The sequence below is a fragment of the Impatiens glandulifera genome, chromosome 1 (assembly GCF_907164915.1).
Source record: "Impatiens glandulifera chromosome 1, dImpGla2.1, whole genome shotgun sequence".
Taxonomy (NCBI): domain Eukaryota; kingdom Viridiplantae; phylum Streptophyta; class Magnoliopsida; order Ericales; family Balsaminaceae; genus Impatiens; species Impatiens glandulifera.
This window is the reverse complement of record NC_061862.1, coordinates 133,181,447-133,253,535: the sequence shown is the minus strand read 5'-3', so window position 1 is coordinate 133,253,535 and position 72,089 is coordinate 133,181,447. Positions and strand designations below refer to the sequence as shown.

Here is a 72,089-nt window from a genome sequence, read left to right as displayed (position 1 = left end):
GCTTTCCTATTCCGTAGCCCACTAGATTGTACAAACTCTACATCATTGCTCTTCCCAGAGGTGAGATTATTATTAAGTTCATTCCCATCTCCCAAATGCACTTTCAAGCCAGAATCTGCACCCAACTTAGATGCAAGGACCGCTGCAGCTGCTGCTTTTGCAGCTGGATCAGTGTCATATCTCTGCATTAACAATAAAATGAAAATCATTCCATTTTATATGTATTAACCATTTTCATATTCATTCCAGCATCTCAAGCACTAATCTCCAATCAAAATATGGGAATACCAAGTAGGATTAGCCCTTTCTCCAATAATTATAAATCTAAGTTGACCTAGAAAAATACCAAAAACATTGATTAAGGTCATCCTTTTATTGTGGTAAGACTGCATCATTGTGGGTGCATGCTTGGGATAACCAGCATCATATAGAGCCTACACTAGATTCCAAACCCAAAGAGAAGCCGCCAATTCCAAGTTCTGAAGGCAGGCCTGGATGAAGTTTTGTTCCCAAACGTGATCTCACTTGGATTCACGTCCAGATGAGCTATCGAAAAAAGTGTTTCTAAATTGGGATAGTTTTTCATGCTTCTTGCTCATTTATATCACCCCACTTCCATCTTTCTGCATTCTTATACAGAGAATCAAATGAGATTTACTATGCATATAAAATCCCATATGTTTCTCTCGATTCTCTCCCAAAATCCAATTGCCACTGGAACAATCTTTTCTATCAGTCAGATTTCATGAGACGCAAGTAGTAGATAAGGATGAATTCAAACTTATGAGAACCAGCCAAATTAATGCAGAGAGATGAAGAACAAGGGCAATGCACCTGAATTAGCTGTTGAGTGATGTAGTAGTTTGTCTTCTCTTTTAGCTCATCAATCTTGGCTTTCCGTTTCTGCCCTAAGTTTTCTCCACAGTTTTCAGGTTTTTCTCATCACCTACAAAGTCAGTTAAGAGTGATTAAGGGGCTATGGATGTAAACTTCTTTTTGAGAATTAATTAGCCTATCTAAAAGTAGTGAATTGGAACTATTACCGAGTTAATGGTTGATTTTCATTGTCCCACGCAATTGATAATCAGAAGTCATTAAAAAAATATTTAAATCAGGATATTTTATGACAAGGAAGACAAAGAAATTCATAGAGAGACAACCCTTTCTTATCATTTCCAAACGGAACCTGAAAATCATGGAAATTAGCAACTAAAGCATAATGAGAGATTGAAGATAGCTACAGAACTTCCTTATCAAATTAAATGATATAACATGTTTGAAAAGCATATGTTTGACACCTTCATTTTGTTGCTAAGAATGGCTCAATGCTGAATTACCCTGAACTTTTTTTAAAATTTAACATTTAATCAGTGTCTAGTAAAGAATTTTGAAAGTTGGATAGCCACTTTCCATCTATATATGGCTCTAAGCCTCTAAGGCATGGACTGGCTCAACAAGCCTGTGTAATTTCTTTTCTAAAGCTACAATACACCAAAGAAAAAAAAGCATAACAAGTAATGCTCTATGTTAAGAAAATTAACAATGAGAAACCTATGCCAAAATACATCAAATTGGAATTAACAAACATCAAAACATTAAATTGAAAACCATAGAACAGCGGCTAATGTGGAAACAAGATTCTCTACAAGATTTTAAGGACTTACACATCTTGTGAATCTTGATATGCCCGAATATGTGAGAGAAGATAAAACAGGCAAAAGAAACATCGGCAGTACCCGGAATGCTCTCAATTCAGTTCAAGACCACTGATCGTGTTGTCATGATGGCATAGCCCACTGCAATAACCTGAAAATCCAAACTCCCTCGATAATGCATCAAATAATTAACTAGTATAAACAAATTCAAAAGATGAGTAGAAATTTCCCTGAACCCGTCAGAAGGACATTGATTATATTACAGAACAAGTGAACAACAATCTCAAAAGTATTAGTACTTAACAGAATTTTCTTATTTGGAATAGAGCCCTTCCCAGGCCAAAACTAAACCAATAGAGTTTCCATTTCTTTAATGTTAAACATCTTAAAACCAATATTCAAGTAAATAGTCAGTTTGAATGTGTGTGCAAACAATTTGGTCAATATACAAGCTATTGAGGTGATGAAGAAGAAAATTATTTTGCTATCTACTAGGTCAGTTATATGGTTTTTAAGCTATATCTTGATCAATACAAGAGAATCCGACTATAGATGGCAAAAGACACAACAAACACTAACACCTATCAGTCCTCAACTCTCCATTGAAGCATGTTATAGATCAATAGACAACAAAAGGAAAATAAGAAGGCAAGGTTGTTTGGAGGCACTCATAACAGTATCTTGTTTCGTTGATCTTGTTTATTAGCACTTCATTTTGGGACACTGATCCAATGAATAAAACTGAAAGGGTTGGTGGAGAGTTGAAATCCACATCCCTATATCTAACTTCATCAAATCAATGAATAGTAATTGTATATACTAGACAAATATTTAACACATGTGCATAGATACATTAAGAAACAAAAGAGTAATTGCATTATTGAGATGTGCTAATTGCATAAACAACCATTTATATTTTTATGGGATAGCACAAGGTAATATAGTATTTTGATATTCAGCCTATTAGGTATTTCATTTTATTTTTTAGTTTGTCTTTGTTGTACTTGTAGACTTTTTCATTTATTAAAATAAGGCTTGGACTTCACCCACAAAAAGTTAATAGTATCTCTCTCCATTTATAGTATTTCAATCTAAGAAATAGATTTCAATCCAATCTCTATATGCCTTGCACTCTTGCAGAACGTGGAGCATGCTAAGGGGCACTAATATCTGGAGCCTAGAGCCCCGTAGGACCTTACCGAATAGTCTAAATCAACTAAATATTCATAGTATTATTAAGAACAATGAAAATGATCTTAAAATTACACCATGTATTATTATAACAAAAATATCATATAATAATAGTAGTAACATAACAACAATATTAATATATAAAGTAGTAACAAAAAGTTATATAATACAATTGGAAGCGCTTTGATGTGAAGTGGGGAGCCATAACTGTGGGTGTCATGCTAGTTCTCTTTAATTAAAAAATATATATATAATAAAAAAAAAGATAATAATATTAACAATAAAGTAATAAGATAAAAATGATGCATATTTTTTGTCGATATTGTAAATATATAGATTAAAATGATATTATTATAATTTTTAGTATTTGTCGAAGATGTAGTGTGGAGAAATGGGGTAGGACATATAAACAACAATCCACACTCATTCAATTTTCCTCCACCATCCCTAAAACCGGTCAAACTTGGGAAATTATCCATCAATTCAACTAACAATTACCTGGTTGGTTTTCAGTAATGGACATTCATGACTCATGATACCCTGTTTGTGTAACTCTTCACCTTAATAATGACATCAACAAGAACTAAATCATAAACTGTAAATAGAGATTAAATGTGTATACATAACTCCATGTGTGTATCTAAGTTAAATAGAGATAGGAAATTGGAGGATATGGTACCTCCAAATCACAGTGAAAACTATAAGATGTCTTGCAGTCATCCTCCATCTCTGGGCTCTTTCCCTCATCCTAGCCAAGAATAGCATTTTCCTTTCTTCCATTGCGATATATACTGAAGCCTCTCTCAAGATTATCATCTTGTAATCGGAACATTCTGTGCCATAATCGAGATAAAAACCTCTTTGTTTCTTCTTTGTTGTCTCATTGTCTTTCTTCCCTTTTGTATGCAAGTCTGAGGTTTCATCCATTCCTTAGTCTTTCAATTGTGCAGACATTCCTTCAAGTTAACAGCAACATCAGAATGATAATTGCATAACTGTAATTGCACAAACATACCACTAAAATAATAATAGGTTGATAAACTTTCTAATAATTTGTATTTAGCATATATATTTTATTGTGTCTTTAAAGTTGTATTTATGAAATAGTTATGTTTTATCAAATTTCAATATTTTTCTAGACAAAAAAGACACAGTAGTATAAGCAAAAAGCTGATACTTTTTGCTTTTACATTAAAGGCAGATATTCCAGGAATTTATTGCAATCTCACATACAATTCACATAGAGTGCTTGGTAAGTAGGTTGTAGATGGTTATTCATGGACATTTATGGTACACAAACACTATCTAAGTTCATATCAGAATATCAAAACAGGTAAATACGAAGGTTAGATGGAATGAGGACAAAACATAATCTGTTTTGCTAATTTAGTTCTAGCTTTGTAATATTTACAGAGAAATATCTTAAAGATCTACAAATAGTAAGCGTACTATGGGCTGTAATATTGACTGAATCTATAATTATCTGAACAGCCATTCTCAGGGAATTCAATCAATAGATCAACAACACAACACCAACTCTTATTTCTTAGATTACAGAGTAACCTCAAAGTCCAAGTTGATAACTGCCTCTCCTCTCAACACAAGAAGTAACAATAACTGAGAACCAGTTCAACATCCAAAAAAGGTCAGGCAAAGGATAATAAGAATAAATACTAAAACCCACAAACTAAATTTCAGAGTTGTTAAGTTTTACTCCATGAATGAACCCAATGGCCTATACAAACCCCTAGAATCACAGAACAGTCCTATTTTTTAGGCATAAAAATCTAAGCGTTGTCTGAAGCATTATAGTATTCTACAGCCAAAGAAAGACAATATATACTATAACCCACAAACTAAAGCTTCAGTATAATCCACGGGCATAGTATAATCAAAGGGGAAATTAAAACTGAAGGGCAATTAACGGAGTAAGTCAATATAATACCGCCGGGCTCCGAGGACGCTGAAACGACAGTCGGAGTTGATTCAAGAGAGGGACGACAGAACCAGAGGAAAATTCTTGAGCTTAAAATCTGGAATCGATAGTGTAAAAGTGAGAAGAATCGACCTATTGTATATGAGTGATTGTGTAAAAGTATAATCCACCGATTTAGAGGGAACCTTTGATATGAAGTTGAAAACCACGAGGAACATCAAAGACTAGATCTGTCAAAATCTTAGTGGGCAAGGATACGCGTTTTTATTTTGTTTTATTTTTAAATATTAAATTCGCTCTAAAAGAGATGGATAAATATCAAGCACCAACCGGTCATGAGTTATATTATATTAAGTTTTACTTGTAGCTCATGCGTCGGAGAATTTGAGCAAATGATTCTAAAAATAGGCTTAAATGCGTTTGGTGAGGGTGGATAATTTAAATAGTGTTGGTGACGTCCTTTTTTTTCTGACGAAAATGTCCATATTGCGTCACGCATCCTCCAGTTGCGTGACGCACCCGAGTGTATTGTGAAAAGTCCACAATGTCTTTGCTATATAATTAGAAAAAATTTTAGATCTTCCCATTTCTTTTCATTTCTTTCTTCCTTGTTCTCTCTCTTCATTTCCCTTCTCCCCTTCTCCTCCTTCCATCTAAAAAGGCGACATCCCCGACGAAGACGTCGGAATCTCAACTAAACAACCATGTTCGCTGCTACTGGTATGTTTTCTCCTTCCTTTATTTCTTTTTTGAACACATTGTTTGTTAGGGTTTAGGGATTATGGATTGATTAGGGTTTTACCACCGTTGCGGCAGAATCCAGGTGCGTCACGCATCTGCCTCTTAAATCATTCAGTAGAAGGAGAATGATTGAATTACTACTAGTATACTAGTAGTACTGTTTCATTAGTCTATTTCATCATAATACTCTCATTTAGAAAAGAAAAAAGGAATATACTTTTGTTTGTTTGTTTTAGTTTTGCAAGGGGATATTACTTTTTGGACCTCCTGAAACTGGGAAAACCCTTATTGCTAAGGCACTTGCAACTGAAGCAGGCACAAGTTTTATCAACATAACTGCCTCAACTTTATTATCAGAGGTAACTAACTGTTGAATTAAAATTTTATTTTGTTTCTATGGATTTCCCTTAATAGGAAGAAAACAACTACTGAACACTTGTGTTTACAAATGATATTTGCAGTGGTTTGGTGAAAGTGTCAAGATATTCAAAATTCTCTTAGCTAAAACAGTCCATGGCGGAAGCAGGAAGACAACATGGCTAAAATTCTCTTGACTTGTGTTTACGAATGATGAGGCATCCAACATGAACGAGCTTCGAAAATAGAATGAAAAGTACGGTCAAGATAGCAAAATGTAACACTCAGGAAGACATCATCTTTTGGCTTTGCTAATCAATCTGAATTGCTAGCTTCTTCTTGATAGATAGAAAAATATAACACTCATTTTTATTTATTAGTCTTTCTTTTAGTTGAATTAATTTCTTTTGCAAGTAAAGATTGTTTAATTTTTTAACTATATGTTAATATATAACTCAAAAACTTTTATTAATAATAATCAGCATTTGAAGAAACAAAAACATTGCTTGAATTAATTTGGCATACTAATCTCCAATAAAACTCCAATCACTCTTTCCATAATTCATCTACAAGCCAAAGCCAAAGCCAAAATTACATGGATAAAATGGAAAGCCTTTAGGGCTCATACATACATACATTCATACATACATAATACATAACAACAGTGTCTAGGGAAGGTTTTCAGGAACTTCTCAGTTATCATCATCTCTTATATCTTTTTGGCTTTCGGGGTGGTACCGTTGCTGCCTTCTTGTCTTTCCTGTGCTGCTAGACCCCTAAACATCATTCGTCTGCACAATTATTAAGTAAAAACATCATTTATTTAAATGACCATTTGCATTTCAATCATTAAAATATCCTCCAATAGATAGATGTGTGCACCAACATCAATCTGATATGAAAAAGAGATAAGGGTTTTAAAAAGGGCAAATCACAAAAAAATAAAATCCATTAGAAGTAGTAGTATTCTAAACAACTCTAATAAAGACTTTTCATTTCTAAATAGAATTCTACATACAAACCCATTTTAGAGCACATTACACACTCAAGTCCATACTATAATAAAGTGATTTTTATCATTCTTCAGGTATGGTAATTAGCATATTTGAAGTTATAATAATTGCCATAATGCATCAGATTGCAATTGCAAGAGAAAATGCATTTTCCTATTTGTGTAAAAACATAGGATATCCTAACATTACTATTTGTGAGCTACTTCCAGGCCTTGTTTCTGCACTATGAGGACGTAATGATGTCAATGCTGATTGGTTTGATGACAATGCTCCAGAGGCTGATGATGGCCTAGAATTTGAACCCCATGAACTTGGAACAGATTCATGCCCTCTATCGCTAACTGCAGTTGATGATCGAGTACCACTACCACCATCACTTTGTGGAGACAATGCTAAGGAGTTCCATGCATTGCCCGTGGATCGATTTCCCCAGTTATTGGTCCCCATGTATGAACAAATAAGCTACTTTCAAATCCTATAAAATTTTCAAGATAGGATAAGCAAAAAAAAGTACATTACAATGTAGCATGTGCAATCTTTTAAGTGCCTGTTTGTCTAGTTGTTTTATAAGTATTGGAAGATTTATATGTATGAATGTATAAAGAAATTGATATCATACTCACTTGGGAACAATTTCAGCATTTGGGTCTAATCCATGATTTTTCAACCTAACAACAATGTTCAGCAGTAATGTGAGACATCAAAAATGAGAAATTCATATTGGGCATGACTTATATTTGCAAAAGGATACAATGGAGAGTTGGAGACGTCATTCTTGAAATGTATTTCCGAGTTAATTCAAATAACAATGCTGTTATAGCTGCTCTCGGTGAAACTCATCAAAGTTGACCCGTCTGATTCTTGACTTTCGGTCCAGAAGACAAGCTAAAATCACTGTTGTATGCCTCCATACCGATCATTTGTTCAATCTCCACAAAACTACATCAATCAAAATTAGATGATTTTAACGCACACTCAGTTGTTTAAAGTGTTCTCAAAGAAGATTCGCAATCGGCGAAATTAACCAACAACCTTCCTTTTGGGGGGAACTCGGCTTGGAAGTAGAAACCCGACCTTTCTTCTAAAAGTCGGTTAATGGGAATAAAGCTATATATACATACATAAATAGACAGACAGACACCAATCAATTACATTGTCAAATAGTTGAATGAATCGTTTATTAGTTATTACCACTTACCTCGTGCTGTAGCACCTGTCACCTTCGCGAGTTAATCCTTCTCGGTTGGATATGTCCTGTTTGTATTTAAATTTATATCTTAGTGAGGAAACTGCATTTTCAAGCAATTCATGTTATAGAGAAACATAAAATTTTATTTTATGAATCTGTCTCTAGCTAAATTTAGTTTCCAAATGGGGCCATTTCACTTACAAGATGGTTGAGGAACTTATAGTCCCCAAAAAGAAGAGCTTTGGCGAAATGCCCAACATCAGCCTGCAAATTTATACATCTTTCCATTTACTTCTCCCATATGTAACAATAATTAAAACTTGGGGAGGAAACAACTAGACTATAATCGCACTTCTCTAAGATTCATATAGTCACAGCAAAACCAAACCTCTAGAGGGCTGCGACGGGCGCAACTTCCAATCCTAACAGAGGGAAGTAACCATAGCATTCTTAAACTCACAATTCCAATGGAAGGGAAAAAAACATTTCAAAAGAAGGAACATATACCGACCTCAAAATTGGCCAGTAATTGAGTAGGAAGTTGAGAAGTCAAGGAATTTCAATTGGCGGAAACCCTGCAAAATATTAGATCATCTTTTTTTCAGCTTAAAATGAATCAAATATGTTACATAACAGCATAGAGATCTAGGATTAATAAAAGAAATGTAAGTGAGCCTAAAAATGGCCCAAGCCTGAGAGAATTAATTCTGATTCAATAACTATTTCATTCATTACTTACTCTTTATAAACTACAAAACTTACTCTACTACTTACTATACTAATTCCCAGTGGAATTGAAAATAGATGCCCGGAAATTAAAATCAGCAGACAATTCAAGCATATTATTGTATTTGCAGGCATGGCAAAAAGATGAAAAAACACATCCTATGATACATACCTTAAGAAGCCGACCACAAATTTGATCATGCAGCTTAAATCCTCTGAGTGTTAATGATGTAAGATGAGGACAGTTATTAATTTGATCCTACGTGATGCACCTGCGTGACACATCCTACGTGACGCATCTTACTTGACACATTCTACGTGACGCATCCAACCAACCAACCAACCTGCATTCAACGAATCAGGGCGAATCAATGACGTTCTATAAAGGAAATCAACACAAAACAATCATATGTATAGGAAATCAACACAAACAATCATATGTAAACAAAATAAACACAAAATATAAACGAATATAGTGAAAATTTTTGCTTCGGCCGTCGTCGTTCGCCGTTGGAGTCGCAGTTCGCCGTTGAAAGTTCTTCGCAGCTCTAGGCCATTGAATATAGTGGAATTGTCGACGGTGCCTCTTCGATTGGGTTCTTCGGCGATGAAAAAGAAGAGAAAGTCTTCTTCGCCACCATTAGGGTTCACGGCGGAGAAGACATGGATGAGAAAGAAAATGAATCGAAAATAAAAAAATTATGACTATTATAAGGTTTAGGGTGCGTCACGCACTGGAGGATGCGGGACGTAGGGGTATAAATGTCATAAAAAAAATGGGGGTCACCCGCGCTATTTAAATTAGTGACCCTCACTTTCCGCTATTAGGCTTCTTTTTAGGGTCATTTGCTCAAATTTCCCTATGCATTTGTACTCTTAATAAAAAAAAATTACATTACAAAAATATGACAAAACTTATTTTTTATCTACTTGTTTTATTTAAAATTATTTTATTATTTTTTAAAATCTTACTCAAAATCATATAAATTGAAAACATTCATTAGATGGAAATAAAATAGTTTCGATAAATCAAATTTTAAACATTGAATTTTAGATCAAATTATCAATCAAATATAAAGTTCTAATGGGGGTATAATATTGCTTATTATTATATAATTATTTAAAAAAAATAAGAATGTTAAAAAAATCATCTAAACAATTAATTTAAGTTTTTATATTTATAATGATTTTGATTATTTAATAACCAAATTGAAGGTGTATTTTAAAAACATTCTTGGGCATGATCTTAAACCCTAAATCACCCTCCGTGGACAAACAATTAGGTTTTCCTCTCCAATGTTTTCTTTACTCTAAGTCGGCATTCCTTTTATGGACGAATCTTTAGGTTTTTATCGTCAATATTTGCATTACTCAAACCAACATTTCCTTTATAGATGAATCAACTACCAATGTTCGTGCACTCACATATAATAATTACTTTTTTTAAAGAGATTCAAACTCTAGTCTCTAGTATGAAATGTTAACACTTTAACCGTTAAACCACCTATGATGATTGTTAAAAATAATTTTATAATTATAATTATATATATATAAATTAAATTTTGAATAACTATATAAACTATATATATATAACTATGTAAATTTTTCACACATAAAAAAATATAATAAAAATAATTATATCTCTTTTACTACTATTAAATACAAATCTTTCTATTAATAATGATATATCATTATATAAAATATAAATTATTAATTGATTATTATAACTTTTTTCAATATATTAATAAATATATTAATAAAATAATTTTATTTTATGTTTTTTTTTTCTTTTATATATATATTATATATATATATATATATATATATATATATATATATATATATATAATATATATAATATATATATATATATAATAGAATAAGGAATGTTGTGTTGATATATTCTTAATTTATGTTTTGTTATTCAATCTATTATTGAATTTTGTTTATTTTAATTATTTTTTTAAATGATATAAATTCTTTCATTTTCTAAAATAATTTTATAAATTAAATAATAAATATTGTAAATTATTTAAAATATGACCCACAAAATTAACACAGTGGAAAGATCAGACAAATCAAGGTTCTCATTGAAAAGGTTGAAAGAAAAAAAAAAGGAGGGTTATCATCATAGAGTGTTTGAATTCATATATTATATTTTATTTAAAAATTTGTTTAATGATTATTTAAAATACATGTTTTTGAATTTTTATCATAAAATATTTTATTATATAAAAATATTAATTAAAGTATTATTTTGAAAAACTATTTAGTATAATATAAAATCAATTTATAATATTTTGATATGTAGTAAATAATATATAATATTTATTATTTTAATTTATAATATTATTGTATAACAAAAAAATGTTTATATATATTTTTTAAATTATAAATTGAATATTAAATAAATAAAATAAAATAAAACAATTATTAGAAAATAAAACATTAAAAAATATTTAAATTTAAAATATATATGTTTAACTAAAGAAGGTGTTTTTTCCTACCCCTCCTATATTCCCAACACTCGCTCTCACTCCTTAATTAACTCCAAAATTATTTATTTATCACTATCACTTTTATATATTTACCTTTCTTATTTTATTTATTTTACTTATTTTATTTTATTTAATTATTAAGTTTTTTTATTAAATATAATTAATTAATTATTTTTCATATTTTTTAAACTTACTTATTTAATTAAAATACAAAATTTATTATTTTTATATTATAATTAATTTAAAATATATTAAATCTTGAAATGTATACTAATTTAATAAAATATAAATATTTAATATTTTATTATATTAATTATATATATATATTTTTTTAAATACTTATAAAAATTATTTTTTTTATAAATAAAATTATCTAACAAATAAATAAATAAAGTCTTTAATATATTATGTTTAATTTGACTCATTATTAATATATAATAATATTAATTAAAATATTATGATTAAACTAATTATTATTAATAAATAATTTTATTTATAAAAAAATTGAATCATTCAACTATTGTTTTTATAATTTTTATAAGTATTTTAATATATATATATAATTAATATAATAAAATATTAAATATTATATATTGTATTAAATCAAGACACACTTTAATATTTTATATATTTTAAACAATTATAATATAAAAATTATAATATTTTATATTTTTAATTAAATAAATAAAATAAAAAAATATTAAAAATTAATTAATTAATTATATTTAATGACAAAAAACTTAATAATTAAATAAAATAAAATAAGTAAAATAAATAAGATAAGAAAGGTAAATATATAAAAATGATAGGGATAAATAAATAATTTTGGAGTTAATTATGGAATGGGACGGGTATGGGAAAAGCAATTTGCATAACTAAAGTGGTTAATTTTTAAAGTTAGGATGATTTATTACAATATAGTTTAATTTTTATTTATACCTTACTAAAATTTTCAGTATTGAAAAATTCATACTTTTACCCCACCTTAATTTTAGTATATATCTTAATTTAGGTACGATATTAATATTATACTTTTGATACCAAAAAAATCAAACACTTTATAGTGAAATAGAATAGAATAGAATAAAATAGAATAGAATATATAAGGATGGCATATATTGGTATAAATATATTTTAATTTTATTTCGAAAATTTATATTTTTATAATTGAATTAACATTAAATTTATTTGAAAAATAAAATAAATTTATTTAAAAAATAAAATAAATCTATTAATAAAATACAAACCTTCATCATTCTTATTGAAAATTTCATAATAAAGGTGTGAATCTAAATTTTTAATTTCTAAAATTAAAATTTAAATATTTATAATTTCATTCATCATTACTTATTTCTTATAAGTATTATATATATTCTTAATTTATAAATATTATTTCGGTATATACCGATATACCGAAATTTTGAATACCAAATTATTGGTATCGGTACTATATCTTTTTTTTTATATATACCGAAAAAATTGATATTTTTACTATACAATATTTTTAATAGGAAAAAAGCTCACTAGACGTAAGTAGGAAATAAGACATATATAATTTATGGGAAAAATTATAAAAAAATTCTTTAGTTGTGATTTTTTTAGTTTTAAAGAACTTGTTAAATAAAAAAATAGATTATCTATATTTTTGATTGAAGTATTATAATGTTTTTATATTTAAAATTTAAATTTTATTAATATAAAATATTGTAGTTATAAATTAAGTGTGTAACCCCTTAAAACCTTTGTCTCGAAAAAGCTTGAGATTCGAGAAATTTTAACATCAGTTGCTTGTTAGGAATTTTTTAAATAAAACATTAATTTAAAAAATTTATGAAGTCAGTCTTCAGTCCTCACAGTTTAAAATTGCTTATAATGATAATTAATTTCTAATCAAATTTCAAATAATCTTTTAGATTTAAAATAATCATATAATAATTTGATTAAAAAAATCTTTATTTAAATTAATTAAAAATAATAATTTAAAAGATTATTTATTTAATAAAGAGTCACCAATTAATATTCAATTTAACATCAATAAAAATACTTACGTATACAAATGTATTTTTAAATAGAGTTTCGTTTTAATTCGTAGTTTGGTGATACCCGGGAAAGAACTTTCGCGCTTCATCTTCTATATTCGTTTTAAAAACGGTCTCTACTTTTAAAAATCTTGGTTTATGAAAAATTAGTTGTATAACGTTTTAATTTTAACCAATTATTCTTTTGGTCCTAGACATGCACATAATTTTGTGTATTTAAAATTTTAACAATAATATTAAAATGTTGGTACCTGATGCGGATAATAATGACTAAAGAGGAATATACCTGGAGAACATTAGTTTTTAAAGACATTAGGGTTTAGAAATAAATCTCAAACAAACCTTTATCAAAACATCTTTTATGAAACATTTTAAAATATTTTAAAATCATTTTATATTTTTAGGATTTTTAGAAAATGGTTTGGGTTCCCAAAATTACAAAGATAATTTTAGAAATTACAAGGTGAAACAAATAGACCCTAGGACTGGTGCACCCAATCCTAGGTGCGATTTTTTCGGTCAAGGCTAAAACCCCCTCGGTCCTAGTTTAGGATCTCGGTCGGGGTGCTAAAGCCTCCCAGTCCTAAGGTTAGAATCCTTGGTCGGATGTGAATAACTCTCAGTCGAGGTGCTGAAATCCTTAGTTAGGTGTTGGATTCCTCGATCCTAGGTGTGAGAATTATCGGTCGAGTGTGAGAATTCTTGGGCCTGAGTTAGCCTAGGCTAACTTTTTCGGTCTTGAGTGTGAAGAACACTCCGGTCTATGTTATCCTTGGCTAACTTTTCCCCGATCCTAGGTGCTGAGAATACTCGATCGTGGGTTAACTGGGGTTAGTTTCCCTCGGTCCTACTAAACCTGGGCTAGGTGTCCTAGTCCTCTAAACATCAAAATTGCAAGTTTGTAGTTTTTATCCTTTGATCCGATGGCATGGGATGATTCACAAAACTCTTAGGATCATTTTAAACATCATCCTAATGTATCATTCGATTGGAATGAGGTCCCATTCAACCAAAACAATTTAGGTACAAAAATGGGTTTTGGGGCTTTAATGAAACGTAAGGAGCTTGTCAATAGCTTCCTTATGCTTCATATGATTGATTGGTACCAAAATATGAACACTAATTGTTCGTTTTGACCAATTCAAGAACTATTTTTTTTTATGAAAAATTTGGTTTTTGATCAAACATTATATGGATGGATTGGAACTGACCCAAATATGTTCCCAACATAATTAGAAACATGTTAAGAAGCTTTCTAGGTTGTTGTTATTGAGTAATAACTCAATAACAAAAAATCTAATTTTCAAATTCAAATTTGGGGGTTTCTAGTTTTGATTGATTGATTGTGTTTGGCTTTAATAGAAAGCTCACAAATGATTCTAAGATTGTTTCTTAACCAACAAATCGAATAACTAGACGGTATACAAAATTGTCAAAACTGAAATGTAAAAATTCAAATTATAACTGGTAATTTGATATAAAGGATGATTGGAGGCTTATCGAGAGTTGGAGAACACTCATGAACTCTTAGGGAAGCTTTGGTGATTCCTAGATATTGAGCTTGAAGCTTTACATGAAATTTCCAAAAATCTAGAAGCTTGAAGCTTTTTAATGGCAATTTTTCGAAAAATCTTGATTAAGGACATGAAAGTTGATCTTTTGCCTTCGGATTGATCAAGTGAGTCTATTATAGACTTCCAAGGTCTGTTCATCGGACCAAATGGGCTTCATTTAGTCAAAAGACCATTGATGATTTTTTGTCTGTTTTCTAGCCAGTTATCGGCACAGGCTATGATGATGATCCTAAGTGTAAGGGAAATGATCACGTGCTCATTTCACCTTTCGAATGAGGTCAAAAGGTGGAGAAATGACATAGTTCAATCTTTGAAAAAATAAAAAATGGTTATTGTTCTTATCCCGATCATCGTCGTGAGGAAGAAGACAACACAGGGCGAAACGACGTTGTTTTGGACGTAAATGGCGAACGCAGGACGCTCCATTTCTAAAATTAAGTATAGATAAAATGAATACAACGTTTATCCCAAATTATTTTATTCATTTATTCTTAGCCATTATCCTTAACTAATTAGGATTTAATTAATACAATAATTAATCTAATTAATCCAATTAATTCTTTAATTATATTTTAACATTTTTTTAATTATTTTGAATTTATTTATTCAAAGTAATTATTTTAAAATTTATAAATTGGTTGTAAAATTTTAGTGTTGAAAGAGGGATTAATTTTCTTGAAACAAAAATATGATAAGAATTTGTTTATTAAAAAAAAATCAACATAAATATTATTTTATTTATTTATTTATTATTTATATTTTTGAAGTGAGTGATGATAAAGAGATTAAATCAAATTCATTAATATTTGTAGAATTGAGAAGGGTTAAACTATTTTGTAGAGAATTTGTGTGTTCAGTACATTAGAAGTCTAGTTTAAATAATGAAAATTACATTTGCAAGAAAGAAATGATTTAAACAAGAAATGAATTATAATTGATTTGATAATTAGCAACAAATCTTCAATCAATTATAAAATCAATTAGTCTAATTGATTTGCTATTGATAACATTCTATCTCGGTCAATTAACTGACTTTCCATATTTCCTCCCAGGAAGATAGATATATAATTCTACACTCCCCTCAAGTGGGTAAAAAATTTGAGAGTACCCAACTTGCCACATAGTTCTTCGAAATTCCACTTGGGAAGAGTTCTTGGCACTTGGCTCTTGGCTCTGACAATTGGCTTTTGGCTCTTGACACTTGCAACTTGGCACTTGACACTTGCTCTTGGCTCTTGTCTCTTGATCTGGCTCGTACAACTCTTGAAGTGAAAGATTGCTAATTTTTTGGTGTTTTTTGTTTTAAGATTGACACTGTATCTTAAGATTTCTTGTGGGATTTCAGGTTTAAATTTTTCTCTAAAAAAATGTAGAATTATTTCTTTAAATTACTTGTAGGAAATATGGAAAGTCAGTTAATTAACCGAGAAATAGAATGTTATTAGTAGCAAATCAATTAGTCTAATTGATTTTATACTGATAACATTCCATTCTCGGTCAATTAACTGACTTTCCATATTTCCTCCAAGGAAGATAGAGAGATAATTCTACACTCTCCTCAAGTTGAGTAAATGATATTGAGAGTACCCAACTTGCCATATAGTTCTTCGAAATTCCACTTGGGAAGAGTTCTTAGCTCTTGAGACTTGACACTTGGCTCTTGGTACTTGGCACTTGGATCTTGGCTCTGGCTCTTGATCTGACTCGTGCAACTCTTGAAGTGAAAGATTTGCTAATTTTTGGATAATGAAATGTTGAAACAAATCTGTCGAGACACGAAGATAATGCTCGATACAGATTCTGATTGAGTGTAGTTTCGAAACGACGAAACTGCCAAAAATATATATAAAAAAACGCACTAGGATTTGTGATAAATAAATTTTAGAAAAATATGAGATTATAGAATCATTTGAGTTCTTCTCTAATGGCTATTTACACCATTAGAGGAGGTGGAGGAAATTATGAATTATGTTTCTTCAAGATGGAAAAACCCGATTTGATACCAGTGTAGAAGTTTGAGAGATGTTAAACTATTTTGTAGAGAATAATATTGTTTTATTTATTGCTTGTGTTCAATACATAAGAAATCTAGTTTAAATAATGAAAATTACATTGGCAGGAAATGAAATGTTTTAAACAAGAAATCATATGAATTAGAATTGGATTTGACAATCAGCAGCAAATCTTCAATCAATTAACAAATCAATTAGTTTTAATTGTTTTATTACTAATAACATTCCATTCTCGGTCAATTAGTAAATCAATTAGTCTAATTGATTTGATAACGGATAACATTCAATTCTATGTCAATTAGTTGACTTTTCATATTTCCTCAAATGAAAGGAAGATAGAAAGATAATTCTACAATATTGAATTATAAAATATATAAATATATATATATTTAAATAATGTATATTATAGTTAAAAAAATATAATATATATATCAAATTATAATTTGTAAACAAATTAATTTTAAATACTTAAAAAAGTTTATTTATGAGCAGTGAAGGAAGTAGTTTAGTAAAGAAAAAGGTAAGAATTATCTGGTTATACATATCAAAAGAGTTAAACTTAAAAAAATGAAGAAAAGAAAGAAAAGAAACGAAATAGAAACAAAATTATGTACTTTCTTTTAACCCTAAATCTTACTGTTTGTTTCTTCCTCTTTGAAAACCATAAATCTTACGAAATGAGATTCTCGTCGGTTGTCGTTGTTCTTTATACCCTCAGATCTAGGTCGCTTAGTATCCCGAATGATATTCTTCCGTCGTCTGTCTTTATGTACCTTAATCTCCATCGTTTCACTTTGCATCTCATATCTTCTTAATAAATTAAATTGTAAACTCCGAAATCTAGAATAGAGACAAGCTTCCTATAAGTTTATTTAAGGCCCCTTTTCGCATTTTTCCATAGCATGTGTGTTTCAATGTAATATTATTCAAGATCTCATATTCTCGATTGGAATCTGGATATTATCACATTCCTTTCTTTGAATATGCAGTTGTAGATGTCAATGAAGGATAATACGTCAGAAGCTCTAGACTCTAATGCATATAAGCTTATTCAAGGTCATCTCCTGTCATTTCTTCGTCGCATGTGTTCATTTCAATACCTAGTCTAGATCTCAATTATCCATTGTACTTTGGATGTTATCACATTTCTTGTCCTTTGATGTTTATGAAATATGTCGCATTTCCGTGATAGGATATATATTATTTATGTATATTCATATGTAAGGTCAAACTCTTTGCGAAGTTTGATTGTATAGTGTTATAAATTGAGTAAGTTGAATGTGTTTTAATATGAAAATAAAAAAAATGAGGTAAAATTCCGGATTAAAGTTGGGTTTTATACGAGTATGTAGAGAATTGAGCTTTTGAGAATGAAGAGTGAATATTTTATTCAATATGACTTCTAATTTACTTAGAGATGTGATATATAAAAACATTGAGTGTATAAAACAATAAATGACAACAAGCAATGTGTAGAGTATAAACAAAGCAAACATGTAAGTGCTTGTACCAACTCTAAGAAATATAGAGAGATAATTATACACTCCCCTCAAGTTGGCTAGTAATTTCCCAACTTGCCCACATAGTTCCTTGAAATTCGCTTGGAAGAGCTTTGGTGAGTATGTTAGTCAACCTGATTGTGTGATGTAACGTAGAGGGGTACAATAGACCCTTTATTGACGTTCTTTGAAATAAAGTGACGATCAATTTCAATGTGTTTGGTCATATCATGATGAACCAGATTTCTTTGCAATATGATTGCAGCTTGGTTATCGCACATCATTTGAATAGGTCCATTTAGAGGCAATCTAAACTCTTCAAGGATGCGACGTATCCAAATTCCTTCACAAATATCCGAGTGCAAGAGAATGATACTCAACTTCGGTACTACTCCGAGCGACAATAGATTGTTTCTTTCTTCTCCATGTGACGGGTTTCCCTATACAAATGAACAATATCAAGAGGTGGATTTTTTTGTCGGTAATGTCCTCGGACCAATCGGAATAAGTGAACACGCGAATTGACTTGTCATCTTTACCTGTGAATAGAAGGTCTTTTCCCGAAGAACCATTTAGGTACCTTAGAATTCTAAACACTACTTCATATGATCTTCGGAATGACGATATCATGAATTGGCTAATAATTTTCACTACGAAACCATTACACGAGTCACTCCACGAGTCGCTGGTATCTACCTTTGTCGGTTAGATTATTGTCGTTGTATTTTCCAAGTTATTGGACTGAATTCCATGGGGGTGCCGGCAGACTTACATCCAGCATGTCAGTTTACTTTAAAAGGTCTATGGTGTATATCCTTTGAGATAAGGATATCCCCTTCTTTGATCGGGCAAGTTCCTGTCTAGGAATAACTTGAGAGGTCTGAGATCTTTGATGTCAAATTGGCTACTAATGAACTCTTTCAAATTTTGAATATCTTTTTATCGTCCTCAGATATGATTATATCATCAACGTAGACAATGAGGATGGTGATTTTTTTATTCGGAGTAACCTTGACAAACATAGTGTGGTCAGCTTGGCATTGAGAGAAACCATTCTCGTGATGGAGTTTTAAGAATTTTTCGAACCATGCCCTTGGTGATTATTTGAGACCATATAGAGATTAGGGAGGCGACACACTTCGTTAGGTGAAACACTATTACTAGAAGCACTTTCCTGTAGACTTCTTCTTCAAGGTCTCCATTTAGGAAGGAGTTTTTTATGTTGAGTTGGTATAGTCTTCAATCTTTGTTAACCGCTAAAGATAGAAGTATTTAGATGGTGTTGAGTTTTGCAATAGGCGCAAAGGTTTCTAAGTAGTCTATCCCATATGATTGGGAAAATCTTTTGGCTACTAGACAAGCCTTATACCTTTCAATCGATTCGTCTGAGTTATGTTTCGTCTTGAAGATCCATTTACATTTGATGAGTTTCTTTCCCTTTGGAAGCTCACAAAGGGACCATGTATGATATTTTATAAGTGTGTCAATTTATTCATTAACGACATGTTTCCATTCTAGTTGTTTGAAAACTTCATGAATGGATGTAGGTATTTTCACGTTGTCATGGTCGACAATGCTTGCCCGATATGACTCCGATAGACATTTGTATGAAAAAATTTCGAGATCGGATGATTTGTGGATGACCTAACACCTTTCTTGAGAGCAATGGATAAGTCAATAGGAGGAATATCATGATTAACTATCGTACCTGAAATTTCTCTTGGAATCAGGCCCAAGAAGGACTCATGGACAGGTATAAGTTGCGTTCTTCGTCGAATGTAGACTTTTAGCTCTTTTTCCAAATGAGGTGGATGTGAGGTTAGTGAAGAAGTGGTTGTGGGTTTGGATGTAACTTCGATTGAAGATGATATTTCAAGTTTTGATTTAGGTACATGTACGAATGTATGAGAGATAATGTCTTTGAGAGGACCATCATGTTGAAGATTATTGAGATTCTCCCCTCAACATGGTGGTAGAAGGGTTGATCTTCAAAGAATGAGACATCCATAGAGTATAAAGTCTTTTTGGAGAGAGGACGGTAACATTTGTACCCTTTCTGATTTTGTGAATATCCTAAAAAATGCATTTTGTGGCTTCAGGGTCAAGTTTGTCCCGATTGTGGTTATGAAATATGGACAAAAGAGGTGCATCCAAAAATCTTTTTGAGAGTGTATTTGGATGCGATTTTAGAATCAGGAAAGATTTTTAAGAGAGTTTCAATTGGACTTTGTAATTAAAAAATGCGTGATGGCATACGATTAATAAGGTAGGCAACGGTGGATATGGAATCACCTCCAATATATTTTGGGAGCATTTGAGTCGACTAGAATGTTTTTCTTTCGGTGACTTCATTTTGTTAGAGAGTATCAACACAAGAGCTTAAATAGATGATGCCTTTTGATTTTAAGAAGTCGCCGAGATTGGAAGAGAAAAATTCGCATCCATTATCGGTTTTGAAAGATTGGATTGTGGCTTTGAATTGATTTTGAATTAAGACGAAGAAGTCTTTAAAGATTGACAAACTTCAGATTTTTCCTCATGAGAAAAAGCCAAGTGATGCGAGTGTGGTTGTCGATAAAAATCACAAACCACGTTTATCATTTAAAGAGTTAGTGTAGGAGGGTCCCCCACACATCGCTGTGAATTAATAAAAATGGTTTAGAAGGTTTGTATGCAATGCTTGGATAAGAGAATCTAGTGTGTTTGCAAATTGACAACTTTCACAATGAATAATTTCGGAAATAGTTTGCCAAATACAAAAAAGTTAGGATGTCCTAATCTACAATGCCACAATATTATCTCGACACGTTTATTTGAAAGGGAAGTTGAATAACATGAGATATTCCCTATAGGTTGACTAAGTTGCAAAATGTAGAGCCTTGAACACAACTTAGCATTTCCAATCGTCCTTCCTGATTCCGTATCCTAAAATTCACAATCATTCAGATAGAATTTGGTAAGACATTTTAAATCATGACAAATCTTTCTAATTGACAATAGATTTCACTCAGGATTTGGAACATAGAGAATATTTTTTAAACAAATGTTAGGCGTTAAGAAAGTCGATCCAATTCTTATAACTCTTGCGGACGCTCTGTTAGTCGCGCGAATAGTGGAGAAATGATTTGAATACGAAAATTATGTAGTAGAGATAGGTTTCACGTCGTGTGTTGCCAAACCTCTAATCGACAATCCAATATTTAGAGTTTGATGTACCTAAGTGGGCGTTAAACGCTTTGGGACAATCGAAGTTGATTCTACCGAAGGATTTGCGACATCAGAACTGTTATCGTTGTTTTAAAGGCAAGTTGCAACAACCCGAGATTAACAACGAGGAGTTGACAAAGAGCATCCAATTGGACGTCAGTCGAGGGGGAAGTCAAAGCAAAAGAGGGTTTCCAAGTAATGGAGTGAGCAACAACACTGGAAACAGTTGCGATGGAGTGGGGGCGACTAAAAATTCATGCTTTTGTTTTCAATCGACAGGTTTTTCGAAGATTATCAAACATTTGTCTTTGGTGTGACCATTTTTTTCTAATGGTTGCACCATGGTTTACCACCACCACGAGCATTGAGGACGGATTGGAAACCCCCTGTAATCCGGTATGCCAACTAGCATCATGAGATGTAGCTCTCTTCTTTGCGATAAATCTCAATAAATGCATCTTTAACCAATGTTAATGGCTTCTTTGAAATAATTAGTGACCGAACACCATCAAAATTGTTATTTAAACCGGACAGAAATTTAAAACACCTCTTTTGAGCGGAGTGTTTGCGATAGATATCAGCGTCGATTGAGTTTGTCTAATGAAGCGATTCGGTGATGTTGATTCTTACCGATAGATGTATAGAGCGATATAATATTTAGTTACTGTGAGAGTCCCTTGCTTAAGATTGAGAATGTTGAGTTCAATCTTAAAGGGGTGAGACGTATTGTTTTTTTGAGACTAGGTTTCCTTAATGGTTTTCCAAATGTCTTTTGCGGTTTCATATCGCTGACATAGATTTTAGCAATTTCAAGAGTCATTGAGTTAACAAACTAGGATATGACAAGGCCGTTGTTGGTGTCCCATGCTTCATAGGTGGGATTACCAGATTTGGGAGTGACGGTGGCTCCGGTAAAAAATTATAGTTTTCATCTACCTCGAATGTTTATTTTGACGGATCTTGCCCATTAGAGGTAGTTGTCGTCATTAAATCTAAAGACAGAGATTGGAGAATAATCCACAGAAGGGATAGTGGATGAGGAAGAATTTTGGCCAGCCATGATAGGAGATAGCCGATCAAGAAAAAAAATTTGAAACTTTTGAGAGCTCAATAATGCTCTGATATCATGTAGAGAATTGAGCTTTTGAGAGTGAAGAATGAATATTTTATTCAAATATGACTTGTAATTTACAATAGAGATTTGTGATATATAAAGGACATTGAGTATAATAAAAGAAATGACTAAAAATAAGCAATTTGTAGAGTATAAGCAAAGCAGCATGTTGAGTGCAAATAATTGTACCAACTCTAAGAAGATAGAGAGATAATTCCACTGAGTATATATCTATTAAATCAATCATGCAAATTTTATTATATTAATAATATAAAAATAAGTTTATTCATTTTTATGCAGCCGACAATACTTTGATTGAATTTAAGATCTAAAACTATGACGCAAAAAACAAATGACAATTCAAATGGGTTGCAACTATTGTGTGATTCGTTAACCTCTAAAAGAGTTAATATAACACAATTGGGAATGTTTTTTTCATCTGAAGAAGAGGTTCATGCTTTTTATCAGTCATATGCCCAATATTTTGGTTTTGGTATTAAAATTAGAGTTTCAAAAAAGGAGATGACGACGAACTGAGGTATTTATGCTTTGGATGCGCCAAAGAAGGAAAGTTTGTTTCTAGAGGAAAAAATTCTTTTAATCATAGACTTTATAGTAAAACGAATTGCAAAGCAAAGATTAATTTTATAGTTAAGAACAGTGAATTCTTTCAAATTACAAGTATTCGACTTGAACATAATCATGCATTAAGTTCAACAAAGTCATGATATTGCAGATGTTATAAAGTGTTAGATTCTCAAATAAAAAAAAATAGAGTTGAATGATTAAGCTGTAATTACTTTGAGTAAGAATTTTAAATCATTTGTTGTTGAAACTAATGGCTTTGAAAAATTTGTTGTTTTTATGAGAGAAAATGTCGGAACTATGTGGTTAAGGCACGACAACTAAGACTTGAGAATGGTGATGCAAAAACTCTAAATAATTACTTTTGTCTTATTCAAAGTGGAAATTAAAATTTATTTATATGATTGATGTAACTGATATTGGTCGTATAAAAAATATATTTGGGCTAAATGGAGATGTACGGGTTGCGTATGAGTATTTTTATTGATGTTTGTTACATTTTGATAATACTTATTGATTAATTCAACTAATTCTTTAATATGTCCAGTTTGCTCCATTTGAGTATGTGATGCTTGGGTAAAGTTTATGATTTCCAATGAAAATTCTGAAACTTTTATTTGGTTATTTAAAACCTCGTTGACATGCATGGGAGGTCGAGCTTCACAAGGCATTATTAACTGATCAATGAAAAGCCATGAAAATTGTTATTGGTCAAGTATTTCCGAATTCTTATCATCGCTTATGTCTTTGACATATCACAAAATAAACTCAGTTATGCTAATTATAAGCTCATAAAGAAGAACTTGAAAAATATCGTGTATAATTCTTTGACATAGAAGAATGTGATACATGACATCTAAAATAAAGGCTAATGGATAATAACCTTATTGATCATCCTGGGTGGTGTAAAAGGTTACAACATAACACATATTGGAGTTAATAGTTTGGAAGAAAAAATTATATAGCCTATTGAAAGTAAGGTCTCGTTGACGTCCACCAACAAAAAAAACAGTCAAAGGTTGAGCAAATTTTTAAAAAAACGACAATATAATCTAGAAAAAGGTAGGATGTATAATGTATTCAGCATATGTTCAGCCAAAATAGTCACCAGCAATTCCTGCCCAATAATCACCCATATATGTATAGACAATACATATTTTGAATGTTTATTTGATATACATAGATTTTAAAATGTTTAGAATGCATATTCATAAATATTTTCTATTTAAACACAATTTAATCTTCATAAAATATTTTTAAATATCTAACTTACCCACATCAAGCGATACAAGCTGGAGGTTTTTACCTGCAACATTCACCACATCAGGCAATGCAACTGAAAGTTTTTATCTACAATATTGACAATCAACTGAAGCTGTTGTAATAGCTCAACAAGGAAATTTTAAGTTAATTAGTTTTATTTATAAGTCATTCATCTATACTAATAAGGAAATACATGGACAAATATCAATATCATCTGTCAAGATTCGGTTACAATTAAGTAACAAAACCTCAAACTGCACTACTAGGAAATATTCCTAGTAATAACGTGTATATATAGGAACATACAACAATATCCGAAAGAATCCAAAGTTTTCTGGAGATTTGATTGTTAGAATTGATTTTGTAATCTGCCTTTGAGTCTTGATGTGTTAATTTCAATGTCACAAAGTGATGTGTGATGTGTTGCGTACTTAAGGCTTGTCTAGAATTTTGTAGTTGAAACGCTTGACTAAATATTAGAATTAACCACTTCTGAGAAGAACACCACAAGCATATTTCAACTAAAAAAAATATCAATACAATAAAAATACTCCAAATGACATATGAGAATAAATACTTTGCTACAAACGTTCAAAAAACTTGAATTTCTAACATTTGGTCGGCCAATTATTACTATCTACAACATGAAACAAGTTAACATATCAAAATTTCTAGAGAGTGCATGCAAGTACAGAATCATTTACAACTTCAGCTTGATGAAAACATCCAATTGTTAATCTCCGTGATACTATAATATATTTTCTAAAGCTTACAAAATTCTCTAAAATTACATGAAGAGTGAATTTACTTAAAATTTCAAACATTATTTTTATGAAGCAACTATAGATTGTATTTATATTAGTATAAATTTTCAAACATCTATATTTGTTGTCAATTCTATTAATGAAATATACATTAGATTTGAAGCTTACAAACTATAAAATACATATTTGAGAAAATATTGAATGGTAATTCGGTTTCTGTAAACCTAGCCACAAATTTAGACAAACCTTAAGTACGTAGTTCAGTAAACACATTATTACTGTCACATTGAAATTAACACATAACACTCAAAATTCTGGAAACTTTGGATGCTTTCGGGTATTGTTATATGTTCCTATACACGTCATTCTTGGAAATATTTTCCAATAGTGTAGTTCGAGGTTTTGTTAGTTGTAACAGGATCTTGACAAGTGATATTGATATCTATTCATTTATTATTAGTATAAATGAGTGATTTGTGAAACCAGCTAATTAACTTAAAATTGTCTTTTTGATTGAGAGAATAATTTATTAGTTTTATTACTTGTGAATTTTGCAGATAAAAACTTCAAGTTTCAAGTTTGCATGTCTAGGTAAGTTAGATATTTAAAAACATTTGATTAAGTTTAAATTTAGTTAAAATAGAAAATATTTATGAATATGTTGTAAACATTTCAAAATATATGTTTTGACGTTTCAAATTAACATTTCAAAATATGTGTTATCGATACATATATTGGTGATTATTGGGCAGGCATTGCTGGTGACTATTGTGGTTGAACATATGTTGGATACATTATACATCTTACCCCTTTTCGAGATTGTGTCGCCGCTTTTTTTTAGAATTTTCTCAACCTTTAACTGTTTTCTTTTTGTTCGTGAACGTCCACGAGACTTTTTTTCAATGGACTATATAATATTTTGTTCTCAACCATTGACTCCATATGTGATATGGTGTAACTTTGATCATCACCCAATGAAAATAAGGTTATTATCCATTAGCCTTTATTTTAATTCCTCCAATGTTTGTGTTACAATGAAGTAACTCTCATCATTTTTGACCCGAGATCTGAGACTTCATGTAACTATAGTTGAAGATTGTTTTTTCTTGTCTTTCTTCCTTATCAACATGAGTCATCATAAATATTGGTCATTCCTTTATATCTACGCTTGATGTTTTCCTCCATCGATCTAAAATATATTTATTAGTAATTATATGGACATCTAATTGGAACAAAACGGAAATTAAATGCCTGCACAAAATTCCTTGAAACTCAAAAGACGACACAACCACTTCATTTCATATTGTGACTCATTATAGTGTACCTAAAATGTAATGTCTATTTTACTAGTTTTATCTTTCCCAGATACATTTTCGACCACATCTGAACAATTAATTGTGTACAATACATCAACCTCTCATTTCATTTTTGAAATATCTTAATGTCTAGTCGTCGTGTATGACCACATAGTTCCGGAATTTTCTATCATCAAATGAAAATTTTCAAAACCACCCGCTTTAAAAACAATGATTTAAAACTCTTACTCAATGTAATTATAGATTAACACTCAACTCTAATTTTTTTTTCTTCGTTTGAGAATCCAACACTTATAACATCTGAAATGCCGCGACTTTGTTGGACTTAATGCATTATTATGTTCACGTAGCTACTTATAATTGAAAGAATCCATCGTTCTTAACCTTGTTATATTAATCTTGTTAGAAATTTGTTCTACTAGAAAGTCTATGATTAAAAATATTTTTTTGTTAGAATTATCCTAATTAGATCATATATAATGTGTGAGAAATTAAAATCTGAATCCGGCGAAAATATACCTTAATTCATCTTCTGAATCTCTATTTCTTTATAATGGAAATGATCTTTAATCTCCTCTTTACTTGGACTTAAAACATTCTTTATATTGAATGGTTCTTCTAATTTGATGACGTGCGTCAATGAATTTCTCTCTCTATTGATAAGGACGCAAAAGAGAATTGTGCGTACTTCAAATGAGGACCATTACCATTACATATAACCAACATTAAGTTAGTATTATAGTTATGTCATTAATAATTTAGCCCCTTCATAAAAATTAGAAATACCACTTAGGTATCCTCACTTTATATTCATGACAAATACACTCATAAGTCATAACACTTAATTTCACATTAGATCACATTATTTTGGCTTATATTAAATATGAAATTTGCACAATTATTTATTATACTAATGACCCTACTAAATTTCAATAATCTCACATTGGGTCACATATTACAAAAATAAATGTATCAACCATAATGCGCCTGAAGTTTTATGTCATCTCAATCATATGTTGTACAAAATAATTGTATCAATTAAACATATGAATATAGGAAGAGTTCTTCGTTGTATTTAAGCACAACTATACCCAACAATGATCACATAAATCAATACGATTAATTGACAAATCATATCATGAATGTGAGGAATGAAAACTTCCATGCAATGTGTTCTTTTCATGTCAATTTTCAACTGGTCCCTACTTGACTTTAGTGAGATCATACTTTAAACATAATTATACATAGGTAATGAATTGAATAATCTTTAATTTCTGATCAGAATAAAAAACCTTATAAATATCTATAAAAATAACTAAACTGAAAGACAATCAAACCTACAAACTCCCACTAAAGTTAGAGATTATCGATCTCTACGACACTCATACGAGCAATATTCTTATGAAAGACACTAGCGATAAACCCCATTATCAAGAGCTTCCATAACCATAGAGTTTGTACATAAATATTTTATAGAAATTTATCCACTTTGTATCATTTTTTGATAACAAGAATTTGATATCAATATTACTTAATTTGATGCTAGTAACATGTCACAAATTATGCTACCATAGTGAAGGAAGATGTAAGTATTTGTTTGACACTTCTTTAAAAAAAGACTAAACCAACTAGTGAAAAATGTAGCCCGAAGTGGATTTCATATTGGTTTGGTATCCCGTAAGATCGGAGTCTGAATACTCAATGATCTCAAGCCTATACGGACTTCCTATATGTAAGCATTTAATTCTTAGTTCTTTTTAAATATCTCATAACTATTTGTCTACTAATGTCAAGCAAAATTTGTGGAAACAAAATGTTGCCCACATATAAAACCATAAATATGTGTTTACTCCCCACTGAATTTGTGATACCAAATCATTGATTAAATTTACCTCAAAACAAAAGAGATAATTATTTTGTAAAATTTTATGACACTAATGACGAGACCACTTCTTTAAGTCCATAGATGAATTTCTTTAATTTGCAAACCATATTTAATTTGGTTTCTCGGCACAAATTTTTGGTTGCACTAAATTGTTTTTCGATGTCTCCATTGAGAAACCTCCTTAACATCTATTTTGGGTGAAGCTCCATATCAAAATATGCAATGAGTGCCATAAATTGTCCTTAAAGAGTCATTCGACTTAAACTGAATTGTCGCAAAGACACTTATTTTGAAGTTGTTGAGTTTTAGTTAATGAATTTGATCAACACTTTTTGTTACTCTTAATTTTTTGAACTTTATCATCAAAAGAAAATAAAATCCTATCAATGAAAAACATTTGAGATATAAATAAATCTTCCTCAATAGGAAATTATTGATTCAAATCATTTTCAAAGACATATCATTTTCTCCCCTCAAACTCAATATCCTTAAAAAAATATTGCAGTCTCGTCTAAAAATAAACTATTTTAACTTGACATCCATAAAACTATAGCCTTAATTATTTAGATTATTCAATAAAGTAGGTTACTCAAATTTTAAACTTAACTAACAACTAAATTCAAATAATGATTTTAATCTCATCTCAAAATACTTAATGCAACATTAATATCAAGTCTTTGGATAATAATATTAATTGTTAATAGCATTTTGATGTAATAATCAAACATTAATAATAAGACATGTCAAATAATCAATCTATCTTTATCATATTTATCATCACAAGTATTTATGCAATTCTGTCAATTAATTTATCAGCCTTTGAACCAAATAATATAATCACATGAATTACACAATACTACCATTCAAAATTTTTTTGAATTAATTTCAATAAACATTGTCACTTTGGTGATTATTTGTATCAATCAATAAATCCAATGAACAATATTATCCATTAATTTGAATTTAAATATCATATTATTGTATATAACCAAAATAAATAATATATAATTTATTTACCAAAGAAACATGGCAGAAACTCTCGGAGAAATGCACGGGCGGCATGATCGGCACAGCGACACAATAGGCACGGGAAGAAAGATACGATCAGCACGGGCGGCAGCACGATATTGTCCAACGCCGTAAGTCATCAAATCGCCGTCAAAATACACCATTAATTAAAATAAGCGCGATCGGCACAAGCGGCACGGCACGGACACGATCGACACGGGAGGCACAATAGGCACAAGAGGCACGACACGGGCGACATAATATTGTCTTATGTCGTTCAATAAGTATTCTTTAGTCTAGGGTTTCTTGTGGCATTTATAAGCGCCACTGAAATTTTTCTCTCGATTACAGTTATTGTGATCATCTCTTAGGGTGTGTTTTGATAACCCTGGACTTGGCATTGGAATTGGAATTGGAGGGTCCAATTCCACTTCTTATGTTTTGTTAGACACTTTAATATTAGAATTGGAATTGGAATTAGAATTCCAATGGAATTGAATATGGTGTAATTTGATAGTTCTCAATTCCTATCTGTTTTAGGTCGGAATTGTAATTCCAAATTAACACGTTTTTCATGTTTTTGACATGTTTAACACGTTTTTCACACATTAAACACGTTTTACACGTTTTTTACACGTTAATATATTTTCATATTTTGACACGTTTAACACGTTTTTGGCACGTTTAACACTTTTTTGACACGTTTTTTGGCACGTTTAACACGTTTTTGACCACATTTAACACGTTTTTCACGTCCTTGACACGTCTAACACGTTTTGACACGTTTACATGATTTTCACGTTTTTAACACGTTTTGGTCACGTTTAACACGTTTTGAAACATTTAACACGTTCACGTCCTTGACATTTTTAACACGTTTTTGACACATTTAACACGTTTTTCATGTCTTTGACACATTTAACACGTTTTGACATGTTTAACATGATTTTCACGTTTTTAACACGTTTTTAACACGTTTTTAACACGTTTTTTGACACGTTTAACACGTTTTTTTATATTTTGACACATTTTGCACGTTTTGGCACGTTTTAACAAGTTTTTCACATATTTAACACATTTTTGATGCGTTTAACACGTTTTCACGTTTTTGACATATTTAACACGTTTTTTTTATGTTTTTGACATGTTTAACACGTTTTCACGTTTTTGACACATTTAACACGTTTTTTTACGTTTTTGACACGTTTACCACATTTTTGACACGTTTTTCACGTTTTGGCACGTTTAACAAGTTTTTTCACATATTTAACATGTTTTTGACACGTTTAACACGTTTTCATCTTTTTGATACATTTAACACATTTTTTTTACGTTTTTCTTTGCCACGTTTACCACATTTTTGACACGTTTAACACGTTTTGGCACGTTTAATAAGTTTTTCACATGCTAACACGTTTTTGACACGTTTAACACGTTTTCACGTTTTTGGACACATTTTAACACAATTTTTACGTTTTTGACACGTTTAACATGTTTTCACGTTTTAACACATTAACACTTTTTTTTACGTTTTTGACACGTTTACCAACATTTTTTGGACACGTTTAACACATTTTTCACATTTTGGCCATATTTAACAAGTTTTTCACATGTTTGGAACGTTTAACACGTTTTTGACACGTTTTCATGTTTTTAACACGTTTAAAACGTTTTTAACACGTTTAACACGTTGTTGATACGTTTCACATGTTTTTTTACGTTTTTGACACGTTTGACACATTTTTAACACATTTAACACGTTTAACACGTTTTAACACGTTTAACACGTTTTTCACGTTTTGGCACGTTTAACAAGTTTTCACTTATTTGACACATTTAACACATTTTTGATACGTTTAACACGTTTAACATTTTTGATAGGTTTAACACGTTTTAAACCTATCAAAACGTGTGAAAAACATGTTAAACATATTAAAAATGTTAAAAACATGTTAAATGTGCCAAAAATGTGAAAAACGTGTGAAAAAACGTGAAAACGTGTGAAAACGTGAAAAACGTGTAAAAATATATGAAAGATGTGTGAAAAACGTGAAAGCGTGTTAAAACGTGTGAAAAATGTATAAAAAAAACGTGAAAACGTTTGAAAACGTGTTAAAACGTGTAAAAAACGTGAAAATGTTTGAAAACGTAAAAAACGTGTTAAAACGTGTGAAAAAGTGTAAAACGTGAAAAATGTTGTTTAAACACGTGTAAAAAATGTGAAAAACGTGTGAAAAAAACCTCTAAAAACATGTGAAAAACGTGAAAAGTGTGTGAAAAAACGTGAAAAACGTGTAAAAAAAATGTGAAAAACGTGGTGAACAACGTGTAAAATACGTGTGAAAACGTGAAAAACGTGAAAACGTGTTAAAACGTGTGAAAACGTGAAAAACGTGAAAAAACCTGTGAAAAAGTGGATAAGTGTGAAAAACGTGTTAAAACGTGTGAAAACGTGTGAAAATTGTGAAAAACGTGTTAAAACGTGTGTGAAAACGTGGAGGAAAAACGTGTGAAAATGTGAAAAATGTCAAAAACGTATTAAACGTGTCAAAACGTGAAAAGATATTTTAAAAGTTAACATTTTGAAACCGATTATTTTATTTTACAAACATTGGAATTAGAATTGAATTACAATTCTATCATTTTCCCAAACATAGGAATTGAATTGAATTACAATTCTATCATTTTTTCCAAACATAGGAATTGAATTGTAATTCAATGCCAATTCTCATGGAATTGGAATTAGAATTTCAATGCCAATTCCAATTCCCCCTCATCAAACACACCCTTAGGATTTCTTGAATTACTTTGTTTCTGTCATTATGGGGAAAGGGAATAACAAAAGTAATAAATCTAAAGAAGTTAGGAATTTTGTGCTGGAAGGAATTAAGGAAGCAGAAGTCAAATAAATTGAAACAAATGCTGAAGAAGTTATCAAAGAACAACAAGATGCCAACACAAGTAAGCATCTGCTCCAACTACTATTGGAAAATTATGTTGAAAATAATACAGGAAACAAGGGGATAATGAAGGAGCTTGGAAAATACATTATAATGAAAGAGCTAATTTGTTTGAGCTCAAGAATCAAATTACAAAGCTCCTTATGCATGCCAAAAGGAGAGAAATTGTCATCAATAGGGATATGAAATTACAATTCAACTCAACATCCACTATCTTCAATATTGGAATTTGTTGAAAAAATAAGAATATGAAGAAATTGTTCAATGGTCAGTTGCTACAATGAAGGAGCTGATGAAGGCTCCCAAATCTAAGTCATATACTATCAGGAGCAACTCGAAATGGAAAACTAATGAAGTCTGAAAGAGCAATAATGCAAAAAAGTCAAAAGATCATGCCTATAAAGGGAAAATCTACTTGGGCAATACACAGACAAAAGTGGAGTACTGAATTCTCCATTTGAATTTAAATTTCTTACCGAAGTAGAAGAAAACTGTATAAAGGAATGGGAAAATGTAGTTGTGGGAAACTACATAGGGGAAAAAACAGAGTATCCTTCCCAAATACTAAGATGCATTGTTGAAGTAATGGGAAGGAAAAGGGTTGGAGAAGATTTCAGCAAATGTCCATGATTTATTCCTTAAATTTAAGAATGAATCTAATATGGAGGAAATTCTAGAAATGGGAATACATATATAGGATCCAAACTATATGAAGTTGGAAAAATGGTCCGAAGACTTGAACCTATTGAGTAAGCTAAAGAAACTGCACATATATGGTTCAAGCTCTGGAATATACATGCACATATGTATAATTCTGAAACCCTTAGTCATTTTGCAAGTTTATTGGGTAGACCATTATACATGGACTCAATTACTGAAGGAGGAGATCACCTATCATTTTCTAGAATTAGCATGAGGTGCATTCTAGAAGCACACTGCCAGAAAAGTATGAGAGTAGTAGACAGAAAAGGAAAACCTACTATCATGGAAATCACTTATGAGTGGATGGTCAGACATATGCTCTTTATACAATACCTTCCAACATGCAAGCCAAAAATGTGATTTGGCTAAGAAGAAGATCAGAAAATTCATAAAAGTCAGAAAGTAAAGATACAGAAAAACGAAATAGATGTGTCTATTTTCAAAGAGCAAAATGTGGTTAAAGAACATGAAATAGAAGTTACAGAAAATTATGTACAAGAAGAAAATAATATAAAGGAGGTGGAACCTCAACCTAATCATGTTAAAGAGATAGTTGAGGATTCTCAATCAAATCAAGTTGAAGTGGTTGCTGATGAAAACAGAGAGGAAGATACTCAGGCTAATCAAGATGAAGAAGAGAATTCTAAGGTTTATACAGAGGAAGCCAAAGTTGTTGAGGATTCCAAAGTTGAAGCCGAAAGAAATAAAGACAATGATATTGAAATTCAAGTTGAGAACAACAAGGTGAAGATCCTGAAAATTCTGAACAATAATTCTTTCTATCAAATCAGATTGGGTTCATATAAAGAAAGAAATCAAAATGAGAATATACAGTATTCATCAACCTTTTCAGTTCATCCCTCTTTCATTACAAGAGGAAGTGGAAAGGGAAGAGGAAGGACAGGGGGAAGAGGAAGACAACTTATTGAAACATCAGGTTGATATGGAAATAAAAATCATGATTGGGATAATTAGGATTTGATACATTTTGTAATCTTTGTTCGTAATCTCCATTTCTTGTATGTTTGATTGCTATTAATCAGATTATTTAGGGTCGTTTATTTATCATCTTTTAATCATATCTAATATTTGTCTAGCTTTGATTCTTGACCCTCCTACTTTTGTGATTTTAATGAAATGGTTTTAACCGTTCCTCCCCCTCCCCCCCCCAAAAAAAAGATCAATTATAATGATTTCTTTAATGGAGAAATGAAAAACAATTTAGATAGGATAATTTATTTATTTTTTTAATTAAGGAGAACTAACATGCCATAGTCCCCGTTTCAATTTAAAGCACTTTCAGATTGAATCGAACCTGTGACTTTTTTATCTCTTAAATCGATAATTTTCATTCTTTTACAACTAAAAAATAATTGATCGAAAAAATATCACCGACACAATTGGATAGTATGAACAAAAAATGACCCAAAACAAATTAATGTTTTTAAGATTATATATTTGAGACAACAAATCTAATTGAAGTAAACATGATGCAACACATAATAAAATACAACACAAACTTAAATACTAATAATAATAAACGAGACAATCTTCGCTCCTTGAAAAAAAAATTATCATAAAAGTAGACCCGAAGAAAATAATTTTTCATTATAGAGAAAGAAAATAGAAAATATAATAGGATCTATTCCCTTTTCAAATGTAATAATTTTAATTGTATAGACATTTTTTGAAAAATTAATTATCATCAAACATATTTATTTTTTTATTAATTTATCTTAATAAAATATTGAATAATAATTAGTATAGACACATTAAAGGACATTAAGAAAATTTTCGTGCGATTCACATTGATAAAAATATAAAGAAAATAAATTTAATTTTTTTAATAATATTATTCAATGTTTAAAATTCTTAATAAATCACGAATAATATAGTAAAATAAAAAAAAATAAAACACTCTCATTTCACATTTTATTCACTTCGGTAAAAACAACTCATCTTCTCATATATCTCATCACATATTTTTCTAATGAACCTCTAATCTCGTGAACTTACACTTTCACTTTGGTCTATCAAATATCAGATTCATATTTTTTAATATTTAGCATCGTGACCTCACACTTTGTTCAATCAAATATTTGATTTATAATTTTTAACCACTTTCAATTGTTACTAGTCTATTATCCCTCGACAAACCACATCCCAATTACACTTGGTTAAAGGGTTGTACTTGTTTTGTTAGGTTGCAAATTTGAAACATACATAACCGTTTTAAGTTTATGGGTGGGTCAACCCATAATCTAACCCAAGTATCAATTTACTCTCACATATATATCCAAATTAACCATAGCTCTCGACCCGGTAATTCGAATACTTTGAAAATTAAGCATCATTATATATATATATAACTATATATTAGTTAGTTAAAAAGTTGAACTTATATTGTTAAAAATGTCCCGCATTTATCAAATTTGGTGTTGAATTTAAAATATAAAGTCTTGTTAGCCTAGTTTGTTAAAGAGTTGTACTTGTTTTGTTAGGTTGTAAGTTCAAAATAAACCTATAACATTATTAATTTTATTTTTAATCGTTTTAAGTTTATGAGTAGGTCAACCCATAATCCGACCCAAGTATCTATTTACTCTCACATATATATTCAAATTAATCACAGATCTCGACACGACAATCCTAACCCTTTAAAAATTAAGCATCATTATTTATATATATATATATACTGTTTAATTGATTTGTTCAATATATTCTACGTCCTCACCCATTTGTTATGACTCAACGAGTTCTAATTTAGAGATGTTAGCATTAAAATTACTATAGCATTAATTGATATATAATTAGAAAATAAAATAAAATAATTTTCTTTTAAATACTCAATTTATATATTTTAAAAAAAATAAAATAATTAATATAAAAAATATTAATATTAAACTCATTTTTAAATAATATCCAGATAATAGTTCACACAAAAAATTATTCAATCGCACACTAAGCATGTTTAAAAAAAACTCAGCTAATATAAGCATCTGTTATGCTCTTATTCTTTCTTTCTTTCTTTTTTTTGAAACCTCAAATTAGAAAGAATAATATTTTAAACTATTAAAATATACACATGCGTTATTAATACGTCATTGACTTGACTATAAAAAGTAAACTATACAAAAACAAATTAAAATAGAAAATCAATGTATTGCATAGAATCGTTTATAAATCTGGATCAACAACCCATACATGTGTTTATGTCCTTGTGATTAAAGATGATAATTTCAACACTTAATAGACAATCAATATGAATATATTAATACATAAATTTGACATATCCCACAAATTTTATAAATAAATATGATATTTAAATCAAGTTCAAACAAAGAAAATATAATGATTAAATCAAATTCAAATTCAAGTGTGGATCAAATTCAGAATACTTTAAAGGGCTTGTTTGATGTAGGGATTTTTTTTATCATAAAATTTAACAATCATTTCATACATCATTTATCTATTAAAATATTAAAATTTTAAAATATTAAAATTATTCTTTATTTAATTATATAAAATTAATTTATATGTCATTGTAGAAAGAGAAAGTAAAAGATATTATTTACTTTAAACCATAAAAATGAGTTTTTAAAAAATTTAATAAAATATAATTTTTTAAGAAAAAAAAAGAAAAATCCAATAATTAAAGATCAAAGTTATAAGTAGAGATGACAACGGATACCCTATCCGTTGGATTGTGAGGTCACCTATCTCCGAACCTAGTTTTAATTTTACTTTTCGAACTTGACGGGTATCTCTATTTGTGTCTCCATCCCCAATTCGTCGGATACCCGATCCCTAACAGGTACCCCATTACTCGATTAAATATTTATAAGATTTGAGATGTTGAAAAATAAGAAATATAACTTTAATATTAATAATATAAAAAAATAGAAACATTACTTACACATACTTTGTAGTGGTCGAAGAATATAACATCATTGTTATTATAATTAAAGAAGAAACTAGAAAAAAAAATAATGTTGAAGAAACTAGAAAAAAAAAATATTGAAGAAATTAGAGAGAATAATGTTAAAATCAAAAAGGATGATTTCAAGGTGAAGAATGTAAGATAATATTTTGTAGAGAGAATATATTAAAGATTAAGAATAAGGAGAGATAAATAAGATTTTGTTATTTAAGATGAGAATATTAATGAGTAATAAACATTTTGCTCGATATAAATATATATGTGAGTATAATAAATGATATATATTTTTTATAATAATTATAATGATTAAGAATTTAAAAAGTCACTTTTAAAAAACTATTTAATATATATATATATATATATATATATATATATATTAATATAAATATAGTTGGGTATAAGTTTTGAGTTTGAATTTGACACACTCCCGATCTCGATCTCAAACCCGATCGGTTGACTTTCTATATTTTTCATTCCCGAATCCAAGCCTGGTTTCAAATATCTAATTCCGACAATCGGGTACTCATAGATATACGGCATTGATTGAATACTCATTACTATCCATAACTATAAGGCATTGATTGAATTATTTAAATAACTGAATCTAAAAAACACAATTCACTTTTATTCATCAAATTCACTTATTATATCACACAATTCATTAATTAAAATATTAAAATATAATTTATTTTAAAAAAATTTAATACCCTTTAAATATTTTTTTTACTTCTAAATAACTAAATTAAAAAAACTTCAATCCATCGTAGCAAGACCTAATCATTTTTTTTAAATGGTCAATTAATAAAAATATCGTTTAAGTACAACGATAAAAACATAACATGAAAAAAAAAATTATTCGAATGGAATACATTAAAATAATTAATTGACTCAAAGATCTTCAAGAAAAACTATAAGATCTTCACACAAATTCACATGCTTTCCAGATCTAATCTCCGACATCGTTATAATAATGACATTAATCAACATGAAATACATGAGTATTCCATACGATAATTGTTCAATCTGTACAACATATGAGGAAATCATTAATCACTTATTTGTGGAGTGCTCGTTTGTATCTAAGCTCTAGTGCAAATTTACAAAGAATATGAATATTTCAAACTTCCTAGGTACATGGAATGAAATTAGAGAGTTGGTAATGAGGAAGGCTAAAGACGACAGCTTCTACACAAATGTGTTCAAATGCTTTTTTGGAGCCTGATCTACAATATATGGAAGGAGCAAAATACAAGAATTCATAGTACAAATCAACGATTAATATGTCTGGAAAGACATAGTCACAAATGGAAATACTAAGTCAAAGATAAAGAGAATCTGAAACTAAGTCAAAGATGGAATAATATCCCTTTCAAAATTGTTATAAGGAAAAGTAAATCCAAAATTCGGTAGAATTTGTTTGTGTGTGTTTTTTATTTTTGTAATTTAGTTTCGTACTTGAAACTCTTTGTTGTTATCAATAAAGATAAGATTTGTCTAGCTTTGTTTCTTGATATTAATTCTCTACTTTTGATTTTTGAATGAAATGGTACTAAGTCGTTTTCCAAAAAAAAAAATGGCATTGTGAATAATTCTTAACGACCTATTTTCGTTGTTAAAAATTTTCCGATTTTTTTCAACCAGATAGTCCACCAGAAAATTATAGGTATAGACTCATCTTTTAAGTCTCACATTTTTAGTCGCCCAATCCATGTCTCCCAATAGCCACTAACGATTTTCGACATAACCCATTGTATTCCAGTCAAATTCCACAGAAGACTCCATATATTTACAACAACATGACAATATAAAAGTAGATGAGAAATTGTATCAACCTCTTTGTAACACATACGACAACGACTCACAATAATCATGCATTTTTCTATACATCTATCGTTAGTGAGAATTTCGCCGTAAATAACACTCCAAACAAAAAAGGAGATCTTGAAAAACATCTTAAACTCTCATAAATTTTCCCAATAAAGATTAATCGGGCTAACTTTATTGAACAAAGTGTAACAATGTCTCACATGAAAGTTATTCAGATCACGTCACCGCATAAATTCTCGAGAAGACAGTATAACCCTTTATTTTTAACGATGAACAAAAATCTAGCATTAGACATATTTTTCTCATTCTTCTATATCTAATAAGGTTAGCAAAACCATTAAACCGAATGTCAAACATAACTATATGATCTAATCTCTTTAAGATTTTTTTAATTTAATTTGTTTAACACAATTCATAACTTTCATTTATATATATCCTATCATGTATTTAATATGTTCTCTCTCATCCATTTAAATGCTCGAATGATCATTAAACTTTAACAAACTAGTTTTTTTTAAATTATGTTAAACAATTTTTTTACCCAAAACTCATATAAAACCATAAAATACCCAAAATCAAACAAGCTCTTAGTAATCATTTAAAAATAATATGCTTCTCACGACCAATCCAAACAGACACCAAGCATTATTATTATTATTAATAAGGGAATTTTCTGATTGAGAATTATTTATTGCTGAGTCAAACAAATTTGTCTGTCTACTTTGCCGTTGAAAACCCGAAACCTCTCTCTCTTTCCATCTTCGTTTACTTTTCAAGTTCCATTTTTTGTTTCATTTATTCGTCGTCACCCTTAGAATAACTGGCCGACCGACGACCGACTGACTAAACGAGGAGGAATCTAGAATTACGCGTCTCCCATTTGTTCTAATCTAATTGGAATTTCAACTTATTCACTGACCCAGAAGTTAAAGACCGTGAATTTGACTTGGGTTGGAATCAGATTTCTCTTAGCGGTGTTCTGATTTTTTATGCAATGTTGTTAGATCTCAGTCGAGAAAGAAGATTTGCGTTATTGGGTTTGTTAATGCTTGTATTGCAAGTGATTATAGGCCGTTTCAGCTTTGTTTCGGCTAATTTGGTTCTTAAAGTTCAGCATAGATTTTCAGGAAAAGGGAAGTCTTTGGGTGATTATTGGGCTCATGATGTTCGCCGTCATGGAAGGATTCTCGCTGTTGATATTCCTTTAGGTGGCGATGGAAATCCTACAGATACTGCGTTAGTTTCTCTACTTTTCAGCTGAATATCTGCTTTATGCTTTTTAATCTTTCCTATTTGATTTAATTCAATAAATAATTACCTTCTTCATTGTTAAGATTTACATGTCCTTTTTTATCAACTTATTTGAGATTTCCAATTCTAAATTAAATTCCATTCCTGTGGTTTGTTATAGTTTGGGCATGTTGTGGCAGCATTAACTGCTACTTATTCCTTGTCATCAGTTAACTGTAGAGTTAGTATGATTTTCTGGTTGTAAAAGATGTTCATAATTATTATTATTCCATCTCACTTTGTAAATGTAATTGGAACTTTAGATCTAATCATGTTGAATTGGGGCACTATGGCTTTTCATCTTACTTTTCTTTTTTGTCTTAATTTTGATTTGTATTATCCAACTTTTTCGATAACAATGGTTTCCATTTTGGTCGGATTTCTCATCTGGGTGTGCAATCACCTTTGGAAATGGGGTGTATCTAATTTAGTCTAGTTTAACTAAACAACCCATTAGGGTAGCTAAAGTGACAAAGGTCGCCTAAGAAACTAAAGGTTTCAGGGTCGAGTCCAACTAAGAACCCTCTGATTTAAAAGGGAGTCATGTTAGCCATCCTTTAATTCATTGGTGGTTTCTTCTTACCTAGATTTGGATCCAGATTCAGATACAAAAGTGTTTCCAATTGGTTGTTTCTTCTTATCTAAATTTGGATCCAGATTCAAATACAAAAGTGTTTTCCAAATTATGAAACTTACAAATGAATTTTTTATCATTAGAAAATCTCTTCAAGACGATTTTTTGAGCCCTCGATGAGCCCAATCAGACACCTCCTACATCCTGAAGAATAATTATATTGCCGAAGCTATTTTCAGGTGTATATGGATTTGGGCTGGACTAAATTAGATACACTTATTTCAATCTATTTAAAAATAAAAAATGAAGAAAAGGTAAGTGCAAAAGCCTCTTAACAAACCTATAGTGAATACTTAGTTGAACCAAAAACAACTGGATGTTTCCTTTCATAATTCTGAAACATTCTTCACTACTACCTCCTTATTTGGGGTGTATCAGCCTCTTATTCTTGAACATTCTTTTCTTCTTTTCTTTGCAAACTGTACATATATGATCATAATTGGAAGTAACCTTTCATTCTTTATTTCCTTTGTTTATAGGCAAGAACCTAACTATTCTATCTAGAACTTTCCCATTGTTTTTGACAACCCTTTAGATGGTAAACTGTACTCAATATATCCATAATTAACATTAAAATACAGTATGATATGGTTTGTGTATTCTCCTTGAATTGCATAGTATACAATTGCGAGCTAAAGCGAGATTTCCTTTGAAGCACATCCTAATTAAGTTAGATTAGCATATTTGCAACTCAACCAAATAAAGAAAGAAATTCTCCATGGGATCTGACTGTTCCATACCTCCTTCCATGACATTTCTGGTGAGGCAACCTTTCTTTTTATGTACGATTCTTTCCACTTGAGCCAACTTTTCATGATATTGTATTAGTTGCATGTCCTTGATGAGTGAGTACGATCAGACTTTTAATCTAACAAGCACATAACAATGAAACTCAATTTAACAATACAATAAATCCCTGCCTAAAATCTAGCAAGAAGAAAACTATCATCCAGGCTCCACATGTGTGTTCAATTGTGAAGCAGGTGTCGGCAACAAAGGTATAGGGCCATGACTCCATGAGAGCTTGTCTATCTCCCAAAATCACCTCATTTGGAAACACTTCTTAAATATATTTTTGTATCCAGATACATAAACATTATTAAGATTCACAATCTATTTATGACTAAGTTTAGTTTCTAAAAGTTTATGTATAAATAAAAAGTGTTTACAACCTGACTATCCACTTATACACGATGATGGTGTGAGTTTCATAAGGGCATACCAATTCATCTGCAAAAGATTGTCCTAAAAGAAGATCTCAGGTAGATAATCTTTACACCACCAACATCCTGTGTATACCAACCACAATATACCGATCTGCAATTTTAATGATGAAATAATTCATAAGAAAGCTCATGTTACACACGTAGGACATGGACGGTCCATATTGATCTTCTAGAAAGACCAGCTCTTAGAAGTTAGAAGAAATATTAAATAAGTCCTTCAACTTTTATAACATGTTTATATTGAGTTAGATGTTAGATCTCCTAAATAATCTAACTCCTCAAACTGATAGTAAGACCGTATTATGGATATCGAATTATGTATCCAACCATTGTAATTGGGAAAAGGCTCCGTTAGGTCTTTATTTGTTTTATGATTATGTCAGGTGTAGTTTTATTTGAGGCAATATATGTTATCTTGCTAATCATTTAAGGGGAAGATTTTTGAGTTTCTAGTGTTTATTTGGTTAATTGTTTTAGGCTATACTACACTAAAATTGGCCTTGGGACTCCTCCTACTGACTATTACGTGCAAGTAGACACTGGAAGTGACATTCTTTGGGTGAATTGCATTGGCTGTGACAAATGTCCGAGGAAAAGCGACCTTGGTGTATGCACTGTTCTTCTTTTTACTACTTATTATTATTTACTTTTTGGATATTTATCTCTTATGGTCGTTACACATCAGATAGAGCTTAGACTATACGATCCACAAGCTTCATCAACTGGAAAGGAGGTTACTTGTGACCAAGATTTCTGCAGTACTGCAAATGATGATCAGACTAGTTGTAAGGCTGGTACCATTTGTCCTTATAGTGTTAGTTATGGTGACGGGAGTTCAACTTCTGGATACTATGTTAGAGATAATGTACAATTGGATCGAGCCTCTGGAGACCTTAGCACCACTCCTATGAGTGGCACCATTGCGTTTGGGTGAGTATTTACGGTGATGTTTTTACCACATTGACAAAAAGCCCAAAATAATCTATTTGGCTGAAAATGTGTGATCTAAAACAAATCTGTAGACTGTAGCACAATCTAATTTTTTTTATAACTTTTCACACAATTTACACTAAAAAGTACAATTACACTTTTCACACTAAATGTTCAATCATGTTCACTTAGACAATTTTTAAAAGTGTTTTTTTTTTTTAAATTTTGTGACAAAATATAAATTTTCAAACATAACTAAAATAGTATGTTCAACTGTGTCCAAGATAGGTGTGGAAATAGGCAATCTGGGCAGCTTGGTTCATCTTCTGAAGCACTAGATGGGATCATTGGTTTCGGACAAGCAAATTCTTCTATGCTATCCCAGCTGGCATCAACTGGGAAGGTGAAAAAGAGTTTTGCACATTGTTTGGATGGTAATAACGGAGGTGGAATATTTGCTATTGGAGAAGTTGTGCAACCAAAGTTGAACACAGTTCCATTGATCCCAAATCAGTATGTGTTCTTAAATTAATTTCAAGGCTGTAGAATTAATTCATTGCTATATCTTGTGGCTCGTTTGATGTGGGTTATTTTGATTAAATCCAAATAATATGATGTCCCATCAACCCCATCTGTTCTTTCATCAAATCATCAATTAAAATACCAAGATACTCTTATTTTTATTCTTTATAAGATTTTGAATATATTAAATATTAAGGGTATTTTCGTTTGACCTAAAAATCTGATTATTTTCAAACAATCCCACATCAAATATGCATCTTAAATTTATCTTACATTCCTAATTGCACGCTTCTATTGTAGTCTCTTAGTTGTCCTTTGTAGTGTTAAGACTTCTTTTTTTCTATATTATCAGGTTTTTTATAGCACGTGGCTATTCATAGAGAAAAGTCAAATTAATGTTTGTATGACATGTCATAGACTTTCATCATGCTCATAATTGCAAAATACGTTTGCTGTATCTCAACCAACATGAAAAGGTTAACTGGTTTAATTTTGTCATTTCTATATACTATGTAAGGAGTTGATCTATTCTATATACCCTTTGTAGTGTTAAGACTTCTTTTTTCCTATACTATCGAGTTTTTTATAGCACGTGGCTATTTATAGAGAAAAGTCAAGTTAATGTTTGTATGACATGTCATAGACTTTCATCATACTCATAATTGCAAAGTACGTTTGCTGTATCTCAACCAACATGCAAAGGTTAACTGGTTTAATTTTGTCATTTCTATATACTATGTAAGGAGTGGATCTATTCTGGTTGGATTCCTTGCAGAGTTAGGAATACCCTATTTTGGTTTTAGAAACTGATGGTTAAAAGTATTCCCTGTGCATGACAATTCTTGAAATATACTTCATATTTAATCTTGTATTTTGTCTAAGGTATTTTCTTGGTAATACCAGGCCACATTACAATGTTAATTTGAAGTCAATTGAAGTGGGCGACTCTGTTCTTTCACTCCCTTCAAGTTTCGGTAGTAATTCAGAGAGAGGGGCGATAATTGACAGTGGTACAACACTTGCATATCTTCCCGATTCAGTCTATAATCCATTAATGGATAAGGTATCTAAACATTCATAAGCTCATTTTTTTACGTGTACGTAGAAGACTTGACATATTTATTCTTCTGTGATTAGATAACGTCTTCACAACCTGATCTGAAATTGCGTACAATTGAGCAGCAGTTCACTTGCTTTAAATTTAGTGAAGAGTAAGTCAGTCCCCTCACAAAAGTCCTCTATATTGGTCTAATTCAAAAGATGCATTGTTCTTATGACATGTATGCTTAATGAATTTTATTCCTAAACACAATGCCATTCTACAAAAAAAAAGTTAAAATCTTGCTCAAGATTTGTAAAAATATAAAATAATGTCTGAGCCCGGGTTCGAACCGGGGACCTTTAGTGTGTGAGACTAACGTGATAACCAACTACACCACCCAGACATTACCCCTTAAACTTTAAAGACAAGTCTACTTTCATAGTATGCTGATATAGGCTAATGATTTTACAAGTTGAAAGGTGTATATCAAAACGATCAACATAGATAAAAGTTTAGGGCAATGTTTATACTTCTTCTCATATATTTATATATCAAAATGCCCTTGGAAAATAAGCATAGCTTTAATATCCTTTACTAAAAAATGCATTTTGTTTGAGATGATAATATTTTGATCTGACAATACTATTTTTATTTTTATTTGATCTCTGTTGTGCTGCAGTGTTGACTCTGGATTTCCAGCGGTCAAATTCAATTTTGAAAATTCACTTTCAATGACTATTTACCCTCGTGAATACCTGTTCAAAATTCGTGTGAGTACAAATTTGATGTGAATATTTCTCTACTTGCTTATCTTCTTTGGTTCCATTAAGTTCAATAGTGTCTATGCTCTTATATAATCTCCATTATCCAATTGAATTAAATAACTATACTGACTTAAAGTTCTTTGAATACTATGATATGTTTCTCTTCTTTTCGGAGCAGACAAGGTTTTGAATCTTATGGAGGAGGGTATTCTTTTTATATTGTTGAACTAATTGTCTAGCAATAGAAATGAAGAATGGTCAAGGAGTAGGTACTATTTATACGTTTTTTTGTTAGAATAATAAATTTAACGATTTTAAATTATTTTTATTAAATCTTTTACAATGACAATAATATTCTAAACACTCTTAGTTAAAATGAATTTTAGTATAGATAAATAAATACTACACCCCACCTTGATCCACCCCATTGTTATCCCTATCAAGGAGAAATAAATAAATAAATATGAAAATCTCTATTCTTTTAAACTTAAAATTTCATTAGTTTTGCATATTTAAAGACTAGTAATGTTTCAAGGATAATATTAACCTGAAAATAAAACATAATATCCATAAGTTTGTGCCTCTATCCTGTCTTTGACCTAATTTCCTTCTTGAATACATGGCTAGATCTTGATGTCCAAATAGGCAAATTCCACAAAACATATCCTGTGATCTCTTTTGAAACATCAGTATTGGCTAAGAAATTCTACAGCTTATCTTTGGCTTTCTGTATAGTCAAATAGGTTACAATAGTAACTTTCATTTTAGTTGCTATACTTAGCCTGTTGGGTATCTCTTCTTCTTTTTCCTTGTCTTTTGTAAGTGTTACTGGATTTTCATTTATTAAAATGAAAATTTTTAGTTGGATGCATACAATATTACTATCATGAAATTGATTTGTCTTTTTTTTTAATTCTTAAACCAACTATGTAGGATGATGTTTGGTGCTTTGGATGGATGAGTAGTGGCACACAGACAAGAGATGGGAAAGACTTGATACTCTTGGGAGGTGTGCATAGAAATCTACATTCTACTTTAAACTCGTTTAGATTTGTCAGAGGAATGATATACTATAATTTATGATCACAAGGTCATGATTTGATATATTATTTTGCAATTGTGTTCATGCTTTATGTGACAATGCAGATATGGTTCTGTCAAATAAGCTTGTCTTGTATGATCTTGAGAATCAGGCACTCGGATGGACTGAGTATAATTGTAAGTATCGTGAATCTCCCTCGTAAGATTTTTTTTCTGTACATCAGTTTAGTGAATCTCTATGTGGATCCCCTGACCAGAACTGACAATTTATATGAGAAACACTTAAATCTTTACTCGTGTCAAATTGTCAATTGGATTTGTGATAGCTACTTTGAAAAAATTAGAATTAGTTGTAGCTGTGGAGTAAAGCTCATTTGTTACCTATCAACATAGAGGTCTAGGATTTGAAGATGAAATGTAGATGAGAAGAGAACTTGAATCTTTAAAAGAGATAACTCAGATTCAATACTCCAAATAATACATACTCTACTATTTATAAACTACTTTTCTATTTTTTTTTTAAATGTCAACTTTGTATTAATATGAGCGCGAAGAACTTGTAAAAACAAAAAGGACAAAAGACATAACAAATACTACTGTTAACTTTAATACAACTTGATAGGAATGTTGAGCATAAGAAGTGCTCCTTTTATACAAATACTAATTACCATACTGCCCTTATACTCAATGATGGATTTATGTAGGGGCTGGACTGAGCTTAATTCCAGCCCAAAAAATGTATTACCTACTTTATTTTTGTGTATCTCAATCTTTTTTTTAATAATAAAAGTCATGTATCAAGTGTTTAGTGGTTAATAAGATGAATTACATGTATTTTGCACTAGGTTCAATTCTCTCCAAATGCATTTTAATTTTGTTTTACACAAGTTCAAGCCCCTCCTTTTTTTTACATTAAGTTCAAGCCCCTTTACTATAACTTATGGCTTCGGCAATGCTTATACTACCACTAATATTATTTGGATCCCTTTTTTGTTGTATCTTGATGTTACGAAAAATCATCAAAGTTGAAGTTGTAAGAGAGATTTTTTATTCATTTGGTAAAAGATGTAGTTGGGTGGGATCACATTTCATTTGACAATCGATTCATTTGTTGGTTGTGAATATCCCAATTTATGCGAGACAAATAATTTTCAGATTGATAAACAATTGTATTTGGATTTTATGTTAGATAGTTATCTACAAAGTATTCTGGATCATATGATTTTTGGATTGCAGATCATTCCAAAATGACCTGCAACAAAACCAATGACCCGAATTCTAGGATTTTATATTTAACCCTATCAACACAACCTTCTTTCTAGGAAACACTTGTGGGTGGTTATTAAAGAAAATCCATAGATAGCTACTAGTTAGCTAAGTTTGATGAAAAGTTTCATAATAAATCATGGATGCTTATACTTTATGTAATATTGTGTGTTTTCCTTGCATGTATTAACGGTTCAGTTTCTCAGGTTCTTCGAGCATTAAGGTTAAGGATGAGGCAACAGGTGCTGTTTATGAAGTTGGCTACCATCGACTTTCTTTGGCATATATTTCAGCTCCCGGATGGCTAATAACGTTGTGGACATTGTCATTTTCTCTCATCTACATTGGTTTCACGAAATGATACAAACAACAACATAATCGATTTATACCACAGTTATGTCAAAAGATGAGATATGATTCATTGATGATCTATCATTTATTTATTTTGTTATGTATGTATTGTCATTGAATAACCCACACAATTTTAATGTACTAAGTTTTAAATGTATAAATATATGTGTTATCTTATTAGATTGTGTTTGAAAATACTATCTTTATCACTTATTTAAAGTATTAAGTGCTTATTTAATTTAAGTACAAATTTATTTATTGTAAGGGATGTCTAGAAGACCGAATTAAGTAACCCTAATTAGCTGAAAATTGATTATAACGTATAGTTTGAATTATCTAATAAATTTTTTAAGTGTATTTTTTATTATTATAAAAATATTTTTACAAAGATAAAAATTCATTACAAAGCAACCGATTTAAATAATTTTGAGAATGGTAAGCTACATTCAAGTGTTTAATGGTATGCTACACTAGTTTGACGACGGTATAGTAAACTATTAATATCTTGAATGATTGGATAATACAACCACTTTATTACCTATTTCAAAAATCACATTTTGTCATTTTCAATAATACAACCACTTTATTACCTATTTCAAAAATCACATTTTGTCATTTGTTATTGACGACAAAGCATTTTGCATATCGAATGACCACCCTTGCCTCCGCTGTCACAGGATAGAGGCTTCTAAAATTGTGTGCGAGGACGCGAATTGGTCTTCCCAAGTGATTCCAAACCATGATTTCAACGGAGCCTTTAGTGTTAATTTTTGTCCATCTTAGTTATAGAGAAATCCAACCTTCTCTAATGTTCTATTAGGTGTTCTATATCTAAGATAGAAATAGAAAACTAAAAATTACAACAAATTTGATCTACATCAGATTATACTTAAAAAAAAATTTAGCCAAAATGAACAGTAGTGTTCTATACATAGAACACCACTTTTCATGTTCTATACTCAAAATTGGCGGCAACATTATTCTCTTTCATCTTTTTTTTCTCAAAACTAGCGGGAACATTATTCTCTCTAATCTTTTTTTGAAATTTGAATCTCAATTTTTTTTATAGAACATGCCAATGAAATATAGGCGTTAAATTTGAATTTGAAATTGAAATATAGGCGTTAAATTTGAATTTGAAATATAGGCGTTAGAATATAGCTGTATGAATTTTAAAAAGTAGTTACAAGTTGTTTTTTAATTTTGCAAAAAATAAATATTTTAATGTTATAGGTATATAGATAGAAATGCTGCTGAGTATTTTGAATTGAGATAGTGTAAAATAGATATATGTATTTTTTAATATTATTTTAGGTATAAAATTTAACACTTTTGGTGCAAGTGCCCTAACTCCCTAGTTGTTCTTTATTAAAGGAGAATCAAAATTCATACAATTGAAAAAATCTCAAACCTCCTTAAGGGCTCACATTATAAATAGAAAGAAGACATTATTTTAATCAAATAATGAATAATTTATATTTTTTCACAAATTCCAAAGTCCAAAGTAGCAAAAATACTATTAAAACTTTCATTTGAGATTTTAGATTGATTATTAAACGTTTCAAAAGACCACGTATCAAATCTCTTAATAGACATCTCATAACAAAACTATGTACTATGATTTTCTTGACATAATAGTCACATATCAAATCTCTTAATTGACATCTCAAAAATATCACTACCAAACAAGAAAATCATATCACCCTTTGATTTTTTAATAGTGATCATATGATTTCTTGACATAATAGTACTGACAATTAATTAACAAGTACATCCTTTTTAACTTGGCTAAAGACATTATTTTTTTTATTCAGCTAATTTTGACATTATCCTATCTTTTAAGTAGCATAATATTTTTTTTTTTAGAATCTCCCTAATTTAAGGAATACCCAAATATTTACCTAGTTTTGAGTCAATTTTAATATTTAATATATCACTCAATATCTACCCAAAGTTGTCATGGAGAAATCCTCAAGAAAGTCATGGAAGAATTGTGTATATTTATTTTTGACATTAGACATACAAGAATTTACTGACCGTAGAAGGTCAGATACACCTGAAATTATTCACACTGGCTTTAGCAAAGATTAACATGTCGTCAACAAACATAAGAATGACAATGTCTGTTCAATTAAACTCCATGAAACATATTCCTATAACTTGCATCATTAAACAAATCAGATAAACAATTAGCATGGTCGGCCCTGCCCTAATAATTTTGGGCCCCTAAAATAGTAATAATTTTTTTTTTAATTTTAATAATATAAAATGAGATATAAATATATTAATAAGAGATTAAAAAGAAAATAAAAAAAGTTATATATATTATATAATATATATTTTATATTAAAGGAGAAAAAAAAAAGAAAAAAAGATTAATAATATAATACTATTAAATATTAAAAAATGGGAGCCCTATGCAACTGCATAGGTTGCCTTACCCTAGGGTCGGGGAAATAAATCTCCCTATTGAAGCTCTCTCGAAGATGAGAACTTGGTCACGACTCGATTTTTTATGCACACATTATAGGAAACAGAAAAGACACAAGCCATAAGAAGTCAACAATTTTAAGATGAAACCAAGTTTAGTTAACATAACTCTAAGAAAGAACCATTCAACACGATCACATGTTTTTTCAATGTCAATTTTTATAGCACAATCAAATTTCTATTTTCTTTTGTGATTTTTAAAGTTATGAATTATTTTTTGGGCAATAAAAATATTATCATGGATTTGTCTCCCTTTAATGAATGTTTTGTTGTCCATCACTCAAAATATGGTCTAAATGGCCTTGAAGTCTAAGAACCAATATTTTAGAAATAACTTTGTATGCAAAATTACAATAAGGCGAAAAAATTGACTAACATGTTTAGGATTTGGTATTTTTGGAATGAGGACTAAATTTATTTCATTAAGATAAAGGGTAAAAATAATTGATAAACAGAAATTAGTACAAAGTTGGAAGTGATCGATTTTAATAGTATCTCAAAATTTGGGGAAACAATGTTAGAGTTTGGGTATATATATATATATATATATATATATATATATATATATATATATATATATATATATATATATAAAATGATGCTTAATTTTCAAAATGTCTCGATTGTCGGGTCGAGAGCGGTAGTTAATTTGGATATATATGTGAGAGTAAATGGATATTTGGGTCGGATTGTGGGTTGACCCGTCCATAAACTTAAAACGGTTAAAAATAAAATTAAAAATACTATAGATATGTTTCAAACTTGCAACCTAACAAAAACAAGTACAACTCTTACCCAACTAGGCTAAAAGACTTTATATTTTAAATTAAACACTAAATTTGATGAACGCGAGACATTTTAAAAATATAAGTTCAACTTTTTAACTAACTAATATATATATATATATATATATTATATATATATATATTATATATATATATATTATATATTATATATATATATATATATGCTTAATTTTTAAAGTGTCCGGATTGCCAGATCGAGAGCTGTGGTTAATTTGGATATATAGGTGAGTAAATGAATATTTGAGTCGGATTGTGGGTTGACCCGCCCATAATCTTAAAACGGTTAAAAATAAAATTAAAAATACTATAGGTATGTTTCGAACTTGCAACTTAACAAAAATAAGTACAACTTAACCAACTAGGAAAATAAAACTTTATATTTTAAATTTAACACCAAATTTGATGAACGCGGAACGTTTTAACAATATAAATTAAAAAATTTAACTAACTAATCTATATATATACAATGATGCTTAATTTTTAAAGTATCCAGATTGCGTGGTCAAAATTTTTGGTTAATTTAGATATATATGTGAGAATAAATTAAAAATGTTATCACATTTTAACCGTAAATATTTTTCTCGATTCTTATATCATTAATTATGTAAATGCACGGGCTACATGCTAATTTTCTATAATGTTATAGGTTTGAGCAAGTGTTTTCGTTAACTCTTGTTGAACAATGTGTATGATAGGGTCAAAATTAATAGACTCTTCTAATTGATGGAGATCCTCATTACACGGAGGGACTAAAACCCAAGTGCCAAATTAATCCGTAAGTCTCAAAATCTTATTATTTTGTCTATGGATTATGGTTGTATTAAATCTCTTATTAGAATCATCCTAATATATTTTTTAATTCTCAATCTCACTTCCTAATACTTCTCTTTGTCCTTCCTCAGTAGCTGGCGTTTCTCTGTAATTTGTTTGATTTCAGTACCTAAACATGCATATTTCATGTAGAATTCATGAGATATACCCTACATTTCTAGTTCATGCCATTAATTTTTTTTATCAAATCATGGACATTCATTATTGATCAAGTATAGTGTTCAAAACGAAATGATTTGCTTGAAAATTTTCTTTGGTAGAACAAATTAATAATCATGGGGGAATGATTTGAGCCGTCTAAAGAGATTTTGGAATGTTGCTTGTGAAAACATGTTTCTCAATTTCTCAGTTGCAAGGCTCTATCTAGTTTTTTCCTTACTAATGCTTCTCTAGAATGGTTGTTGCACCATGTGTACTTGTAACCACTAGAGTCGAGATCTAAAAATTGACAAAAGTTAATAAAATCGAAAAAATGGATCTTATTAACATTCTCTCACTAACCCTATCTTTCTCAAAAGAGTATAAATGGTCATTATCATTTCCCACACATAGCCAGGCTATGGAGAATGATACATGGAAGATGTTTTGGAAATTGTTTTCCAGAGAACAGCCCTATATTGATAATCTCCTCGGCGTTTGGTTACGATTGGAGTTTGGAGAGAATATATATATTCTCTCAAACTAACTATAATGAAGTGTCTTGAATATGTTTTTTTTATAGGTTCTAATAATACTTATTACAGATATATTATTACTTTTTACTTTTGTTAATCAAGTTGTATAAATAGGTTGAAAGTGTTCGTAATAAAGTGTGGTAAAAAGTGAGAGTTAAAAGGTTTCTTGAAGAGATCTTTCAAACTGAAGAAGTCTATAATCTGATTTATCTCATTATAGTGTATTCAAACTCGAAAGTCATTCTGTCGAACTAGGACGTATGCATCAATCTGAAGCCGAATCTAGTATAAAATCCGTGTGTTCTCTTTTTTTGTATGATTAATTTTCCGTACACTAACTTTGGGTAACTAGTAGATGGAATGTTTTGGGTAAATTTGTAGAGAAGTTGGAGGGTTAAGGTGATGTTGGTGTTGTGGGTAGTGTTAAGGTTGATGTTGGTGTTGTGGGTAGGATTATATGTCGTACCTGTATTCCACTCATAAAAGGATACTTACTCATAAAAAGGCTTATACACGTATTTTCCTCTTTATACAAGTGGCGATGCCTTATTAGATACCGGCACTGTATGTATGGGTAACATTAAACTAACATTAACCTTGTGGGTGGTGGGGGGAGTGGGTTAGTATGAGAGATAATTGCTGAAGATTGAGATGAGATAAGAGAGTGGGTCATTGAGTAAGAAGTGGGTTGTTCAAATAAATTGACTTTATGTAGAGGGATCATTAAGAATGAAAGTTTATTACCGCATTAATGGCATGTAGCAACTTTGGAATTGGTTGATGCATTTATTGGATAATTATTTCCTGATTGGTAACCGTTACACTCAATAATGCATTTATGCATTTATTGACAGCAATTACATTTTTTTGTGTGTTGTAGCTATGTTAGATTCTCTCGATCTATATATGACATCATCAAATAAAATGAAGATCGCATCCTCCTGCAAAGTGCGATGCCTTTGTGATCTCAACCATGACCCAAATCTGCGGTCAGACTATGGGCTCTCATATCTGTGGAACTTAGTGAGATCAGAGACGAATCTATGTAAGGTGCCTACCCCGAAAAAGAAATATTTTTTTTTTTATTTTACGATAAAAATATGACATTACTCTTAATTTCTTAAAAAAATTTAATATAATTTATTGTTTTTTATATAATTATTAAAAAATGGTAAAACTTTACTTTTATATACTTATTTTTTTTCAAAATTTTTTCGTTATTATTTTAAGTATCATAATTTTTTTCAAGCCCACCTTAGTTCGAAATTCTGGGTCTATCTCTGAGTGAGAATATGAATGAGAGAAGATATCTATTGCATTATGTTAGTAATTTATTAATCAAAATTAATGTATAGTGATAATTATGGAAATAAAACATGGAAATGATAAGGAATGTGTGGTAGGTGATTATGAAGAGAAAACCATGGAGATTATAATTAATGATGATTTAATTTTCAATAATATATATTTATTTTCTTTTATTCATTTTTACAACATTTCACATCCTCTCACATTTCAAAAAACAATCCCTTCTTTCTGATTAGATTCCCAATGGGAAGACTACTGTAGTCAGATTCTAAAGCGCGTCTGATGCCCTCCAAAGGCATTTCAGCTAATACTTCCGTCTTTTTTCCAATTTAGTAATCGCGGTCAAACGAACTTAGATTGGGATGGTTATTCGAGTTTTCACTTGATAATTTAATTTGAACCTTGTTTTAGTATTTTTTTTATATAAAGTAAATAATATAAATTATGATTTTATTTCATTGCAAATATGATTATGTAGAATAGTGTAACATCTTACAATTTGATATACAAAATTTAATTTATTAAATTATTAAAATTTATAATAAATTTGTAACTTTTTATTGCATTGAATATTTAATTTAATTGAATTAATTTTATTATCAAATAATATAATTTATAACTTCACATCAGTGTAGTAAGACTCACTTCCGTATTAATTTGTCTCGATTTGTATGTTAAAAATATTATATTTAAAATATATTTTAAAAAATTTATACAAAAAATTTATTTAATATTTTAAAATTAATTATATAAATAATTAATTTTTATGATCAAATTAAAATTAATCTTTAGGTTTAAAATAATCAATTATAATTTGATTAAAAAAATCTTTATTTTAAATTAATTAAAAATAATTAATTTAATTGATTACTTATTTGAATAGAGTCGTTAATTGATTTGAATTTTAAAATCAATAAAATATAAACGTGTTTTTATTATAGATTCTATTGAGTTCGATATATGGAGACACTCGGGAAAGAGTTTTCGCATTATATTCTATATGCCTGTTAAAAAACGGTCATTACATCATAAAATTTTGACAATTTTTTGAAAATATGGTTTTATTACGTTTTATTTAATTAATTATTTTTCAATTTCTAGACAGACATGTATTGTTTTTTTATTTAAAATTATAGAATAATATTTAAATACCACTATATGCGATTAATGTCAAAAATTATGAAGGGAAGTACATGAAAAATATCAGTTTAGGATATTAGAATTTAAAAATAAATTCAAACAGACCTTTATTAAAATATTGTTTTATGAAAATATTTTAAAAATATTTTAAAATCATTTTTTTTAATCTTTTAAAATAGTTAGGCCTTCTAATTGTTAAAAACAATTATAATTAAAAACACAAAACAAAGAACCCCTTAGGTAGGTGTCGGGGTTAAGAAATGGGTCGGACGCGCGGGTTTGGGCCGGATTCGGCCTAGGGTCAATGGGCTTGGGAATCCAACCAACGCGGAGGTTGAATCATCGATCGTGCGCGTGAATTCTTGGTCGGACACAAATTCCTCGGTTGGTAAGGACATCTTGCTGGTTTTCTTGGTCGAAAACCAGGCTATATTAAAATCCTTAGTCGGATGCTAAGTGTGATTGGTTTTCTCTATTGAAAACCTAGCCAAGGCAAAAATCCTCAGTCGTCTTCAACATCCCTAGGGTAAGCTCGGCAAACCCTCGGACTAGGGCAGCCCATTTGTTATAAATAGTAAGTTATTTAGTTAAATTTATTGTAACTTTAAATATAAAATATTGTTGCTTAGTGGTTGAAGATAAAGACTTAAAATTTTGTTTGGTTATGGGTTCAAATCTCAACAAAAATAATTTAATTAATTTTTTATACTAGACATAGGACAATAAAAATACATTATCTCTATTTTCTACCGTTTAAGAAATGATCAAACTTGGATGATATTCTGAAACATGTGAATATTTATATTGGATTCAACTGTATGAAACTGAAAAGATGGTATGAAAATTGAACCTACTAAGCAAACCAAAAGAAACAACTCATTTATGATTCAAACTTTGGAACATTCTAGCACACATGTACAATGCAGAAGCTCTAAATGACTTTGCAAGTTTATTGGGAAAACCCTTATATATTGATCCAATTATAAAAGGTGGAGAGCAACTTACCTTTACTAGAATAAATATTGAAGTGCATACTCGATGTATGATGCCAAAGAACATGACATTAGTTGACAGGAAATGAAAGTCTATCGTCATGGAAATCTCATATGAATGAAGGCCACACAAATGTACTTTCTAACATGATAACACTAAATGTGCAAAAACAATTGAGGAAGAGCAAAAAATCATAAAAGCCCAAGAAGAAGAAAAGTAGAAAAAAACCGGAAAAATCAAGGATTAAAGAGCATATTAGGGAAGTTAAGAACAATCAACAAGAAAAAAATACAGAAAATGAAATCAAGGAAGAATCAGAGAAGGAAGAAAACAATGATGTAGAGGAATAAAACAATGTAGAATTAGATAATGAAGAAAACAATGAAATTGTTAGCAGAAAATGCTGAAAAAGATACACTTAAAGACAAGAAAGAGGAAGAGGCAGAAGATGAAAGGAAATATACAGTAGAGGAGAAAAACGAAGAGAAAACTAAGGTTATTAATTCTCGTAAAATAGAAGCAAAGAAAAATAGTGACAAAAGCTGTGAAATCTAAAAAAAACATTTTATCATATTAATACGAGTTCATACAGAGGAAGATTAAACAATGAGAGTAACCATACATCATCATCTGCTTCAATTCAATCTCTCTTCATTAAAAATGAGAGATGAAGGGGACGTGGAAGAAGACAATATTATCAAAAAGACAGACATGGAGACAACACATGTTGTGATATATATATATATATATATATATATATATTGTAGTCTTTATTCATTGTAATATGTATTTGTAATGTGATTTGACTGCTATCATTCAGAAACTTTTGAGTCGTTTGTGTGTTATCTTATAGTCAAAACTATAGTTTGCCTAGTTTAATTATTAATCCTACCACTTTTTGGGCTTCTTAATAAAATGGTGTTACACTATTTTTTTAAATAAGGTGATTAATTAACCTATAATAATAGGTTGTGATCACCCTTCATAATTAATAATAAGTCAATTCTTATTACAAATCAAATTGATCACTATTATTTTATGAAGAATTTGAATGTGCACTTTTCACTTGTACTAATAAAATAAGAAAAAATTTGAATGTGCACTTTTCTCTAAAATAAAATAAGAAAAAATTTGACGTGGTATTGTACATGTTATTTTAAGAATAGGTTGTGTATAACTCTTTCATTTATTTTTAAATTGTATATGTCATCTAAATGGACATTTAATAATTTCTCCATCTTTAATTTTATTAAAAATGAGAAAGGAAGGGGACGTGGAAGAAGACAATATTATCAAAAAGACAGACATGGAGACAACACATGTTGTGATATATATATACTGTAGTCTTTATTCATTGTAATATGTATTTGTAATGTGATTTGACTGCTATCATTCAGAAACTTTTGAGTCGTTTGTGTTATCTTATAGTCAAAACTATGGTTTGCCTAGTTTAATTATTAATCCTACCACTTTTTAGGCTTCTTAATAAAATGGTGTTACACTGTTTTTTTAAATAAGGTGATTAATTAACTTATAATAATAGGTTGTGATCACCCTTCATAATTAATAATAAGTCAATTCTTATTACAAATCAAATTGATCACTATTATTTTATGAAGAATTTGAATGTGCACTTTTCACTTGTACTAATAAAATAAGAAAAAATTTGAATGTGCACTTTTTTCTAAAATAAAATAAGAAAAAAATTGACGTGGTATTGTACATGTTATTTTAAGAATAGGTTGTGTATAACTCTTTCATTTATTTTTAAATTGTATATGTCATCTAAATGGACATTTAATAATTTATCCATCTTTAATTTTATTAATAAAAAAAATATATAAATTGTACATGTTATTTTAAGAATAGGTTGTGTATAACTCCTTCATTTTTTTTTTTAAATTGTATATCATCTAAATGGACATTTAATAATTTCTCCATCTTTAATTTTATTAATAAAAAAAATATTTAATATTTTCTTTCTCTTTAATTTTTTATTAATAAAAGAAATATTTAATATTTTCTTTCTCTTTAATTTTTTTTATTAAATTATTAAAAATAACATTTTAAAATGATTAATATGTTAATATGTTTGTAAATTATATATATATATATATATATATGCCGAAATAACAAATTAGGGCTACTTATTGGGGTCAATTGGGGGTCTCTTCTTTTGAAATTCCCAATTTGAAACTCCTTATTGGGACTAATTGTAATTTGGAACTCTTTTTTCAAATCTCACAATCTGATGTTCCTTATTGAGGCAAACTACAATTTGTGACCTTTTCTTTTGGACCTCACAATTTAAGGCTCCACATTATCAAGTTTGTACAGAATGGGAGTTTTAACGGACATGAACGTTCATCAAACAAATATATTAAGTGACCTATATAATTAGAAAATTATTATTGACATGTACTTCTAAATGTCACATATTTAAAAAAATATCACATATTTAAAAAAAATGTCAATTCATTAAAAACAAAAAAATAAAAAATAAAACCCTACATCCATCCCAACTCAAATTAAACTCCATCCCTAAATCAATTTTATCCCTTGCACCTTAGTTTGACTCGACCACCTTTCACCTTGCAACGCTCGACTACCCTTGCCTTATCCCTACTCTCCTCCTTTTCACATCGCTGAAGTCATTTAAAATTATGTGTCACTATTAATTTTTTAATTATAAAGTCTATTGTGTCCCGTTGCCTTCTTCCCAATCAGGATGATTATTTCTATATAAGTCTACTGTGTTATGTGGCCTTCTTCCCCTTCCCTTTCTATGTCCCCTGCCCCTTTCTCTTGCGATAATAGGAGATTGAATTGAATAAGATGATGAAACTTATTTATTCTTATTGTGTAATCTTTCTTTAAACGAACCCGTGCTAATCTGATAGAAAATATTCGTTTTCAGGATTTTAAGATTCTTATCTTTGTTGTTCTCAACTTGAGTTTCAAGATTCTTAACTTTTCTTTCATCAGCTTCAGCTATGGTATCATCTGCAACAACCTTGGTAACCTCTAATTCATCTTGATTATTCTGAGTATAATCCTATCTAATTTCATCTATTACAACTTGACTTGTTTGAGAATCAACTTTCTTCATCTTCTTCATTCTCTGATTCATATCTACCTTTATTTTCTTTTTCAACAGAAACCCCTTAACATATTTCCTTCAATTTCATTATTTCTTTCTTTTCATATTCCTCATTAGTTTTTGCTTCTTTTCTTTCTCCATATTTTGCTCTTTTCTTTTAGACTATTCTGTTCTTTTTCTTGATTTTTTTACTTCTTGGCCTTTTAGTATATTATGTTTTTCTTTTATAGCTTGAGCACATTTTGTGCTGGTATGTTAGAAAGTATTACAAAATGCACATTTGTTTAGTCTCCATTCATAAATGAATCTCATGACATTAGATTTTCTTTTCCTGTCGACCACTATCATATTATTCGACAATGTGCTACGAGGATTCACCTCTAGCAAAGGATAAATGTTTTCCTCCTTCTTTTATTGGGTCTATGTATAATAGTTTTCTAATCACCCTGCAAAATGACTAATGACTTATGCTCTGTACATGTGTGTATGGATATGCCAAAGCTTGAACCATATTTGTACTGTCTCCTTAAATTTACTTAACATGTTCAAATCTTCAGACCATCTTTCTAAATTAATGCAATTGTATCCAATATATGTATGCCCATTTTCCAGAATTTTATCTAGATTCGACCCCTTCTTAAATTGATAAAAGTAGAGATCATGAATATTTACATAGCCCCCTTTTCTTCCACTGTTTTGTTAAAACTTTTTTGGTGATTGAGAATGATATTATGTTTTTCCCAATATAATTTCCTACCACCACATTTCTCATTCCTTTAGGAATTTTTCTTATACTTCATTGGGCAGTTTAAATTCAAAAGGAGAATTAAGTACCTGCAGTTTTGTTTTAACATCCTCAAAAAGATTTTCCCTTTGTAGACATGGTCTTCAGCTTTCTTTCCTGTATTTTTATTCCATACCTCATTTACTTTCTAGGTAGAGTTTCTCTTGATAGTATATGTCTTTGATTTAGGGATTTTCATCATCTCCTTTATTATAGACATTTATCAGTTTACTATATCTTCATATTATTCTTTTTTCGGCAAATCCAGTCCTGAAGATAATGAATATTGAGTTGAACTGTTATATGTTGGAATTTATCATTATTAATAACAATCTCTCCTTTTTTAGAATGCATAAAGAGTTTGGTGATTTGGTTTTTGAGACCAAATATATTGTTTCTTTTATTGTAACCAACTTTCTAGGCTCCTTTCTTCTTTTCTTGATTTCTTGCATTATTTTCTTTGGAAATCTTGTTCCACTGCTTTCATGTATTATTTTTCTTTAGAATTTTCCATAGCATTTGATTTTCATTTGCTTTTATCATGTATTTTTGAATGACTCCTTCAACAATCATTTCAATTTCTGTTTTAGGAATCTCCATAAGACATTCCATAACAAACTATTTGACTTCCTTGACTTTATTACATTTCTTTTTCCCCCATTGTTGAAGAGCAAAATATAGTAATAAACACAGTAAATGTAGAAATATGGCAATTTAAAAACCCTAAAGATTTAGCGACTAAATAGTTTCGAAAGGCAACCTTCCGAGAACACTCAAGATTAGAGAATTAACTGACGCTCGCGAATAGGAAATAAGCATCCAGAAAAGCTATCGACACAATTCTGAGATATTTAGGGTTAGCGGAACTTACTTCGCAAATCGTGTCGTTCGTGTCGATCATGTCGTCGATTGTGATGTGTTGAACGTGTCGATCGTGTTTCAATCGACGAACGATGTTTCATACTTTTCCGGTGATACGATTTAATTTATGATTTATTATTATTTCTGAGTAGAATGATGTACACGTTTTTGGAGAAGAATTTCAAAAATTCGTAGCCGGAAAATTGCCAGAAAATTCCTTCCGAAAATCTCTAGAACCCTGTTAATAATATGTTATATACATTGGAATTTAAAAAAATATTATATATACAAATGAATGTTAAGAATGAATTAATTGATCCCGATAATCTTGTATAAAAATAAACTTTTTAATTTTTTTTAAAATTAATTAGTTATCATTAATTAACAAAATAACATCAATAAAATAAAATAAAAACTAAACGTGTAAGAATTAAAATTTTAATAAATAAGATCTAATAATCTTGTAATTTTTTCATAGACTCTAAAGATTCCTAACGATAAGTGATTTAGTAGAGCAAGCCAAACACAGACCAATTAAACGGTATCAGGAGATTTATTACCAAATATTTTGAACGGTATTAACAATTGTTCTTGATCGATGATTGATATGAACACCCAAAAAAAATATTCTATCATTTGATAATTGATTCATTTACCTATATAGTAAAAAAATGAAATATATATATATATATATATATATATATATATATATGGAAGGTGAGAATACATGTATTAAGGCCTCCATCTGAAAGATCATTTCAATTACTCTTTATTGGAAAAAAAAAATAAGAAGGGGGCGGGTATAGATTTGAAAGATGATCATTAAGACAATTTAAGGGTACAAGCATCAACCGACCCACAAATTCTAAATATTGTTCAGATTATAAAAATTCAGAATAAGAAATCTAATCCGGCTAAAAAAAGATAATACTCAGATTAACTTAAATCTGAATGATAAAAAAAATTGGGACACCTTCAATATTTAAAAGGTCATCGAAAAAGAAAAAAAATTACTTCTCTTAGTGTTTGGTAACCATGAAGTTTGAATTGAAATTTGGGGTCCAATTTTAATTTCTAAGCTTGTTAGAACGTATAAGGTTAAAAATTAAAATTAGAATTCTAATGATTCAAACTACTATGTTTTTATATTTCTCAATCCCACTATTTTAGCTCGGAATTATAATTCTAAAAAAAAGTCTTCTATGTTTTCTAAACAAAAATATATTATTATTTTAGTATTTACAGCACTCGCACCGTTAACAATGTTAAATCGATAATTTAGTTTTTTTTTTAATTTAGAAAACTAAGGTATCACACCCATATTTTTTTAAAAATTAACATTTCGAACTAATATATATATATATATATATATATATATATATATATATATATATATATATATATATATATATATATATATATATATATATATATATATATATATATATATATATATATGTATATATTTAATTTACAAAGTTAAATATCGAAACTATATTTTGTTTTTTGAATTTATAAAGATAAAATGTCGAACCAATATTTTTTTAATTTAATAAATTAACATGTCGAACCGATATTTTTTCTTTCATAAGAATCGACCTCTAAATAAAAACTCTTGATATTTGAATTATCCATATTGGTTGTGTTAAACAAATATTTTAATAATATAGATAATATATTCAAATTGTTTTTATTATATTTTTTTTTAAACATAAGAATTAAAATTGGAATTGAATTATTCCAAATATAAGAATTGAATTGGAATTACAATGTCAATATAATACCAATATCAATTCCACTCATCCAAACATAACCTTGTAGACTTTTTTTCTTTTTTTTTTAAAGAGAAACCTTTACAATTTTATTATGAACTTTAATTTCAATATATATATTTTTTACATTGCATAACATGTAAGGTACCAAATTATAAAAAAAAAAAAATAACCTCTTTTAGTCTTAGGATAATCTTTTTGACTTTGAAGCTGAATATTTTAAAATGCAATCTTTTAGAGACTTTGAAAAATCAATTCTTAGACCAATCTTTTTAATTTGATCAATTTCTTTGAAGCTGAATATTCTAAATTGACCAATCTTTTAGACTGTTTGTTGACTTGAAAATTCAATTCTAGTTATTATTAATTTAATATTAAATTATAGTATTAAAAATTGACTTGCCGTAGTTATTAGAAACCTTTTGAATTAGACCTGGACCGTAGTCCACTAATTACAACTCAAAATTTAAAAATAAACAAATATACACAGTTTTGTCCAACTAAAATATCTTATTAACCCTCACATAAGTTATACTCTGAATTAAGATCCCTTAATCTCGAAACTAAAATAGGTAGACAACCTTATAAGTAGTCAATACACATAGGAGAAATAAACAACAAAAAAAAAACTTAAAAAAAACTCATTTCTATTTTTTTTTATCACTTTTTCTTCTTTTTTTTCCTATAACAACGTGACACCAATAATCGACCAAATTAACTAATACTCCATAAGGTTCATCAAGGCAAGCGGAATCATAAGTGTTTTTTTTAAATTAACCCAAGTATATCCCATTGAGTAGAGACCATCGTCCATTTATGGACGATTAGAGTGCTTAGTAGATGCACGAAATAATCGAAACACCTCCCTCGTTGTAATAGAAGACTTACTCAAATTCTCTCATTTTCTTAGTTTAAGATTAAAAATTAGAACTAAGTAGAGTTAAAATGAACTTATGTGTCTTTCAAGGTTAAGAACTTTAAAAAGAAAACCAAAAGTTTTGGCATACATCATCGATTTTTTGTGGATTATTTTTGGAAGCAAATTTGTCTGACATAGCATAAGTAGAGATAGCTTGTAAAGCGTTTTAAATGAGAAAATATCTAACTGAATTTAGATGAATTTGGTTTTCTAGTTTTGGAGTTTTTATTTCATTCTATAAATGATGAATTCTCCGTCTTTAATTTTGTTTTTAGATATGGATTGTGGGAGAGTTGAAGAGATTTCTAGATATTTGTAATTTTTTATTTGAATAGTTTTGAAACATTGTTGATAGTGTTTCTTTGACAATTTTTGGAGAAGATAATTGTGTTTTTGTCCGTGAATGATGGGAAATTCTAATAGGTCACCAAATTCTTAAAAAATGTCATAAAATGATTGAATAGTTATGTTTTTGGTGGATCCCATAATTAGTATATAGTCTATAACGAGCATATATGTCAGAGCATGATGATCCTCCAAGGAGATCATTTTGAGTTTTCGACGATGGTAACTCTAGGAGATCTCTTTAGCTTAGCACGTGTCGGATGACATGTGGCAATACAGGACTCGGGGTGGCTCGAGGTTCGATGGTTTCAGCCTTAGTTTGTGTGTTAGACATCTTTTAAAGTAAACATTAATTTAAAATTTTTTGATAGTACCCGACAACTTTTAAAATTAACTATGTAAAAATAATTAATTTTATTCAAATTTTAATAATCGAGGGATTTGTTATAATCAAATTATAAATAGATTGAAATCCGATTCAAATTAATTAAACATAATTAATTTAAGAAAATATTATTTATTTGAAGACAGAGTCGCCAATTAATTTTTAGAAAAAATCAATAAAAATGTGTACATGTACAAACGTATTTTTGCCCCTAAAATTTCCATAAGGGGTCCATTTGTTAGTTACGCTCAGGAAAGGACTTGCGCGTTATGTCCTCTCTGCCCGTTGAAAACAGTTTTATTTTTTAAAAGTTTGACTATCAAAATATTTATTTATAACGTTTATTTTCTTTATATTAGTAGTTGTGTGTCCTAAACAATGATAAGTTTGGATTACGTAAATAATTCTACACAATTATTTAGATGTGCGTACCTGCGATTGCGGTTAGAAAAGATTGAGTAAAAGACTTGTGATTAGATAACACTCTTATGATCTTAATGGAGCTTTTCAAAGCTCTAGATCAAATCTTAGAACACCGGAAAAGTTTCTTCAAAAGAAGTCGCCGAAGTTCCGATGAAGATCTTTGAACAGGCTATGATTGTTGGATTCTTTTCAATGGATCGAAAGAATGAGACCTATGGAGTATTTATACCCAAACTAGGTCGGTTTCGAAGCCGGATTCATATTCAATTTGGCTTCTGAAGTTCATCCTCTGCATTTCTGTTTTATCTTTGTAGGCCTAATTCTATGGTAGGATTTGAATTCAATCCCTAGGTGAAATGATGGCGATGCAAAGATGTGCACATGAGCGAAATTTGGAGGGATAAGGATGAGGAACGACGAAGATAAGGTTTTTGGAAGATTGTCGGCGTCGAGCGCGATTCTTTAGCGTTCGCGCTGTCTCAACGAAGAAGGCAACCAAAACGGCATCTTTTCATTTAAATGGAACTCGACGTTGAGATCCGTTGGCGATCCATCAATGTCAGGCGTTCCGTTAGCGTTTCAACTAACAGCCGTCTCTTGATCCGCTATGACCCGGGTGCACGTCTTCTCGGCTACAACCAGCTACGCGGAGCGTCCTTGCGCGTTGGATGAAGACCAGGCGCTCATCCGATGAATGGAATTCCTACTCCAGTCGATTTCTTTAATTTCGGCCAAACTGGATCATCCATTTTTTTTAATAAAAGATTTATTTGAAATCAATTTTTTAATCATTTCTTTCATTTTTATTCACCAAATTAATACACAAAAATATTTTTAAAAACATAATAAAAATTATGTTTATTTTATTTTTAGATATTTGGAGTATTTATTTAATTGTTTTAAGTCATAAATTACAAATAACTTATGTCTAAAATTATAATTAAATTATTTTAAACCCTTTTTGGGTTTAATTTTGGTAAAATAAGTACAATATTTTAATTTCAAATTATTTTTTATTTTTAATTAATTTTTCTAATTAAGGTTTAATTATTAAAATAATTAATTCTAATTTAATTTTGATATCTCCTCTGAATTATTTTGAATTAAAAAATATTAAAAATGTCATTTTAAAATTATAAATATTATTATAAATTAGAATATGTTAAATTTTCATATTTACCCTACTAATGAATTTTCTTATTATAAATTATGATTAGAAATAGATAAAGTGAGAGTACTAGATCTTTTTGTTAGATACCTCATTTTTTTTAAATTTGTGATGTTGGATGCGTTAATAAACAATTTAGTTGAAGTTGATATATATTATTATTGAACGATTTCCATACATATAGTCGATAGAGCATAGTTCCATAGAGCTCAAAAATAATATTTTGTTTTAGATAATTCAAATTAAGTAATAAAATAGGGTATCAAATACTAAGATTATTTTCACACAATTTATCATTAATGTATGGAATATTAACTAGTGGTTGAGCTAATACTCCTACTCACTTTGTCCGACTATACTCACAAGACTATTTTTGTAGTCATACACAAGTTACAACATTAACTTATTATTATGTTTGTTTGTTTCGAATATGAAAAATGAGAATGTTAATGAATAAAAATATAGATGGAGAATCATAACTTAGTTATAGTCTTATAGAATAACAACTTCTCATTATCATGAGTTGGAATCATCATATCTAAACCATTTATTAAAAAAGAAAAGAAAATAATACAAATATAAGTTTGGCAATCGATTAGGGCATAAGTTTGATAACTTTCTAAATTAAAAAAACAAATGTAAAAGTATATTTTTCATAGTAGGGTGGATAGACACAACTCCATCAAAGCCTATCAACAAACTAATGTTGGAATTATTTCCAATATTTGGGTACATATATAATTTAATAATTGTATATTAGTTGTTATCATAATAAAGATTAAAACTATTTGTGATCTATTAAAGTATAAAGGTTATGGGCTTATTTGGACATCTATAATAAATATGGGGACATATTTGTGTAGAAGCAGAAATACCATTCATTATTTCGTTGATGGGCCGAATAATAAATGGGTATATTAGGGCTAGGTCCCCAACCCATATAGATAGCCAGCCTATTTGTTTCTCTCATCGAACAATAAGGATTTAGTTCATCTCTCAAGAACTCTCAAGAAGGCTATCGATATAGGGTTGGAAGACTTAAACCCCACTCACATCAAACATTCCGATCCAGGTCCAGATCCAGAACGAGAAGATCCACATTCAGATTCAGGTCCAGATCCAAGAACAAGAAGAAGAGAATAACGAAGAACGACTTAATGAACCGTTCTTCATTAAAGATCCAGGTACATTTCCGCAATTACAGTTTATCTCAATTTATCGACATAGAGTATATAGATTATAAACTTAAGGATTAAAGATTTAGACTAAAGATTCTAACAAGTGGTATCAGAGCCCTCTCTATGTCGATCTATTGAGATTTAAGTTTATAAGAATTTTTAAGAATATGATTAGACATTTTTTTTTGTTCTTGATCTAATTTGGCTAGTTATGTTCTTCATCTAATTTGGCTAGAACGGATAATGATAGAATGAATTAATGAATAGTAACAACAATATTTGATGTATATATTAATCTAAAATTTTGGATTAGATTAAAATAAAGAAAATACATCAAGTATCTAAATAATTTTAGATTTTCAGATTAATATATTTTGTTTAAAGAATTATGATTAAAGAATGGTTCATATTCTCTAATTAGATATAATATATGAATATTTAATTAATTAGAAAGATATAATAAAGAAGTTAAAATAAAGAACTGATCATATGTTATAAAGAAAGATATCAAATATTGAAAAGGATTTGTTAAAGAATATTTGTTAAAGCATGAGGAAGATGAACAGTTTAGAAACAATCTTTATTAAATTATATGTTATAGTAAAGAATTAAAGACTCTAGACATCTAAACGATTTTTCAGAAATCATAAAGAATAAACGGTTTTAGAATCATAAAGAATAAAGAAGATGGAAAATTTTATTTCAAGAATTGGATTTAATTATTAATTTGAAAATAATAATTCAAATTAATAACCTGAATTTAGAGAGAAATATATGGTAAAGAAGTTGAATTTTTTTTTAAAGAATTGGTCAAATTAATATCTATTTATTATTAATTAGATAATTAAAGAGATATTAATAAATATATTATATATATTTCGGTTATATATATATATTTTGAGTACTTAATGAATTCAGTTTTGGAATAATATTATACTTATTATAATTAATTTAAGGAATTAAAATAATAATAATAATATATATAAGGAATTAAGGAATTCAGTTTTGGGATAATAATTAATTATTATAATTAATTTAAGGAATTAAAATAATAATAATAATATATATAAGGAATTAAGGAATTCAGTTTAGTTTTGGAATAATAATTAATTATTATAATTAATTTAAGAAATTAAAATAATAATAATTATATAATTATGTAAAGAATTAAAGAATTCAGTTTTAGAATAATAATTAATTATTATACTTATTATAATTAATTTAAGGAATTAAAATAATGATAATATTATTTTAATTAGTTAAAGATTGAATAAATATTTATTCCTGAAATAATTGTTAATGTATTAATACATTTATATACAATTAAGAATAAAGTAAAATATATTATGGAATTCTAGAATTTTAAAACTTTAATATATATCTATAGGTTATGATTTGAGAATTAAGTAAAGAAAAATAGTTACTTATTTATAATCTTTTATAAATATTGATTACATTAAGTTTGTAATATATTTAATGAATTAGTATAAAAACGGATGTATCATCCATTTAATTTATGACTTAATTAATGTATGGAATATATTAAGAAATTAAGAAAAAGTCAATTTATATAAATATATTCAGAAATTAAGAAAAGACAAGAATAAAGAGATTATTATTTTATTAATAATAATAATTTACAATTAAAGAATAAATAAATATCAATAACTTATTTATCAAGAATTAAGTTATTTATTCAGAATTAAGGAAATCAATTAACCTAATAATTGATAAATTTAGAATTTTGAGTAATCTGTGTTATTGATTATTTAATTATTTATTATATTTGGATGAACAATCAATCATGTTATATTACACATTCAAATATATATACATATTTCGGTCTTTATGTATATATTGTGTTGATTGATATTAAGAAATAATTGAGTGATTAGTAAAATCACAATTATTTGTTTTGTGTAACACATATGGAATTTATGCAATTTTGATACATAAAACAACATTCGGATTTTCGGTGTTAATAACACATTCAAAATTTGGTATAATTTTAGGCACACTTAAATTTGTAATTATGCGGTTGTTAATCGGCCCAAAGGAAGGTTAATAATTGGTCGGATTGCAAATTTAAATAATGTACAAATTATTAATTTATAGAACATATTTGTTTTATAAGATTAAGACGGTTGTGTTTGTAACTATGCGATTATTAATCGGACAAAAGGAAGTTTAATAATTGGTCGAGTTACACACTTAAAGTATGTACATAAGTTATTAATTTATTAAATCAATTAATTGAAGCAACATCCTACCAAAGTAGGCTCTCTTGTGAAGGTTAATATGTTTTATAAATTAAGAAGGTAGTGTGTATGTATTTCATGCGGTTATTTAATCGGCCCAAAGGAAGATAAATAATTGGTCAGAATAACATTATGCACATGTGGTAATAAATATGTAACAATTATTCGGTGGGCCATGTGAATAATTGGAATATCCAAAGATAACCAATTATTTGACAGGACTTATTGTTAATATTTGATTACTACAAAAGAGTACCGTTTGCAAGTTAATATTTAATGTCCAAAGACTAAATAATAATGTTGCGTTTGATATCTTATGATGAGACGTACCATTATTTTGAATTTATGTGATTATTAAAATTTTGTGAGTATGGTTGTTCATTTGTTTTGTTATCTAATCAAGTTAACACTTCTGCTTATACGGATTATTTTTTTGTCAACATCTTAAGTTCATTTTATATGATATAATTTTTAAGACATATTTAGAATTTGTTGTATTTTTAAGAATTATATCTAAAATGGTTAAAATTGCTAAGGGTATTATTAGAATAAAGATTTCATAAATAATATATGTTTTATTTTGTTTCAAAAGTAATGCATTAAAGTCAGAGTTACAATAATGTATTCTCATGCATCTAATTTGGATTTTCTTATTTACACTTAAGTTAATTGATGTGAATTGTAGTTGTCTAAAGGGAGACATAGTCTCTATATGAACTCACATCAATTGTGTGTAAGAAAAATAAAAGATTGAAACAAAAATAACATAAATAGTGTTCACTTAGCAAATACCTTAATACATAATAAAGAAATGAAGTTGTAAGAATTGCAGATATTGCACCTAAAAGAAAATTACTAAAGAAAGTGGTGCATAAAAGAATACATATTATAGTTTGTTTTGTTTGTTCTAAGAGTAATTTAACTTCAGTACTCATACACATTTAATGGTAACTTCAGTATTACTAAAGTAAATGTGTTGATGTACGGTTGAGTTAATTGTCAAAAGTCAATTGATGGTGAAAGAAACATCGGCGTGGGCATTGACAATTCATATTAAAGATGAAGAAATAAAGAATTACTTTAGATACTTTTTTTTTATTTGGAAACAAACATTTATGGAATATCTTCATGTAATTGATTCATTTAGAAGGAAGAGTTAAGAATTACAACTTATATATGGAATAAAGATTCAACTAAAACAACTAGTAAATTCTTTTGAGGTTGTCCAGTTAAGGTCAGGCCTTATAGGTCTAAAGAAAATAAACTAGACTAAAGAATTTCTAGATTTTAATTATTTGATATTTTGAAAGATCTAGAGATAAATTTAGTCTCATAAGTACTTCAAGATTAGCCTTGAAAATAAATATATATACATAATACTCCTTAAACAAGAGTTTAATGTATGCTCTAGATTATATAAATCAAGAAATTAAGAATATTTATGATGTTGGACAAATACTTGAAGGATCCTGGTTTGGATCATTAAGAAAGCAACCAAACAACTAATGTGATATTTTAAGAACAAAACATTGCATACTCATATAGTGAAATCGAATCGGATAGAGATCATTTGGTATATTGATTCGAATTTTGTTGGATACTAAAACAGTCGAAAATTCGTGTCACATCATTTTAGTTTAAAGAATTAATTTTTGGAAGAGTGTTGAGTAGACACTCGAATTATTTCAAGTTGATGGCATAATTTATTAGGTGTTTTGTGGTATCCAATTAAAGAATCTGGCTGCAAAATTTTGTCACGAGGTTGCAAATTATGAATGATATAGAAAGACCACTAAAGTTATTACGTGACAATAATTTGCAGTTCTTTTACTTTAATAGTAATATGAGTTTGACTAAGTCGAACTATTTGGAAAATAAAGAATTCAGAATGTTTATTTATCTATTGAGCATATTTGGACAAACTCTAAAATTACGGATCCGTTCTCTAAATATTTGCTATCCGAGGTCTTTCATGAACATATTGTTCATATGGATATTACATATTTAGATGATATACAGTTTTAGTGGGAGTTTGTATTGTGATGCTTGTATAGATACAATTTGGAATTTATGTGCACCTTAAAGAATTAGTTTCTAAAGAAATTAAAGATTTAGTTTTTAAAGAAAATCAAGATTTTAAAGTTATTCAGATTGATCTCTATAAGGAATAAAGGAGGACCAGTTGGTATTAGACATGTTAAAGATCACACTACATGTTAATCCACACTACACACCCATGTTTAATCTATGTCATTTGATTGTATTGACATATGTGACTATTGAGGGTTTAGTTACGAATTAATGTAACAAAAACCGCTTTAATCCTATGTTGTTATAATTGATGGACGAGATTGATATAGATGTATTTGTAATGATAACAATATTTTGAGCTCTTAAGGTTATAATATACAATTGAAGGAAATATTATATGACCCAAGTGGGAGATTGTTGGAATTATTTCCAATATTTGGGTACATATATAATTTAATAATTGTATATTAGTTGTTATCATAATAAAGATTAAAGCCCAAATAAAGTGATCTATTAAAGTATAAAGGTTATGGGCTTATTTGGACATCTATAATAA

General features: G+C 29.3%; 2 protein-coding genes and 1 non-coding gene across 3 annotated transcripts in view; 1 reads left to right on the top strand and 2 right to left on the bottom strand.

Annotated features, from left to right (window-relative positions):
- Window positions 1-3,773, bottom strand: part of LOC124943844 (endoplasmic reticulum junction formation protein lunapark-like) — a 5,714-nt gene extending 1,941 nt beyond the window's left edge. The window contains 4 exon segments of the mRNA XM_047484307.1: window positions 1-182; window positions 835-938; window positions 1,161-1,186; window positions 3,526-3,773. The exon segment at window positions 1-182 is cut by the window's left edge and continues 52 nt beyond it. Of these exon segments, the coding sequence (XP_047340263.1) occupies window positions 1-182; window positions 835-938; window positions 1,161-1,186; window positions 3,526-3,773 (560 nt within the window).
- A 35,940-nt stretch (window positions 3,774-39,713) lies between these two features.
- LOC124919816 (aspartic proteinase 36-like) lies at window positions 39,714-48,252 on the top strand. The gene is made up of 10 exons (XM_047460157.1): window positions 39,714-40,237; window positions 42,629-42,758; window positions 42,837-43,081; window positions 43,370-43,594; window positions 44,507-44,666; window positions 44,741-44,814; window positions 45,325-45,415; window positions 46,343-46,418; window positions 46,556-46,627; window positions 47,923-48,252. The coding sequence occupies exons 1-10, from the start codon at window positions 39,996-39,998 to the stop codon at window positions 48,075-48,077; spliced, it is 1,470 nt and encodes a 489-aa protein (XP_047316113.1). The 5' UTR covers window positions 39,714-39,995; the 3' UTR covers window positions 48,078-48,252.
- On the bottom strand, window positions 44,975-45,048 carry TRNAV-CAC. The gene has a single exon. It is a non-coding gene; the product is annotated as a tRNA-Val (tRNA).
- Window positions 48,253-72,089: the final 23,837 nt, after the last annotated feature.

Bases quoted from the DNA above. Each gene is read 5' to 3' on its own strand.
- LOC124919816 (XM_047460157.1), top strand. From the start codon at position 39,996: ATGTTGTTAGATCTCAGTCGAGAAAGAAGATTTGCGTTATTGGGTTTG. The intron at 40,238-42,628 runs GTTAGTTTCTCT...TAATTGTTTTAG, and splicing joins GGAAATCCTACAGATACTGC to GCTATACTACACTAAAATTG. The intron at 42,759-42,836 runs GTATGCACTGTT...GTTACACATCAG, and splicing joins CGAGGAAAAGCGACCTTGGT to ATAGAGCTTAGACTATACGA.